Source organism: Callospermophilus lateralis, chromosome X (assembly GCF_048772815.1).
Source record: "Callospermophilus lateralis isolate mCalLat2 chromosome X, mCalLat2.hap1, whole genome shotgun sequence".
Taxonomy (NCBI): Eukaryota; Metazoa; Chordata; class Mammalia; order Rodentia; family Sciuridae; genus Callospermophilus; species Callospermophilus lateralis.
In genome coordinates, this window is record NC_135325.1 from 40,236,058 (window position 1) to 40,308,146 (window position 72,089).

General features: G+C 37.4%; 2 protein-coding genes across 3 annotated transcripts; both read left to right on the top strand.

Annotated features, from left to right (window-relative positions):
* The first annotated feature begins 2,394 nt into the window (after positions 1 to 2,394).
* On the top strand, positions 2,395 to 35,378 carry Rragb (Ras related GTP binding B). 2 transcript variants are annotated; one of them, XM_077107633.1, is made up of 10 exons: positions 2,395 to 3,023; positions 3,851 to 3,884; positions 6,573 to 6,672; positions 12,715 to 12,781; positions 14,761 to 14,983; positions 26,068 to 26,163; positions 28,327 to 28,449; positions 30,932 to 31,023; positions 32,034 to 32,149; positions 34,903 to 35,378. In XM_077107633.1, exons 1-10 carry the CDS (start codon positions 2,932 to 2,934, stop codon positions 34,998 to 35,000), a joined length of 1,041 nt encoding a protein of 346 aa, XP_076963748.1. In that variant the 5' UTR covers positions 2,395 to 2,931; the 3' UTR covers positions 35,001 to 35,378. The 2 variants fall into 2 exon arrangements, with proteins under 2 accessions (XP_076963748.1, XP_076963749.1); XM_077107634.1 differs by lacking the exon at positions 32,034 to 32,149.
* A 2,326-nt stretch (positions 35,379 to 37,704) lies between these two features.
* LOC143639469 (igE-binding protein-like) lies at positions 37,705 to 51,435 on the top strand. Its single transcript, XM_077107632.1, has 3 exons — positions 37,705 to 37,805; positions 38,106 to 38,184; positions 40,628 to 51,435. Exon 3 carries the CDS (start codon positions 45,176 to 45,178, stop codon positions 46,220 to 46,222), a length of 1,047 nt encoding a protein of 348 aa, XP_076963747.1. The 5' UTR covers positions 37,705 to 37,805; positions 38,106 to 38,184; positions 40,628 to 45,175; the 3' UTR covers positions 46,223 to 51,435.
* The last annotated feature ends 20,654 nt before the right edge of the window (positions 51,436 to 72,089 follow it).

Sequence of the window (72,089 nt, forward strand, 5' to 3'; positions counted from 1 at the left end):
AGACAGAGGGGAGAGAGAGAGAGAACTTTCAACATTTATTTTTTAGTTTTTGGCGGGCACAACATCTTTGTTTGTATGTGGTACTGAGGATCGAACCCGGGCCGCACGCATGCCAGGCAAGCACGCTACCGCTTGAGCCACATCCCCAGTCCCTCATTCCTAAATCTTTTGCATTCTCTCTCTTCAACTCCCTTTTTCTAATCCCAATTTCTCCTTCTTCCTCTTGTCCTTTCCCCTCTCTTCCTTACCTCTTTCCATCTCCCCACTTCTCTCTCTTTTCTACTTCATAATTCTCTCCCCTTCTTTGTCAGATGTTGTCTCCTCTTTCTTCTTGCCTCTTGGCACATTGAGAAAACACTAGCAATTCCTTCAGAAGCTTGACGGAGGTGGTGAGAGTGGGTGGAGAAATGCAGTTGGTAAAGTTGCTATAAGCTGGGTCTTGAAATTCCTTGTGTTGACACACTTTCCCCCTAAGTTATACAAGAGTTTTAAAGCAGAAAAATAGTCTTCACTGATTTGAACTTAAAAGGTCACTCAAGCAGTTGGTAGAAAGAATGGATGGTTAGAGAGAGGAGGAAATGGAAAACTGAACAGTAGTTTAAGGGAGCAATTTAGCAGGTAAAATGTCGGGGGGATGTGTTGGGGGTTGAAAGATGTTTGAAAGCTGATTTTACAAAACAAGCACATATTTCATGTTGGGGTATATGAGATGGCTTGATAAAAAAGTATTCTTCCCACCTCCAACCCATTTAGAGTTGCCACTGTAGGAAAACCACTTTGGAGGCTATTTCAATGATTCAGACTAGGGAGGTGTACACACATTGTAGAACTCTAACTAAAAATGACTTGGTCTCAATGACTTGCATGGTGGGCAGCAAATCTAAAGTGAAATCCTGGTTTTGTATTTAAGGTCTTTCACCAGACAGGAAAAGCTAGAATAGGAATGTGTGTGGGATAGCTGATGGAAGGAGACAGATTAGCAAGTGATAAGGCTAAGAAATGGAATTTCAGAAAAAAATATTTTTGTTGTTGTTGTTGTTAAGCTAGAATTAGACAGGCAGTCAGTATAGATGGTAAATTGAGTCAGGTCGGACCAGGGAGGTCAATTTTGAGTGCGAAGTTGGAGACTTGTCCCCTGAGGGATTGAAATGTTAATTCCTACAGAGCCCTTCCTCCACCCTTATCAAGAACCTGCCCCTGCTGCAACCTGTTGCCAAGGTAACCGGTAGCAGGAATTGTCCCTCTCTACAGGGAGCTAAAAGGTTGTTAATGTGCCCTTTGTTAATCAGTGTTGCCCTTCCCCCTCAGCTACCCGTTTCCCACCTTGGGGCCATCCCACCAAGCATTCCTGGGTCTAGTCAGGTAGGCAGGAAGGAGAAAGATAAGGGGGAAAAGTCAGGAGAACAAAGGAAGCCTAGGATATATAAAAAGGGCAGAACACCTCCCTTCTTGGGATACCAGGATACCAGCTATGGCACCCTTCTCCCTCCCAGAAATCTATGTTATCCCTTTTTGAATAAACTCTGCTTTATATGCTTGCCTCGGCCTGCTTCTCTAATGTTCAAACTTAAAGATGTGGGGAAGCAGGACTCATCACCGATAACCGGCAGTGTCAGTGGCATGCCAATTATGGGGACAAAAAATCATATAGGAACTCAAATGGGAAAATATGGGAGCAGAGAGTACCCTTTTTGTGTGCTGTTTCTCTTCCTTCATTTTCTTATCAAAGTAATATATGCACACGGTAATATATAATATATAAATGTATATTATATTTATAACTTCTTACTATAGTAATATGAGAACTTATTTCCCACACTGTACCCCATAAATATGTACAAATATTACATATTAATCAAAATTTTTTAAATTGCCAAAATATTTTTTAAAAAGTGGGAAGATGAATGTGAATACTAAAACCCCACATGAATCCCTGCTCCCAGCAATAATTTATTGAGAGCTTTTAATGGGAAAGTCTCAGTTTTAAGAGCTTTAGATATTTAATGCACCTAATTGCAAGGTCGGTTACTGGGACTAACAACAAAAGACAGGAAGTTAAAAAACGCTTGGCCTTCCCTGCCAAGATCCCTTAAGGGTAACTAGCAGTAAAAATGGCTAGCCTGGAGACATGGAAATGCAATCATCTCCTTTAATTCTCCTCAGCCTTAGGGGGGCAGGGGAGCGGGTCGGCACACTCTTAAAGAGCCTGCAGGCTCACAGAGCCCTGTGGGGCTGGTGGCAAGGAAGTTAAGAGCTAATGCCACGTGATGGCGACAAGCGACACTCTGGCTTTCCCGGAGTAGTCTCTATGGTATTCTTCCCAGCCCACCCGCCCCTTGGGCAGCGGCTGTCACGTGTCAGGCTCCGGGTTTACGACAGGTGCTCACGTGATCCTGGCCTGCAGTCGGGTGGCTGCGGTGAGGTACCTGGGATCCTGAAGGGCGGGCGGTTAGGTCGTTACCGCCGCCGCCGCTGGCGGACTAAACCGGGCGGCCAGGAGCGAGCAACCTGGCGGCTGAGGCGTTCACCGCATAGTGCCTACGGCACCGGGTCATCTCTTTCTGCGACCACCGCCTTCGCGGTCCCCACCTTTTTGAGGGCGAAATCACTTTTGGGTTTCGAGACCTTGCGGCGTGAGGCCCCAAATCGGGGAGACTCCCCAATTTACCTGTCTTTTCCTCTATTCCTCCATCTCTTCCTTTGCACTACTGAATCACTTGGTTTTTGGCTGGCCTGCTTGGCCGTGCCTTGAGGCCAAGTTCGGGGCGGTAAAGGTAACGGTGGGGAAAGCGGCCCCCCAGTGGACAAAGGCAGAGGCAAGAATAGAGCAGGCCTGAGGGCCGCAGTCAATGAGAATAGGCAGTTGAGGGGGTGAACGAGAAAAAAAGAGTACTGCGGATTTAGAAGGGACTGGAAAGAACTTGTTGCACGATGGAAGAATCTGACTCTGAAAAAAAAATGGAGAAAGAGAATCTGGGGCCGCGAATGGATCCTCCACTAGGGGAACCGGAAGGCTCGCTTGGGTGGGTGAAGGGTATTGTGTCAAACCTGGAAGGGAGGGTGTTTGAACTGAAGAGTATTGTGAATTAGAACACCCCACCCCCATGATAAACTGCATGATAAATTGCTTCGATTTATCAGTAGGGTTGATTGATATACTTTTGACAACATAATAAACTGAAAAAGGGACTGGTGCTAATTGGGCAGTCAGCCCTTGGGATGGGGCATGTGGGTGTTCTAATTGAGACGGTTTCACGTTGCTTTGAATTATCAATAGAAGGCGATTAGATCTCACCATGTAAGAGATAAAAGGACTAGCATTTATTAGAGACCAGTGGCTTTAGAGTGTTTTCTGTGCCAATTTGTACCTGAATTTGAGACTTGTATTATATGTATTTTGTGCCATTAATGAGTGACATACATCTTGGAAGACTGCCAAGGTCCAAGGATGCTTCCAGATTTTAAAAATAGAAAGTCGAATTTTAAAAAATATAAGATTTGATATATAATATTTAAATATGAAAATATTCTTTGACTTATTACACCACCTGTATATGTTGTTGATCAATTTTTTAAGATGAGGAAAAGTCAATTTTTAATAACTCATTTATATTCCTAAATATATTCTCCTAGGAGCTGTTGCCAGAGCTTGTAGTTAGGGGACAAGAGCATGAACCCAGTTTTGTAGTTTATGAGGGCTGTTACTCTACTGAGGTTCCCTACACAGCTGCATTCACCTGTTGTATTAAACATGTTCTTTTGCTCCTGCACATTTATTTATATTTCTTTAATTTCAGTTTCTAAGGCAATTGGATCATGGGAACTCTTGTCTTTTGGTTTATATCTACAGGTGGGTGCTACCAAATACAGCCATGAAGAAAAAGGTAAGATGTGTTAGGTACATCAGAAACATGATGGTAAAGGTAAGAAATAGTCATTCAGGAACCATAGAGTGGATATATACCATCTTTCCTGGACTATTGCAGGAACCTTCCTGATTCTTATTCACTGTGCCATTAGATTTTTTTATTTCTCTAAAATATATAAATCTGAATGGGTGAATCCACATATACACCCACTATATAGGAGTCTGCCTGCACATTTATTTTCAACCCAAATCAAAATGTTACACTATAAGATCTTACATCAGTTCTCCAACTGGAATTGTCCACTCTTCCTTTTATGTTGTTATGGCTCTATGCCACACATTGGGGTTTAGGCAGAATTCTTAAGAGTGCAACTCTAGAGCATATTTCTTAAACTTCGAGGCTTCAGTATCGTTTGTGAAATGGTGATTTTACAAATCACCCATCTCATAGGTAGTTGTGAAATTTAAATGAATAAAATGCCTGTAGAGCACTTAGGGTCTAACATGGTTTAGCATTATCAACAAGGATGCCTAAAAATACCAGAATTTTTTTACATAATTAAAAACAAAATTTAGCTTAATTTAATCACTCCATGGTATATAAATGTAGCAAAATATCATGTTGTACCCCAGAAATATATACAGTTAACTGTTTCTCAGTTAAAATATTTTTTTAAATAACAGAAAAGCCCTTTTTTGTAAAGATTTTTGGCTGGATCAGTAGTGAAATTTTCTTAATTAGATAAAGTTACACAGAGAATGTGTTAGATTGAGTGTAGTACAAACCTGAGTGCAGTACATTTTCATTAATATTCTTTACATTTGTAATCAGAAATTTTTATAAAATATCTGTGATTGAAAGTAAAATGTGTATCCATTACATTTGAAAAGCAAGGTAATTGGAACAGTATTTTATAAATTTTATTTTATTTTATTTATTTTTTTCTTAGAGAGAGAGAATTTTAATATTTATTTTTTAGTTTTTGGCAGACACAACATCTTTGTTTGTATGTGATGCTGAGGATCGAACCCGGGCCGCACGCATGCCAGGCGAGCGCGCTACCGCTTGAGCCACATCCCCAGCCCTATTTTATAAATTTTAGATTTGAAAGGACTCTAAAAAGTCATTTTATCCAATTCCCTTCAAATGCAAGAATATATGACATTCTTGACAGGTATTTTTCTCTCTCTGTTAATGCTAACATTGATAACAAAGTTATTTACCTTCATAAGGCAACAATTTCCACTGGAAACTTCTTCATTGTTAGAAGCTCTCCTTTTTATCTTTGTTTTTGAAGCTTGTTTATTCTTTGAAGAACATCATTTGAGCATTTATCATATGTTAGGCACTGGAGATATAAATGGGACTCTCCCTGCCCTTTGGGAACTTGTGAGAATCAGGCTGAAAAGTGAGTAACTGCAATACATTATGTCCTTTGCAATGATAAAACAGTTTAATTGGGAGATAAGACACCTAAATCAGCCTAGGGCTTTAGGGTCAGAGAATCTTCTTGAGCAGATGATTACTAAACCAAGTGACATTTATAGGAAAGAAGAACAAAGAATGGAACATTGCTGGGAGAGAGTACAGTATAAAACAGAGACATAGAAGCAAGACTCCGTGGAGGGCTGGTAACAGAGACTATAAGCTGTTCTCAGTTCAGTGTGGCTGGTTGCTAAAAGTTCTAGCTCAGATGGACAGGAGACGAAGATAGTGTAGTAGATAGGCTAGAGCTTATATATAGTTTAAAGCCTTAATCCTGTAGGTCATGGGAAACTTATAAAAAGAAGAGACAGAGGGCTGGGGTAGAGCACTTGCCTAGCATGTGTGGGGATTGAATCCTCAGCATCACATAAAAATAAAATAAAGATATTGTGTCCACCTATAACTAAAAAATAAATATTAAAAAAAGAGAGAGTAATTAGTGAAACAAAATCATAGAGGGAAGTAGAAGGGAAAAGTTCAAGTGCTCCAGAGAGATAGAAGAATTGACCTTGAGCCAGAGGAGGAAGAAATTTTAATTATGCTAAATTCCCTGCTAAGTAGTTCAGTGCATAAAACATTAGATTATAGGAGAATCGGGTTTAATTTCTTCTCGAGATGGTATTTTTTTAATCTAGTTCTAAGAATATTACATATTAATAACATAAATTCAGCTGGGGGCTTTGGCCCACACCTGTAAATAGTGACTTGTGAAGCTGAGGCAAAAGGATCACATGTTTGAAGTCAGCCTGGGCAACTTAATGAGACCCTGTCTCAAAAAATAAATTTTAAAAAGGGACAGAATGGGGGCTGGGGCTGTGACTCAGTGGTAGAGCGCTCGCCTAGCATGTGCGAGGCACTGAGTTTGATCCTCAGCACCACATAAAAATAAATAAATAAAGGTATAAAAAGGGACAGAATGTAAAGTGGTAAAGAACCCTTTGGGTTTGATCCCCATTACCACAGAACAAACAAAAAACATAAAATAACTGTAGTTCTGTAGCCAAAAGGATGTGTGACCTGTGACAGGTAAGCACCTGGCTTCTGGAATGCTAGATATATCTGCATTCACCATTGGTTGGGGAACAGTTTAGTTAGTTACAAGTATCTACACCAGATTGTTGATGCTGTTATTTCACTAAAATGCCAAATACAGGAGAGAAATAGGTCCTGTTACACTAGATTTACTCCAGATTGTTAACATTTTTCTTTCTTTTTTAGGTGCTCTTGATGGGTAAAAGTGGGTCTGGTAAGACCAGCATGAGGTCTATTATCTTTGCAAATTATATTGCCAGAGACACACGTCGGCTTGGTGCAACAAGTAAGATGTTTTATCTTATTGTAAAGTGAGGTGATCTTAACTATTAATCTGCATAACACACTTGGTTTGCATAGCTTGGGAATGCAGAGGTTGAAGGATTTTTGGAGCATGTTCCCCTTTTTGCATTTCTCCTCAGCGAAATGTAGCCTAATTCTGATTCTTACTGCTCACTCTCTTGGAAGGCTTTTTTGCTTTCTAGTTTGCTTACAAAGTGGGATGCCCTCTTCCAACTTCTTGCTTATCCTGCTATTTCTTAACCAGCATAGGGTCCTTTGTGTTTGTTTGTTTTGGGGGAAGAGTGTTTGTTTTTAATTGTTATTGTACAAAGCGAAATTCTTAGGTATTAAGAAGCATAAATAAAATCCAAAATTTTTTGAAGCTGTAGTTAGTCCTTGTCCTCATTCAAAGGTAAACTACAGGGGTGGGAAGAATGGAAATTAACCTGATATTCTCTTCCTAGATACACATAGATGGTCTCACTGGAGTTTTCTATTCTGACATGGGAAATATCTTATTGCTCTTTATGGTTTAAATGTTAGTATAGACTTGCTGGGTTGCCATGGCTACCAGGCCAGTGTATCTAGGATCCTAGGAGAGCCCTTCTGTCTGTGAGCTGCAATGTCATTTCATTCTGTGGCATCCAAGCATTTCTGGATTCTTCCTTCCTTGGTCTTTGACTTCCAAATGAAGGAGGCATTATATACCTGACCTTTAAATATTCCTGATCTGTGTTTCTAGCATCTTGAATGCTTTTAGGGATAAGTCACCCATAAGAATAGTGTCTCACTCTGGTTTCAAGAATAGTAAACATCTTTTAAACACATTATTGTCCAGATTCTGAGATACAAAGGAGAAGAAAACCTTATTTCTGTTCTTATAGGGCTTGGAGTGTAGTATTCACTTTCATAATTGGGGCAGGTTTGATGACTACAAAGCTGTCTCTTAAGCAGAGATCCAAATCTATTTTCCCTCACTTCCATTAGCTGGTTTTCTTTCTGTTCTTGTAAGCTTTACAAATGTTTGAAGATGTTAAGTGTCTCAGTTTATCCTAGTCATCCCCTGCCTCCCAAATCTTGTCTTTCTTAAGTTAAACATCTCTAGTTCCTCCATCTATTCCTCATTTGACATAATTTGGAAGTATTTTTAAGGATTTGTTCAAACTTATTTACATTTTTCTTAAGCAGTTGCGTCTGATCAGGGCAGAGTAGGCCTATTACATCTCTTATTCTGGATATTACATTGCTATTCGTAACAGAGTAACCCCCATCTTCTTTTATGGAATGACCTTCATTACACTGAGTCATACTAAAAAGCCCCAGTTCCTCTTCAGATATATTGTTATTAAAACATATCATTCTGGGTCTTGTGCAGTTAATATTTTGAACCTAAGTATGAACGCTTATTACTAAATTTTGCTTTATTCCATGATATATTTCTGCACCCTGTGTATGTTAACTGTAAAATTCAAAACAAGTCACTGTCTCTCTGATCTGTGTTTCTTCGTTTCCTTATCTATAGTAAAGGGTTTGGATCCTATGTTCATTGTTACTCTCTCGTATATTATCTATCCTTCCAGCCTTATGCAGTGTGTACATTTGATGAGTATGTCATTTGGTTTCGGTATTGGTCAAAAATTTTGGACAAGATATTGTTCAATGGCCTGTTATACCTATATCTGGCTTCTGGAAAATCTGTCAATCCATCCACATTTCTTTCTATCTTGATTTGATAGATTTTGAAATTTTTCTTTTCTTCCAAGTTATATCTAGGCCTAGAACCTATATGATTTCAGTAGATTAAAGGAAGCAAATGTTTATTGAACAACTGTCATTTGCCAGGCTTTTGTATTCTGTTTTATTTGTGTTAGTCCTCATATTAACTTTATTCTAATAGATAACAAAAGTACAACTTAAAAATTAATTTCACTTAGCTAGTAAACATTAGAGCTGGAATACCAATCTGTGCTCAACTTCTGTTTATTATATCACAATCTATGAACACTACTCTGAACAATTCCTGGCAGACTCCTTTTTCTTTGTGTTTAAAATTCTGCACAATTTGTTGAAGAACCCCTTTCTAGTCCCAGTGATGTTTATGATTTTAACTGATCAGCAGAGTTGATTTATTATTGAATCCAATGAACAGACTCGCAACCAAAATTTTGGAACTACTCAAACTGCTTAAAGTAATTTCAACATAATCTAACAGCATCATTATGAACAGAATGTTGCAAATTATGTGGATCCTATTCACTAAAGTAGGCCATTTATTAAATGGGTAATTTTCTGAAACTTCCCTGTGTGTTAGGCACTATGAATGGGCTCTTGTCCTTAAGGATATCTTAAGTGGGAGCTTTATTAATATACTTTGTTAGCAATTACTGTATCTCCTTAAAGGTAGTAAAATTATACTTAAAAATATGTTGGCTTTAATGCTTTAGCATATCATCATTAGCTAGTTTGTTATTATTGAAGAAAGGTCTGTTTTATTGCTAAATATATAGACTAGTTCAAAATTCCTATAGTGCATTGATTTTTACTTGATATTCCTTTTATGCAGTTGCTAATTTCTTTAAAAGTAGCAAAAGAGTACTTCTTTTAAAATTTACATTGACTTTAATGTTTTAGTGTTTTCCTAGTTTGTCATTTCTTGAAAAAGTCCAGTTTTATTTTGTTAAATTTAGAGCCTACTGTGTTTGGAAATTTGAAGTAAGGATACAGAATGATGATGTTATTAATTTATTAGGGGGGATGTTAAAATGTGTTTGTTGGAATAGTAAATTTGTCAATAAAAATATGATTATGAAGTATTTTAGTCTCAAACACTGTTGACAGCTCCAAGATTTCCTACCTTCTCAAAATTCTCTTTTCTCTGGGCTTTTATTTAATGCTTTATTACCCTGGTTTTCTTCTTTTATCTTTAACCATTCCTCCCTGCTTTTAAAAAAGATAATCTTTATCATAATATTTTCTTCTTTCTGCCCCATAAGTGTATGCAATTAAGGATATCTTAAGTGGGAGCTTTATTAATATACTGTTTTTGCTTCTTTTCGGTTTCTCATAACATCAGAACAGTAAGATTAGCAGAGCCAAAGGGCCAAGAATGTAAAAGGGAAGCAGAAAATGGGGGTTAGATCATCCTGAGGTTATCCTCTGGCCCCTTTTTTTCCGGGTGTATGCAATCATGCATACTCAGAATGACATGTTCTTTTTCTTTTAAAAGAATGAAATAAAATATACATTTTAGAGAGATTGCTCTATCTATAATATGGAATGTAGATCAGAGGGAGGCAAGGATAGAAACAAATTGACTAGGAAACTATTTTAGTAAACTAGGTAAGAGATGACTGCTTGATTTGGGTGTTGGTAGTGGATATGTTGAGAAGCTAATGGATTTGGGGATATTAAAGAGGTGGAGTCAAGAGGACTTGCTGGTAGATCTGGGGAGAATGGTGAGGGAATAGTGAACTGAAAGATGAAACTAAGGTTTTGTGATAGGCAACTGGTTGAATTTACTGAGAGGTAAAAGACTGAAAAAAGAATTGATTGGGGGGAAGACAGGGGACATGACTTAATCTGGATATGTTGAGTTTGGGATACTTGTGGTTTATTCAAATGGAAATGCACTGTGTGAGTCAGATAGGTAGGAGAGAAATCTGTACTGAAGCTTCTTTTTTATGAATTATCAATATCCAAATTGTATACAAAATAATATGAATATATTATCTTACTTTGGGGAAGAATACATAGATGAGAAAGGTGACCAAGAATGGAGACCTGAAGAAATCCAACATTTAAGGGACAGAAAGAAGAATAGGAGCCTGTGAGGGAGGATCTTTCAGAGAGTTTGTAGGTATATCAGAGACCAAGAAAAGAGATTTTTTTTGAGAAGAAGAGTAGTCAACAGTGTCATGCTGCAGAAAGTAAGACAAGGACTAAAAAGTCCACTGGATTTGGTAATGGGGCCATTGGTCACTTGATGAGAACAAATTCTATCATATGGGAGTAGAAACTAGATTTCTTTCCCATTTGCCCCATATCTTAAAAGTCACTGAATCCTGTCACTTCTTTTGTTATTGTCTTTCCCTTTCTCAGTAGCACTTCTTTCCATTTTTTTTTAGTACTAGACCGTATACATAGTCTTCAAATTAATAGCAGTTTGAGCACCTACTCTCTCGTAGACTCTGTTGGAAATACAAAGACATGTAAGATATGATTCCTTTTCCAAGGAGGGGGAAGTAAAGGGGAGAAGGGAAGTAGTTTGAGCACTTACTATGTGCCAGGCACTTCATATATGATAACCCTTTGAATCCTCACAGCTATTCTGTGAGGTCAGTACTATGCCCCTTCTTTCTTTTTAAATAGAAATGGAAGCTAATACTCAGAACTTAAGTGACTTGCCCAAAGTCACAGAGTTGTAGAGCTGGTACTTGAACTCAGATCTGTTTGGCTCCAAAGCTTATATGCTTTACCTTTTAGTGCTTTGCTATCTATGATCTAATTTATGAGAAGGTAAAATTGCCCAAAAGTTAGATAATACTCAATTTAAGCAACAGCTTTGAGATAGTCAAAGAAGAAATGCCATAATAACATTTGACTATCATATAAATTATATAGATAATAATTTCTAGACTTAGAGTACTTTTCAGTATAAATATTTCCATTATTCCTCCTTGGGATTTTTAGTGCCTGGCAGAGAGTAGATGCTTAATAAATGTTTGAATGAATTTAGAGGGAGAAATGACGGTAAGTGGGGTGAGCTAGGTAGGGCTTTTAGAGGAGTGGGATTTAGTTTGGGTCTTGAAAGATGAATATAACTTTGAAAGAAAGATGGGGTGGGCTTTCCGGCAGAAGGACAGAGTAGGTGAAGGATAGCGGGGAGGGAAGTGTAAGGCAGAGGTCGCAAACAGGCAGCCTGTGTGCTAGATAAGGCCTATAGACAAATTTTGTTTGGCTTGTCTATTGTTTTAGAAAAATTGGAATTAGTTATCACATGTCAAAGTTTTCATAAAAATCTGAATTTCCCACTGCTATTGAAAAATTGAAAGATCTGGCAAACCTGAGCCAACATTCTTGCAAGAGCTCAGTAACTGCTGCCCATTCTACTGGGTGGATGTTTATCCTCTATATGTGGCCAACTTTGATTGTATGTTTACTGGCCTGGCCCCTATTAGCAAGTTTGCGACCCCTGATGTAAGGTATGTTGGGGTTGGGGAGGTAGTGGGGTTTGGGAGGACTGTGAATAAGCCAAATTGGGCTGGAATGAAAGGTTTTATTAATGTGAATTATTGGGGAATATATAGGTAGATTGGAAGCCAAATTGTGAAGGACCTTGACTGTCCCCCTTTAGGGACGGAGGAGCCATTGAAAGTATTTGAATGGGGAGTGACATGTTCAAAGTAGTGTTAAGAAGATGAGCCTGACAGTAGCCTATAGGACGATGTAAAATGGGTAAGGTTTTTCTGGTAGGGAGTTCAGTTATGGATCTCTTGTAGCAGTGTTCGAATGAGATGATAATGGAATTTAGAGATTACAAAGAACTAGCAATGAATTGAATGAGAACCTAGGAGACACAATAGGGGGAAAAGTAGAGTCATTAACTGAAAAGGAATCAAGACAGGAGTTAGTTTGGTTATATTTTATGTTTGTTTTGTGTTAGGTTTTTGTTATTGTTGTTTTATTTTTTCATGGGGGAAGCTGGTGAGGGCAGGTGGGACAGGGAAGATCTATTAAATGGTATATGTCGCTGTCTTATATGTGGAAATTTAACATTGGTAGTATAATTGGAGATTGTTTCTACTCTGAGTACTAAACTACTAAAAAGTAAAATGACTTACATAAGAGCCAATTCTGTAGCTCAGGGTAGTTTAGGTGCCCACCTTGCCACTAAACCACATTACTAAGCTGAAAATCACCTTCTTGTTGTGGCTTTGAGCATTTCACTCCACTTTGGTCCTTCTAAATTCCATGGGTTAGTGCTTTGCTTATTTTGAATTTCACCTTGCATGCTGCAATTACTAGATTTGTCATACTTGTCTTCCAGTTGATGTAGAACATTCTCATGTTCGATTTCTGGGAAACCTGGTATTGAACCTGTGGGATTGTGGTGGGTAAGTACCATCATCTACTTACTTGTTTGTAAAGCTAATGGCAGTAACCATGGCTTCTAGTATAATCAGTATGACAAATATACCTACAGTAACTGTTATTTATAATAGATACATTGGATAGAATTATTTCATACTTGGTACTTGATTAAATAAAGATCCCTGATTTTTGTTAATTGTGGACGTGCCTTCTGTATGTGACATGTTTAAGTATCTATAACACAAACTTCACCTAGATATGTGTAGTATAGGTTAAGCATTCTCTATTTTGCAGGGGCATAAATTGGGTTTCTTTCGAGGTGGATACAAATTAGATGATTTGACACAAGTGCCAAGCTTTTAGCTACCACACCATAATAATTTGTTCTTAATAATTTAAAAAATTATCTCCAGGCAATCTAAGCATTATAGATCAAACTCTGAGCATGTACAATCTGGCTGAGTTACACACTGTTGGAAAGTAGGAGACAGCTCTTCTCATGACCAACGCACTCACAAAAAAAAAAAAAAAAATTTTTTTTTTTCATCACAAATTCACAAACTCACTGTGCTTCTATGCCAATGTTCAGTGCTACTCTTTGGCCATTTATATCTCTGATATGAAGCAGCAGTATGTAGTGCACAGTGGTTAGGAATATAGATACTGGAGTTAGGTTGTGGTTTATATCTCAGCTTTGTTAGCTGTTTTATCTTGGGTAAATCATTTAAACTCTGAGCCACAGTTTCTGGTACAAAATTAATAGTAATGGTATCAACTCAGGGTTATTTTGATAATTGAGATTTTATATAAAAATACATACCACAGTGTCTCACAGAATAAGTAGATATTATTGTCAGCTCTGTTTCCCAGGCCTTAGTATAAAACCAAATAAAGAATAGGAGCTCAGTGAATATTTGTTGAAAGGGTAATGTGATAGCCAAATACTATCTAAGAAAATGATTTCATTCCTGTTAGCAGATGGATCACTTAACATCCTAGCAGCTCTCTCCATATAATCCTTACTCATTGTCATTATTTCCAGTTCTCTAGTCTGTGTAAAGATATTAGTCCAAGTCCTTGCTTTAAGATATAATCTTCCAAGGTCAAGTAGCTTATTAATAGCAAGATACAGAACTAGAACCTAGATTCATATCCCACTCCCACATCCCCTGCTACACAATGGTACTATTTTCTGCTGTCTAGCTATTGACTGAGGACTTCTTGGGAAGTGGCAAACAGCATAAAAAGCAAAGACCAACATTATTCTAAAAAATTATCATACAGTTATTTTCATATAGTTTAAAATATTTGACTATTGAGTTCTTCATTCAGAACAATTTCATTGAGCATCTGACACTCCTTTAAAATCTGAGAAATTGAGGAATAGTACCAAACATGGTTCTTGTCTTGCTGTCTAGGGAAATGAATGTCATTAATTAAAGACCCATATAAGTATGTGTAATGTCATACTTGTAGTAAGTGTTAGCAATGAGAGTAATGTATTGGTAAATGAGCCTATGGTAAGTACATTGGCTCAAATCAGGGATGTCAGGGAAAGTCATACTTTGTATGAGGAAATATGGATTGAATTGAAACCTAAAGGAACAAGCAAGAATTAATTAGATGAAAAAGCATGGGAGTAGTATCAGAGACAGAGTGAGCGGCATGTATAAAGGCCCCATGGTGGATAAACCATGGCCCACTTGAACTGGGAAAGGGTCTATGTGTATAGAGCACAAAAGAGGAGCAGAGGGTGATGCAAGTTATGTCTAAGAGGTAAGGTAAAGGGACTGGGGATATAGCTCAGTTGGTAGAGTGCTTGCCTTGCATGTACAAGGCCCTGGATTCAATCCCTAGCACCACACACACACACACAAAAAGAGGTAAGGTAAGACCAGAATTATTTGCTATTGTTTGCCCTATAAATTGTAGCCTTAAGATTATCTTTTGCATTGATGAAGCTTGAACTGAGGACTTGCTTACTATCTATTTTTCCTACCAGACAAGACACCTTCATGGAAAATTATTTCACTAGCCAACGGGACAACATCTTCCGAAATGTGGAGGTTCTGATTTATGTCTTTGACGTGGAGAGCCGCGAACTTGAAAAGGACATGCACTATTATCAGTCATGCCTGGAAGCCATTCTCCAGAACTCTCCAGATGCCAAAATTTTTTGCTTGGTTCACAAAATGGATCTGGTACAGGAGGATCAACGGGACCTGGTAAGAAATGGAACGGGTGCTACACAAATTTGTACCATACTCTTTTCAGCAAAAAAGTTCTCAGAATTAAGCTTTCAAACTAAAATCTTATCATTTGTTTTAAGAAAACATTCTTAAAAACATTTTTTCATGGTAAGAGAAATGTGATATTCAATTAGCAAATAAATTTTAGAATTAGGTAGGAATCTGACCATGTGACATCACTAAGCAGCCTTTACTTTTAAAATGTTTATTGCTCCATGGTTTACTGTCAAGCCTAGAGACCCACCAAGAATGAGAGGAAGAAAGGTTGCTGCTGTCACTGGGTTGACATAGAAACTGGTAGTTATCAGTTCAGGTGCCAACCATACTGTTAGGCTCTATGCCAGGTTCTTCATAATTGCACTGACATAGTATGTTTCTCTTCTTTTCTAGTACAAATGACTTAGTACTAGAGAAGACACGGTAGGAGGTGAAGTCACCAAGATGGTATAGTAGGAAATATCAGCCTTCATCCCCTCATGTTAAAAAAATGTAGGTAACTACCTATAAACTAGTATAGCCTAGAGAGGGATCAAAGACCCATCAGAGAAAAAAAAAAATAAAGTAGAAGGCATAAAATCCTACATAGTTTTGAGACTCCAGGACTGGCAGATCAAAAACAGTCTAGTTCTAGTTCACTTAATATAGGAGAATTAGATTTGTAAGGTCTGAAGTGAAAGAGAAGATCCCCCCCTATTTCTTAAGGTATAACTAAGGAAAGCAGTTTTAGAATATACTAGTCATATAGAAGAATACGATTCTTCCTTGGGTTGTAATGTTAGAGTTTAAGTCTAAAGGAGTTTGGGTAATAGCTATGATAAGGAATACTTTTTTCCATGACTATTTACAGGATTGCCTCTTCTATTCAAATGTTTCTAGATTATTTTGCAGGCTTTCAAAAACCATTTGACAAGGTTCTGCATTTGACTCAGAACTGTACTTTTGAATATCCAGTAGTTTTTTAAACTCTTTCCCCTTCTCCATCTCCCAGAAAACTATGTATATAAGTATGGGTCCTGCCGGGCACAGTGGCATGCACTTGTAATCTCAGCAACTCGGAAAGCTAGGGCAGAAAGATTGCAAGTTTGATGCTAGCCTCAACAACTTAGCAAGACCCTACAAAACTTAGCAATACCCTGTCTCAAAATTTAAAAAATGAAAAGGGCTGGGAATGCGACTCAGTGGTTGTTTTAGTCAGCTTTTTCACTGCTGTGACTAAAAGATCTGACCAGAAAAATTGTAGAGGAGGAAAAGTTTATTTGAGGGCTCACAGTTTCAGAAATCTTAGTTTATAGAAGGCCGGCTGCCACAGTCTGGCTGGGCACAAAATCACGAGCCACTCAAGCAGGAACAAACTTTAATTTTTGAAACTGCCGCCAGTGCTCCCTACGCCTGGGAAGATTGCCGATGGACCCACGCTGCGTTCTCCCCATCCCAAGAGGAAGGTCCTCCTCCGGAATTCCCTCCTACCGCACTTCCCCAACCAATGGGAACTCTCCAGGCCGAGGTGGACAGCAGGAGTCCAATATCCATATGAATGCAAATCTTAACATAATCATATCATCTCAATGGCTTGCTGGCGTCTTCACCTTTCAACCAAAAATGCCATGCATCATATTACTTGGCTTTGGCTCTTAGCAGCCAGCTCCATTCTTTGGGGCTTGAGGTGAGGCTGAACATTCATGGCAGAGTGTGTGGCATAGGGAAGCAGCTCATATGAGAACAGGAAGACTCCACTTTTCAGATACAGATATATACACCAAAGCTATGCCCTGATTCCCACCTCCTCCAGCCATACCCTACCATTTCAGTTACCACTCAGTGAATTCCTATCAGGGGATTAAATCACTGATTGGGTTAAGTCTATTACAACCCAATCATTTCTCCTCTGAGCCTTCTTGCATTGTCTCACACATGAGCTTTTAGGGGACAACTCACATGCAAACCATAACAGTGGTAAAGCACCCCTGGCTTAAATCCCCAGTACAAAAAAAAAGTATGGGTCCTGAGTTGGTGAAGCTTTAAAAATAATTTCAATACTTAGCCAAAATTACAATTAAATCTAGAACATTTCAATAAATGAGCTCCTTATGAATGTTTCAATCTCTTATAATTTTGAATTAGATTTTCTTTCTTATGACTATCCCCTAAAGATATATTAATATTCTTTAGTGGATTTTAAGCCTAATATCTTTAATTTCATTAAAGATTTAAAGTTGGAAGTTTTAAAGTATAAATAATTAAGTGCTTCTCAAAATACAAAGTTCCATTAAGATTTATTTCCCTGCATGTGTGTGAATGTTGTGGTTTTCCAGAGAAACAGAGGCAATGAGATATGTTTGTATATAAAGAGACAGAAAGAGATGAGGGAAGTATTTATTTAAGTAATAGGCTCCACTGAATGTGGAGGCTGGCAGTTCTGAAATCTTGAGAGCAGGTCCTTAGACTAGAGACCCAGGAAAAACAGTCAATGTTGCAGTTTAAGGCAGAAGGCAATGTGAGGGTAGGTTCCCCTCTTCCTTATAATATCAGTCTTTTTCTCTAAATGTCTTATAGATAAGGCCCACCCACATTATGGAGGGTAATCTGTTTTATCCAAAGTCTACTGAATTAAATGATAATCTCATCTAAAAGTACTTTCACAGTGACATCTAGGCTGCTGTTTTACCCAGTGTTGAGTACTATGGCCTAGTCATGTTAACAAAAGAAAAAACTAACCATTATAGTCCACCCTTTTCAACTAGGCACTCACACATTTTCTAAAAGCATAATTAATTTCCAAATAAATATAATAAAATGATTATAATTCCACATAACTTGATACAACTTTTCTGCATACAACTAGAAATATACTAACTTTTTCCAGATAAGTCCTTGGGTAAAGTTTATTTTTCTACTTTCTATCCTATAACTTAAATATTACAATGTAAATAGTACTTAAAATAATATTGATATAAAGTTTACACGTCATATGTTCATGATAAAAACGGATAAAAGAGAAAGACATGCTTAGTATATATCCACTTATATATATTCATAACAAAATCAAGGAAGAAATACTCATGACAGTTATAATTCTCATTTACATGTACTCACATGATCTTGGCTGGTATTTATAACTGTCTTCTTCAATTCTGGATTGCCTTTGCACTTCAGCTGGTTGTATTTCTTTACTGGTAGGATGACCCTAAAACCATTAGTAGACCTAATGGTCTAGGCCATTAGTAGACCTGCCTGAATTGGGTAGTTGTGGTTTTCCATTACTTTAATTACAGGGTATGATATTGTTAATAGATACCCTGAGAGATCTCTTTTATTTTTGACATACTTTTCCCAAACTCCATCGTGAAATATAGTCCAGTTTCCCCTATGATAGTTAGGATCAGTCACCCCAGAGAGCACAGGAACTCCCTTTTTTGCCAATTCATTTAGAGGCATGAGGACCCCAAAGTAGCTGGTGGCAGTTTTAATCTCTAGTTCAGTTGAATTATTGTTATATTTCCTGGCATACTCATTCCTACCTTTGGAACTGAGACCTTTAGGCCAGCAGAGTATAAAGTCATAGAGATAAGAAACAAAAACTTTGTCCTTTACCCTTAGTAATGGCTAGTGCATTACTAAGGGTGATAATAAGTGGTGCCACTCCCATTACCACTCTGAATCCTGGAGCCATGAATCCCCACTGTGGTAGAAAAAGCAGCAAACATTGGATGCTGAATGAGAGCATATAGCCTCCCAAACAGCCTTGTCCCAGCTCTATACATTTTTGCCATCTAACTGAGCTTTCAAAAGCCCACTCTATCATTCTGTCAAGCCAGCTGCATTAGGATGGTTGGGAATATAATAAGAACAATAAAGTCTGCTTTATTTTATTTGCTGTGGAGGAAGTTCCTTGATTAGAAGCAATATCATGTGCCATACCATGATAGTGGATGAAGCATTCTAAATTCACAGATAATAGTTTTGGTAGAAGTACTGTATAAAGGGAAGGTGAATCAATATCCAGAATTAAGTGTCTATTCCAATAAGTGTAGAATGCTGTCCCTTGCATGATGGAAGCAGACTATTATAATCAAGTCATCATCATATAATTGCCTGTTCACCTGGAGGACTGGTGTGTATTTTGTGTTCAGTGTTGGTCTCTGCTGATGACAGATTGGGCACCCATCAGTGGCCACAGCCAGGACAGCCTTGGTGAGTGAAAGTCTATGTTGCTGAGCCCACATATTACTTTTAACCCTTTCACCATGTCCATTTAGTTTCCTGAACCCATTGAGGTGGATAAAGATACAGACTGACTGGTATCCACAAAACAGGTCATCCTATCCACTTGAATATTAAAATCCACTTTTATTGAGGTTACCCTTTGGTGGGCATTCATCTGAGACACAGATATCTTCACAAGTTTTTTTTTGTCTATTGGAAGAGATTTATCTATATACCTCTTCCATTTTTCCAGATATGTTCCTTCTAAGTCCCTGACCATCCAGCAAACCAATGGCTACAGCTCATGAGTCATAGCTGTATATCTGGCCATTTCTCCTTCCAAGCAGAGTGAACAACCAGTTGCTCAAGGTTCTTTCCACTGGGAGGATTTCACCTTCAACACTTTCTTTTAGGGATGTCCCAGAAATGGGCTACAGAGCTACAGCTGTTCACTTCTAGGTGGTGCCCATGTATCATGCAGAACCATCTATAGACCAGGCCCTAGTCTTCTCTTCCTCAGTCAAATGATTATAGGGAATGATCCATGAAGTCTTAGGTGCGGGTTGTAAGAAAAGGCAATGTAGCAGCAAAGGAGGACTGCAGGTATTTGGAACACTTCTTAAAATGTAACTTACTTATGCCCTCAAAACTTTCATGGGCCCAGTCTCACAAATATATGACTTTAACTTGGTGATGGAGAGCTGCTATACATGTCTGACTTTATGGTTTGGTAGATTAAATAATAACTAGTTTGTGATGAACAGCACAGTTCCCATGGTAACTTGGTAGCCTGTGGGACACATTCAGTTTGTATGTACTATGGCCTAGTAATTGGCCAAGAGCTGTTTCTTGAAAGGAAAGTAATTATCTGTGGAGAATAGTAGGGCTTTGTTTCAGTACCCTAAATAGGCATTGCAGTTCACCAGTAGTGGCCTGTAAAAGGCTCCAAACAGCTTTCCTATGTGCTCCTGACACTTAAAGCATCGTTGAATTTGGACAATATGGTCTAAGAGCAGCTTGCACAGCTGCCTGGACCTGTCACAGAGCCTTCATTGGTGCTGGGCCCCACTCAAAAGTAGCAGCTTATTTGGGTCACTCCGTAAATAAGCTGGAGTAATGCATCTAGAGTAATATTTTGCCTTCACAATCTACATAGGCCTATTAGATTATGTCCATTTCTCTTTTGTCCTTAAAAAGTAAAGGTAACAGACTTGGGGTGTGTGTGGCTCAGTGGTAGAGCGCTTGCCTAGCATGTGTGAGGCACTGGGTTCAATCCTATGTACCACATAAAAATAAATAAATAAAATAAAGGTATAGTGTTATCCATCTACAACTAAACATTTTTTTTTAAAAAAGGTAGCATACTCCTGAATTTTTGTCACATTGCTTTTCAGCCTTCTGACATTCAAATGTCTTTCCAATAAGTCTGGTGTAACTACTTCTTGCTCGCTGGGTTTGATCAGCATAATGTTATTAATGTGATGGGCCAGTGTAGTATCTTGTAAAAGGAAAAAGGTGACCAAGAGCCCCGTAAATTAAATTATAACATAGGACTAGAGAGTATCTCCCTCAGTAAGTCAGTGAAGGTGTTTTGCTGGCCTTGCTACCTAAAAGCAAATTGCTTCTGGTGGATTTTATGGGCAAGTCCGGAGAAAAAGGCATTTGTCAGAAAAATAGTTGCATATAGGTACCAGGGGATGTGTGAGTTTGCTCAAGGAATTGGGCCATATCTTTTACAACAGTTGAAATTATAATCACCTCCTGAGTAAGCTTATGGAAATCCATGTCCAAGAGCTAGCTGTCTTCTGTAGAGCCTGAAGAGGCAAAATGAGTTGGGATGTGGTGGGAATGGGTAACCTTATATCTTTTAAGTCTTTTATGGTGGCAATAATTTCCACAATCCCTTCAGGAATTCAATATTGCTTTTGGTTTATTATTTTCCTAGGAAAAAGCAGTTCTAGTGGTTTTCACTTGACTTTTCCTGCCATAATGGCCATCACACCACAGATAAGGGAACCAATGTGGAGATTCAGTCAGTTGCTGAGTATGTCTGTTCCAAATATGTACTCTGGAAGGATATAACCACAGTATGGTTTGGGGAACCATGGGCCCACTGTGAGACAAACCTGAACTAAAACTTTATTGACCACTGTATTAGCATTCTCTATAGGAACAGAATCAACAGGAAGTATAATTATGAAAAAGGATTTATTAGGTTATCTTATGCCACCAGAAGCTGGATAGTCCACTATGGCCATCTGCAGGCTGGAGAGCTTGAAGAACCAGTAGCTGCACAGTCCATAGGCTGAGCCCCAGAATAATCACTGACAGAGTCCACTTTGGAAGAGTGAAGAAAATAGAGTCCCATATCCTCAGATGATCATAGTAGCAGTCAAGAACCCGTTTCAGAAGAATTGAGCTTGCATCTGCTGCTGCTTCCTTGTTCTTCCAACTTTTATTCCATCCAAGCCATCATCCTATTGGTTGGTGCTGCTCACATTTAGGGACAGTCTCCATTTCAGTTGGCTATACCACATGTCAATCCTTCCTAGACACATCCTCACTGACACACCCATAAACCCCTTTTTCCTCAGCATCTCTTAATCCAAATATCCACCCCCTTGTCAACTTGATATCCAAATATGACTCTTTACATCATACTTAATCTCCAAATAAACACAACAAGGTTATAATTCCACCTAACATAACTATCCTTCCTACAACCGAATACACTAGTTCTTTCCCCAGAATAGAAGAATAAACAAAAACACGACTAATGTTAAGTCAATCAATATTACTTTACAGAATGAATAACAGGAGAGTAACAATTATTTCCTCTTAATGCATTTGTAAGTATGCCCAAACATATTCTTAGCGGAATAGGGAAGAATTATCAATGGCAATTACAATTCTCATTTCTGTAACTGGTCATGTGGCTATAGTTGGTATTTATGACTACATTCTTCTACTACCCATTCTGTATTTCCTCTACCTTCAGCAACTACCTCAGCGGTCTTGGTTCTTTACCTAGAAGTGTGACCCACACCTTCATTCCTGAAGGGTCTAAGACATTTGTCATCTTGTCTGGATTGGGTTGTTGTAGTTTCCCATTGATCTTAATAAGGGGACAGAGTAATACCAAGAGACACCCTAAGGGATCTCCTGTACTCCAGGAGTATGCTTCCTTATCTCCATTGTGGAGTAACAGTCCAATGTCCCCTTGATAATCTGGATCAATCATCCCCACCAGTACCATAACTCCTTTCATAGTCTGTGGACTCAGAGGCATGAGGAGCCCAAGTGTCCATGGTGAAATCTTAACTTCCAGTTTAATGAAATCATTGTTGTATCTCCAGGCAGAAGCATTTCTCCTGAAAGTAAGACTTCTAAGCCTACACAACATAAGGTTGCAGGGAAGAAGCAAAAACTTTCCTTGTGGGTTACTAGGAGTAATGATGAATGAGTAGTACCATTCCTGTCTCACCCCTTGATTCCTGGACCTGTGAATTCTAGCAATAGGAGAGACAGTAACATAATGGATGCTGATTCAGAGTGTTCTGAAGGTTCTGAAGAAACTTGCCCTAGCCCTGCAGTGTATTACCACCTAACTGGTGCTGTAACTGCAACTTCAAGAGTCCGTTCCATCATTCTTTGAAACCAGCTGCTTCAGGATGGTGGGGAATATGGTAAGACCAGTGAATCCCATGAGCATAAGCCCATTGCCTCACTTCTTTGGCTGTGAAGTGAGTTCCTTGGTCCAAAGCAATGCTGTACAGAATTGCTGTACCAGCCAAGTATACTTAGGCATGAATGGCTTGATCTTTGAGACAAGCATATGCTACTGGCATGAAGAACCAGGTAGTATGATTATAAAAAGGGATTTATTAGGTTGGCTCATGTGACCAGAAGCTGGATAGTCCACAGTGGCCATCTACAGGCTGGAGAGCTGGAAGAACCAGTAGCTGCACAGTCCAGGAGGCCAAAGCCTCAGAATAGGAGGGATCAACAGTGTAATCCTAGTCTGAGACTGAAGGCTTCTGGAGAATCACTGGCAGAGTCCACTTTGGAAGAGTGAAGAAGCTAGAGTCCTATATCCTCAGATGATCACAGCAGCAGTCAAAAACCCGTTCCAGAAGAATTGAGCTTGCATCTGCTGCTGCTTCCTTGTTCTTCCAACTTTTATTCCATCCAAGCCATCATCCTATTGGTTGGTGCTGCCCATGCTTAGGGAGGGTCTCCGTTTTGGTTGGCTCTCCCACATGTCAGTCATTATCTGACATACCCATAAACTCTAATCCTCATCATCTCTTAATCCTATCAAGTTGACCACTATAACTACTGACTTTCCTACTCTTGACTAGTGGACTATAGTAATGTTTTGTGTCCTGGAATTTTAGAGCCAGTGCTTAGTCGCCCTCAAAGGTTGGATCCTTTCCTTTTCCCCAAAGCTCAGTTACCCTTGTAAAAGGTCTTAGGTTCATTTGGAGGAGGCAGGGAGGAAAAATAATAGTATAAACTTTGGGCAGTATAATGGGGTCCTTCCTTACCTGGACCCACCCTTCTCTTTATTCAAGATGCTCTAGGTCTGTAAACTAATACAAGTCTATTGAGGGGTCCTGACTCTGTTCTTATGGTTCAAGTTAGATTTTTGGACCACTTGACTTAGACTCTTCTGCTTATATAGAAGAAGTGGGAATTTAGTAGATATCCCATCTATTTCACTTCTAAGTACCACCATGATCAACTAGCAAACACCATAAGTCTCAGTCAGATTACTCTGTCAGATACTTACCTTGCATTTGGTAAGTATCTCCACCTTGCTCCTACCACTTCAGGATCCAACTGTACCAATGCATTTAGGTTCCCAAATTCAGTGGCAGCAGTTCCCACTGTAAGGTCTGGCCTATAGAGAAGAGTGATCAGAGCAGGGAAGGAAACTGGGCTCCTCTCACAAATTTATTTCTCACAGTCATGGTGAAAAGTCTCTTGGCACCTCCCAAGATTGGTAAGTAGGTCTTAAATGACAAATCCATTTGAACATTCCAGTCTCCCTAAGCCTTTGGATATCTTCCCTTATATACTAATGCAGGTCAGGTATTTCAGCTTCACTTAGCATAGGCCATTTGGGGTTCATGTTTCAGCCAAGCAACCAAACCATTAGAAACCTAAGAGAGATGGTGATGGTAAGTTAGGTCTGTTGTAAGACAGCTACCTTAGGGGATATCATTACATTCCCCTGAGGCAAAGTAGGGTTAATTTTAAATCTCAATGTAGTGGCTGCTTCTATTTGCAAAGACTCATGAGAAGTTAGGAATTCAGTGTCCTAGTCTTCATTGAGATCTTCCCATATGACTCTTATTCCAATTTCTAGAATCCCATTCTTTCAGTCAGCACCCTAACAGAAGATACCCTGTTTAATTAGGAATTAAATATGCATTGTGATTTATCCACTCACAGGATGAGATTCCAAGTTTAGTTTTCAGCAATCTCAGTTCTGCATCTATAGAGGGTATGGGTTTCTTCTAGGGTGAATATAGATAATTTGGGGTTATTTATATGGTGCTTAAACTGGGGATTGAAATTTCTGAGCTTGTTTTTTTTTTCTTTCTCTATTTGGTCCAGCACAATTAATATAAGTCAGCCAATCTCATTACACACTCATTGTTTTGACAAAAAATATTCAAAATTATATACATGGTCACCCTTGTACATATTTGATTAGAAGTATTCAGTGGTAGTATTTTATGTATCACTGTGAACTATTCACTGCTATCTTTACTACTGGAAAGAGTTATTAACACCTTTAACTCTAATCATATTAAAGAAATGATTCCAGAAACCTCAAAAACTAATTGAGAAGACTCATCCTTAAAATTTTCTTCTAGAACCTATCAGTGCTAAAATCTGAATTTTGGTTCTCCGGAATTATAGGACCAATAGAATGTGTTGGTGGGAAGGGTTATGGAAGTAGAGATATTTGAGAAAGGGAAGAAAGAAGAGTGATTTATTTTAAGGAGTTAGCTCACTCGATTTTAGAGACTATCCATGGAAAAGTTGATGTTGTACTTAAAGAGTTTGAAGGCATTCTGTAGGTAGAGCTCCATTTTTCTCAGTAGTGAAACTTTCTTTTACATTATGGAGGGCAATCTGCTTTACTCAAAGTCAACTTATTTAAAACTTAACCTCTTAAAAAAATACCATCACAACTACATCTGGATTGACGTTTGACCAAATACCTGGGTACTGCAGCCTAGTCACGTTGACACAAAAATTAACCATCATACACTTGCTCCCAATCCATCCACTCCTGGAAAAATGGTTGTGTATAACAATTTTTTCCAATGTACATATGGGCATATATACATAGAAATATATCCAAGATTGGTAGATGTTTGTGGGGTGTTATATCTATATGTTGAAATACATACAGTGCATATGTAAATAATACATATAAATAGACATTTGAGAGAAATGTATATCAAAAGGTTAAATATTTTGATTTACAAAATCTTGATATGGGTATAACTCTTGAAATGCCCAGATTTAATGATTTGGAGTGTTAGATATTTTTTAAGATTTTTCTATATAATAAATTTTATTTTCTAATATAGTGCTCTCAATGTGTATAGAGTACACACAGTATAAGTCTAAATAATTCTAGTAACCAGTAGCACTTTTACACGTGTCCTGAGATAATTTCTGCCATTCTAGTTTGTGAAATAAGGTACATATTCCAAATTCCTCTTAAGGAGCAAAAACTTTTGATTAAAACATGTTGAAATAGTTACATCTTAGATTTTGCAATCAAAGAGGAGAACTGTTATATGCTGATCAGTATGTTGGACTGTTTAATTCAGATTTTTAAAGAGCGAGAAGAAGATCTGAGGCGTTTGTCTCGCCCATTGGAATGTTCTTGTTTCCGAACATCTATCTGGGATGAAACTCTCTATAAGGTGTGTATATTTCCTGGGTTCTCTCATTTTAAGAGCATGAAAAAGAGCTAGAAGAATATTAACAAAATTGAAATATTTTAAACAATTTCATAGCCATCTTGATTTGTTGTACTAAAAAAATGAAATAATCTGCAACAAATTGAAGAATACCAAACTTAACATTAACAGATTTTGGTTTTAATCCTACATTGGGTCGACATTGTACCAAATCATATTGAATTAGCCAGTTTGGGTATGATTAATTTGATACTAACTTTGTGAAAGCAGAAACTTTACTCACTGGCCATCATATATTTTGAACTGTCATGGTCTCAATTCTAATTGGGTTGTATCTTGTATACAGGTTCCTCTATATGATATAAACTAGTCTACCTAAGTTTGGGTAGTAGTAGAAGAAAAATACTTAGTGGAGAGACTGGAGAAGGGAATCTTAGGATGAGAGATATTATTCCTAGAGTATAGTAGCTTCAACTTTCATGCCAGATTGGAGACCAACATTCTTTCAACCAGGATTGTTCCCCTTGCTGGAATGGATACCACACTGCTTGAAGTAATTATAGAGATTATAACAATAATTCTGTACGGATGAAGCTGAAATTACCTATTGGCACATAGGCTCCCGCTTCCTCCCTTTTTTCTATTGATCTAGTGATTTAAGGACTGTCTCCTTTTGGATCCTCCTGTGGTCAGACCTTTCCTTCAGACTGCTTCTGGTATCCATTGACAAGTCTGACTCTGAGTGGCAAAGGATCCTTCTCTGTCATTGATAGCTAGAGCCTCAGTATCAACTGCATCTGACAAGTGTCTACAACCAGAAGCACAGAAACCTGACTTGCCAAGGAAAAAAGCCATTGGACTTTAAAAATAGCCATTTTTTAAAACTAATTCACTTTTTTTCCCCAATATTATGTTGACCCAGCCTCACTCTAATAACATCATTTTGAGATACCTGTCTAGGAAGTACTGTTCTAGATTAATATGGGCCGAATTTCTCTCAAAGCCTTATTCCCATAGAACAGGTAACCGTGAATAAGGATGGACATGACGCACTGATAAGAACCAACTGCGGTGTGAAGGATGGCAATACATAACACGACCAAAGACAATTGGCTAATCACAACACTGCTGTGAGTGACAATGTCTCTGCTGTGGTTAGCTTTGGTGCCTTCTCCAAGGTAAATTCAGCAGTGACATTAACACCGACCTGGGAATTTGGAACCTGAATCCCTATGCCTAAGTAATAAAACTAAATGGATCAGAGACATTGCACTACTATCTCTTACATCAATGTTGCATAGAACTGACTTAAATTTTTATATTAAGTTTTATTCAACAAGCGCTCATTGCCTATCTACTTGATGCTGTTGCATACCCAGATGACTAAGATCAGATTCCTGCCATCTAGTAGGGGAGAGAAGAAGAAAATACACCTAACCAGACAAATTGGAGTGAAAGTAAAGGAAGTATTATAATGGAAGTACAAATAAAAGAGCCTTAAGAGACTAGAGGGAGGGTGTGGATAATTTCAACTGCTTACATTAGTCAAACTCCTCTGGATGAAGTCAGTTTTAGGCAAACACAACGGACCTTTTGAAATTCTGTTGGACCAATAATTTTATACATGACAACAACCTTTGGGAATGATAATACCACTGGTTCTCTTGTAATGGTATATTACACCACTGAGGGGAGGAGCCATTTGTCCATGTGGCTCTGATATTTTCACAAAATTGGATATATGTTTTATATAGCATTATTAGGTTCTTATCTTTAAAGAAATTTGCACTGTTGGATTTAAATATTTGTCGAAGGTCTAGATTAGAAGCTTTTTAACACAGTAGTTCATATTTTGCTACTTTTTTTCCTAAGGCAACATAATGGCATTAAATCACCTGTTTAATTTTAATTATCAATGGAAAGAAGTTTCTCCAGCATTTTAAAAAAGTGTTTGAACTTAAAACTATTCAACTCAAGGATAAAAAACAAATATAGCTTCATTTTCTCATTTCATTTGTGTTATATTTAATGTCAGTATTTGTTTGGGATTCAATTGTCATCATGTTTTGCTGTTTATATGTGATGGTTTATAGTTTATTTACTCTTTTCAAAGGTCTGGGACTGGCTAACTGTTAGTAATATTACATTATGCTTCTGTTCTGTTAGGCTTGGTCCAGCATTGTTTATCAACTGATTCCCAATGTTCAGCAGCTGGAAATGAACTTAAGGAATTTTGCTGAAATTATTGAGGCTGATGAAGTACTTCTGTTTGAGAGAGCTACTTTTCTGGTAAGAACTTTTTGTTCTGAAGATATATTTCACACAGTACCTTCTCAGGAACAAAGAACAGCATGTTTCCCTTTTAGGAAGAACCTTTTTCTCTTGTGTCATTACTTCAGCATACTCAGCCCTATTTGTAAAGTAATATTGTTGACAAGTGATCTGAAAGAAGTCCTTTGGTGTTTAGCTCCTTTGTAACTAGTAAACCATAGGTTTTTGCAGGTATACCCTATTAGAGGGTTTAGATTATTTCTGCTAATAACTATTTATTTGTGATCAAGTATTCCTATTTTCTCTTGAATTTTATTATGAAATTTATTGTATTGTCCTTTTGAGATAACTCTCTTCCCTCCCTTTTCTCCAAAAGGCTAAGGTGAAAACTGGAAGAGAAGTAAGGGTCAACTCAGTGATATAGCTAAGAGCAGATGGAGAATTAAAGGGGAAAAGATGCATGTTGGTACTGTTACTTTTTGTATAAATTGAACTTAGCAACTATATTAGACCCTACTGTTTTTTGTATAGCCCTGAATAGAGGATGCCAAAGCTAGTATTATCTTTATAAATAAAATATTTAAATACCAGTGATAGAAAATAATTTGAGATGTCCCAACACACTGCATAAAAAAGTAATTATTAACTAGCTTATGAAATGTAATTCTTAAGAGCAGCTCCCAGTAAATAATTTGTTTCTGAGTTCTACCACTGCTTGGTAATTTTAGACATTTCTTAATCTCTCTGAGCTTGTTTCCCCTTTTTTAAAATGGAGATAATACTATCTGTATCATAGGTTTATCATGTTCATTAAAATGGGACATAGTAACATTAAGCATCTATCACAAGCTTTGACATAGAATAGGTGAACTATTAAATGTTGGTTCCCTTTGCTGTGTCAACTGAGGGCAGAAAATATAAAGTACAATTCCTCTTTTCCTTTGTAGAAATATTACTTATAGCCATAGCAGCACTGTGGAGCCATTCTTCCTGCTAGCTGATATAGCTGAGGCAAGGAGTCGTAACTAGAGTGACTTTCTGCCTCAGTCCAGTGGCATGTGTTATGTACCTGAAATTACTTCTCCGAACCAGTTTTTTTTCCTGCTAGTATGAATGGCAACAAGCAAGTAAACCATTCCATCTGTCTCAGTGTGCATGGCACAACAGGACTCTGCTTCAGCAGTATTACCATGCTATATCTACTACACAAGGTCTTAGAAGATAATGTTAGTAAGCTCTCTATTATTCACTGGCAGTAACAGGTAGCTTTTGTTTCTCTTGATGACCAAGTTTAAATGTGATTGGGCTGGGGATGTGGCTCAGTGGTAGACCACTTGCTTAGCATGTATGAGGCACTAGGTCCAGTTCTCATCACCTCATATAAACAAATAAAGGTCCATCAGCAGTTAAAAAAAAGTTTAAATGTAATTGACCATTTTTACTGAGGGGAGTAAGTCAAGCAATGTGGATCTGTCCTGCTCTTTATATACAAATTAAATGTTGAAAGTTTTGTGTTACCTCAGGGTATTTCCCTGAGAATTTTCTTTTGGCAATTGACTCAGTTTTGCTTCCTATTATAAACTTTGCATTTGGCCTGTAGGATACTTGTATGATTTACTAAAATCTCAAAGTGTTAGGAAAAGTATTTTTCAGCTGGTGTTGGTGTTTATCCTGAATAGATTCATTTAAAAATAGTCAGTTCTCAATGGTTAGAATTATCTAGTTAAGCTTTTAAAATATAATTCCCAAAGCTACTTGATTATAGACTTCATTAAATTTAAATATAGTAATTAAACCTCAAGAGTTGTTATGTATTTTATTTTCCTTGTTTTGTATGTTTTTAAAATCAAAAATCATCCTGTGAAACATTGAAATAAGGTGAATATTTAATGATTAAATATTGATAGTTAAAAATTAAATTAAAAATTGAGAATGAATATCAGTAAACCAAAATACAGATGCTCCTTGACTTGGGATGGGTTTGTGTCCTGATAAACCCACCATAAGTTGAAAATGCATTTAATGCAACTAACGTACCAAACACCATAGCCTAGCAACACAAGTAACACTGAGAAGTATCTGTTGTTTACCCTTATAATCTATCTCATGGTTAACTGTGAGTTATGGCTCTCTGCTGCTGCCCAGCCTCACAAGAGTTTGTTAGTATCACATATCCCTAGTATGGGAAAATTTGAGATATTATTTCTACTGAATTCCTATCACTTTAACACCATTATAATAAGTCAAAATTTGAACCATGATAAGTCAAAGACTATATGTAGAATACTTAAATGATCTAATAAAGTTATAACCAAACAATACTGAATAGACCATCTGGATGGATATTGAAATCACATGTAATCTTAACAAAGATATGATACAGACAGGAGAAGATGGTAAACCAGGTGGTCAAGAAATGAACAGATGTCTACTTCAAGTAGCAGCAGAGGGTTATATGAATATTTTGCATGGATTCAAAGAACAATGTTCATTTTCACAGGTGATTTCTCATTATCAGTGTAAAGAGCAGCGTGATGCTCATAGATTTGAGAAAATCAGCAACATTATTAAGCAATTCAAGCTGAGCTGCAGGTAAGAGATCTTATAGGAATGATACATTAATTTCTGGGAAAATTATCATTTTGAGAAATAAAAATAACTATAATTGTTGACTAAACTTCTATGTTCACAATGGTTGCTTTAATCAAAAGGAAAATTGACTCTAAGGGAGCCTACAGTTGACTAAAATACAGATCCTTGTCCTTTCATGCAAACTCAACTAATCCAGAAGCATCTGAGAAATATTCAAGCAAAATACCCTTTCAATGTGTTTAGTATTATTTGGGAAGAAATAAACTGAGAATATCCAAGAGAGTTTTGAAAAGAAAGAAAGAGAATTTGCCGTACTAAATAACAGAATTGACTATAAAACAATAGTAAGTAAAATAGATACTGATTCAGAAATGATAACAGAAGAGAGTTTAGAAATGTCAAATTATGATGTATCTGGTTTGATTAAATAAGATTTGAGTCTTGGGTATTACAAATAGAGAGAAAATGAATGGCTAAATATCATAAATAAGTAAAGATTTAAAAATAAAATTCTTACCTGATAAAAACCTGATGCTTGGAGAGTGGGGATCAATTTACCCACTTTACATCTTAGTATACTTTGAGACTTTCTAGAGTGTTTACGCTAACATTTTGAAGAAGAAATAGCAAATAACAAGCAAATATAGTTGCCTTGTTTGTTTTCAAAAAATGGGGTAATTTCTTGAATATAAATAACATCAAACAGATATAAGTATTAATTGCCAAGATAGGGAAATTCCAAATAAGGATGCTTCTTAAATATTAAAGAAGTCATTTGTAACATGATTTTTCAACATAGATCTAGGTCTAAACCTATTTTCATTTCTCAGTCAATATGAAGTCCTAACCTAATTTTTATTCCAGTCACTCTGAAACATGTTAAATTCAATTTTAGACTTTCCTTATAAACTCTCAAGGGATAAATTAAGGTATAATAATACTCTAAAAATGTTTAACCTAAAAGATAAGAACTTCTTATATTGTTATTATTTTATTCCTTTCTTCTGTAGCAAGCTGGCTGCCTCTTTCCAGAGTATGGAAGTCAGAAACTCTAACTTTGCTGCTTTCATTGACATCTTTACATCTAACACTTATGTGATGGTTGTGATGTCTGATCCATCCATTCGTAAGTTTAAACTTAAGATGACATAATTTGAAATCTACATATTCTCTAAACAATTGCCCTAGAGATGTTATTGTACAAGATATTTTAAAATTATTTTACAGTGGGGTTGGTCATACAACAATATGAAAGTACTTAATTGCATTCAACCATACACTTCAAATGGTTAATGTGGCTGATATGGTGGCACATACCTGAAATCCCAGTGGTTCAGGAGGCTGAGGCAGGATCCTGAGTTCAGAACCAGCCTCAGCAAAAGCAAGGTGCTAAGCAATTCAGTGAGACCCTGTCTCTAAATAAAATACAAAAGAGGGCTGGATATGGCTCAGTGGTTGAGTGCCCCTAAATTCACTCCCTGGTACCCCCGCCAAAAAAAAATGGTTAACATTGTAAATTTCATGTCATGTATATTTTAACACACTGAAAAAAAAAAAAAAAACAAGTAACAGTGGTAGATACATTTTGAAGCTGAAAAACAATTTTGCCTCTAGGGTATTGTGTTTTTCTTCATGGGAACTTTAGAAAACAAGTGACTAAATCAAGGAATTTTAAAGAGAACCAAAATCCATGATTTATGCTTCATATGTATAGATTTTATTTATTTATTGGTTCTTTTTAGTTACACATGATAGCAGAATCCATTTTGACATAATTATATAAGCATGGAATATATCTTATTCTAGTTAGGATCCCATTCTTACTGATGTACATGATGGTGATATTCACTGTGTTATTTTCATATATGTACATTGGAAAATTATGTCAGATTCATTCCTTTCCTTTTTCTATCCCTCCTCCCTTCCCTCCATTCTTCATTGTCTAATCTACTGAAATTCTTTTCTTCCCCTCACTTCCCCCCATTATTGTGGGTTAGCTTCCACATACCAGAGAAAACATTCAACCTTTAGCTTTTTGGGGCTGGCTAATTGAATTTAGCATGAGAGTCTCCAGATCCATCCAGTTTTTGGCAAATGTCATAAAGTAATTCTTCTTTCTGACTGAGTAATATTCCATTGTGTATATATACTACATCTTCTTTATTCATTCATCTGTTATAGGGCAACAAGGCTGGCTCTGTAGCTTAGCTATTGTGAATTGAGCTGCTATAAATAGTGATGTGGCTGTATCAGTGTAGTATGCTGATTTTAAATTCTTTGAATATGTAATGAGGAATGGGTCAAATGGTGGTTTCATTCCAAGTTTTCTGAGGAATCTCCATATTGCCTTCCAGAGTGGTTGCACAAATTTTCAGTCTTACCAGCAATGTTCATCCATATCCTCAGCAACATTTATTTTTACTTGTATTCTTGATAGTTGCCATTCTGACTGGAGTGAGATGAAATCTCAGGGTAGTTTTAATTTGCATTTCTCTAATTACTAGTGATGTTGCACATTTTTCATATATTTGTTGACCATTCGTATTTCTTCTGTAAAGTGTTTGTTTGGTTCCTTTGCCCATTTACTGATTGGGTTTATTTTTTAGGTTAAATTTCTTTGAGTTGTTTATATATCCAGGAAATTAATGTTCTAACTGAGGTACAGGGGCAAAGAGTTTCTCCCATTCTGTAGGCTCTCATTTGTTTCCTTTGTTATAAAGAAGTTTTTTGTTTGCCATCCTGTTTAGATTATTGATTTTACTTCTGTGCTTTAGGAGTCTTGTTAAAGAAATCAGTTCCTGAGTTGATAAGTTGGAGTGTTGGACCTATATTTTTTCTAATATGTGCAGGGTCTCTGGTCTAGGTTCTTGATCCACTTTGAGGTGAGTTTTATACAGGGTGAGAGATAGGGGTTAAATTTTATTCTACTTCATATGAATTTCCTGTTTTCCCAGCACCACTTGTTGAATAGGCAACTTGTTGAATATGTTTTTGTCTGGTATGAGGTAATTGAATTTTGGGGGATTTGTTTCTGTATCTTCTATTCTGTTCCATTATGGTCTTCATGTCTGTTTTGGTATGAATACCATATTGTTTTTGTTACTATATCTCTATAGAATAATTTTAGGTCTGGTATTATGATGCCTCCTAATTTGCTTTTCTCGCTAAGAATTGCTTTGGCTATTCTGGGCTTCTTATTTTTCCAAAAGAATTTCATGACTGCTTTTTCTATTTCCATGAAGAATGTCATTGAAATTTTGATGGGAATTGAATCTGTATAGTTCTTTCAGTAGTATGGCCATTTTGACAATATTCTGCCTATCCAAGAACATGGGAAGTCCTTCCACATTCTAAGGTCTTCTTAAATTTCTTTCTTTAGAGACTTTAGAGTTGTGTTATAGATTTTTCAAAGGATGGTCCACATAACCTCTAAACTTTCAAATGCTGGACAATTTTATGTCATTGTGTATTACTATGCTACATTCCCATCTTTCTGTTATGGGCATGAAGGAAAGTGTAATAGCCTTATCTATTTCAAACATTGAGATAAAGCTTTCTGCAATATTTCTAGAAATTTAAATTATCTATTACCTACTGGCTTTTCCTACATTAGGCTAATATTAAAACATAAAATAATGGGTTTTATTGTTTAGTCCCAAACCAAAATTTTAGAAATTTTGTGTTTAGAATATGAGCCGATCTTCAGAAATATTAAACCTTGATAACCTGGAAGTTCCTTTTCCTATATGTTCTCTGTGACATACATTGAAGGATTTGGCTCTCTTTTGTCTGTTTTGTTTTTACTAGTGTTTACTAGTTAAACACTCCTTTGGTTCCGCATATTTATTCTGTTGTGTATCTCCCCACTCCTACCCTCAGCTTCTGCAGCTACTCTGATCAACATCCGCAATGCCAGGAAACATTTTGAAAAGCTGGAAAGAGTGGACGGACCAAAGCAGTGTCTTCTCATGCGCTAAACATTGCTGAATACTATTTCACACAAAAATGAAAACACTGTTTATTAATTAATCTTAATGTTGTATTAATATGTGTAGGCCCTGAAATGTTGTAATGTGTACCTCTTCTGTATCCTTCTCTATTCCCCAGTCTTAATGTTTAACCTTGAATGCTATTTACTCAAATAGCCAGTGAGGAGTTAGGTGAACTGTCTATGAAGTTGGTGTGACTTAAAAGTAGTATATATGTAAGTGTTCTGATCACCTGGTTCTAATAGTGTTTAAGTGTCTTATAACCTGGTTCCAATAGTTGTGTATGCCAAAGCCTTTCCCAGCATCCTCTTGTATTCCGTATTAGATAGTAACCTATAAGTTTGAAATATTACTGTTTTCCTCAGCATGCATTAAAATATTCCTTAACTTCAACTGTAAATAAACTTTTGCTGTTAGGGATTTCAGTGTCTGTTTTTTTTCCCTGTTTCTTTACCTCTATCCTAAGAGCAAAGGAATTTCATACTTTTCCTAGTGAAGGTGACAATGATGGATGGAAGAATGGAGCCAAATTTTAGCCTTAAAACTAGACAGAAGAGTTTAGATATATAATATCTAAATGCATTCGGAACTAGGAAACCATTGTGGACAATTGAGCAGGAGAATTATGTGAAAGCAATTTTGAAAGAAAATTTGTCAAGATTATGTGGACTAACAACAGTTGGGGAAGCTGTTAGTAATCTGGGTCCATAGTATCTGGATTGAAAGTCTGTTGCAGAATACAACTCAAGAAGGAATAAATAATAAGTGGAGGGGAAATAGATGAGGATTTAGGAGTTGAAATCTTTCTTCAAGGTCCAGCAGTGGTTAATTTTATATATTCCATAGCCCCTCTTGGGATTTAACTTCATTATTCTAGTCAAACTTTATAAAACCTTTTATAAGCTGGGAGTTTGTTATGGTTTGGATGTGAGGTGTCCCCCAAAAGCTCATGTGTGAGACAATGCAAGGTTCAGAGAAGAAATGATTGAGTTATGAGAGCCTTAACCTAATCAGTGAATTAATCACCTGATGAGATTGAGTGGTAATTGAAGGCTGGGGTATGGCTGGAGGAGGTTGGGCATTAGGGGCATGGCTTTGGTGTATATATTTTGTATCTGTAGAGTGGAGTCTCTCTTTCTCTCTGCTTTCTGATCATCATGTGAGCTGCTTCTCTCCACTTTACTCTTCCACCATGATGTCCTGCCTCACCTTGAGCCCCAAGGAATGGAGCCTGCTCTCTATGGACTGAAACCTATGAAACTGTTAGCTCCCAAATGAACTTATCCTGCTCTATAATTTTGCTGGTTGGGTCTTTTAGTCAGAGTGGCAAAAAAGCTGACTAATACAGAAATTGGTACCAAGAAGTGGTGTCGTTGCTGTGACTAACCTGACTGTGGTTCAAAGATTTTTGAGCTTTTGGAATTGTTGAGAGAAATTTTGAGATGTTTAGCAGTGCTAGCTGAATATGCTTTAGGTTGTCGTAAGCAGAGCTTAATGGCAAATTGTGGTGGGAGCTCAGAAAATCAAAATGCCAGTAGGACTGTGGACAGTGAAAACAGTGCTCAAGAGGATCTATAGGAAAAGTTAATTGGACTAGAGGCCATTCATGTTATGTTCTGGCTGAGAAGTTGTCTATATTTTGCCTGTATCCTGAGACTTTTTTTTTTTTTTTTTTTTTTTTGAGGCTGACTTAAAAGTGATGGATTTCTTAATCTGGCAGAAGAAATTTGTAGATAGCTTAGCATTCGGGCCATGGCATGGATATTGCTGACACCTTTTAGTCAAATTAATTGTGATATTCAGGAGAAGAATGCGGAGCAGAAATATTTTAAAACTTGGACTGGAAAGGTGGGAGTAAAACTGTGGCTAAGGAATTTGCAGTTGTTAAAGACATTACTACCTCTAAAGAAATGCTAAAGACTTTTTCCAGAGACTAGGAGAAAGATGGCTTGAGGGCACCTCAGGAACTGGCAAGATCACACCCACCTCAGGCTCAAGGGAGTAAAAGTGAAAATTCTCATGGAGACCAAAGGAGTAACCTTCTTGCACAAGGGGACCTAGGAAGTTTCTTCAACATGCTCAACTACTCAGGCCCTCAGAGGCTTCTGACCTAGGGTCCGAGAAGGCTTGGCTGTGGGTTGAGATGGCAGCAGACTTTAGCATCAAAAACACATGGCGCTGGTTCTGCAGGAATGCAGGAAGCTGGAGTTAGGGGTTCATGGAGGCTTCCACCAAGATTTCAAAGGAAGGCCTGGGAGGCCAGGCAAAGTATAGGAGGGTCAGAGTTCGTGCAGGCAACTCCTGAGGGTGATACATGGAGATGTGAGGAGAAAACCAAAACTGCAGTGGAGACCCCCAAAGTTTAAGAAATGCCAGTGCTATGGAATTCCCGCTAAGGAAGGCTGCAGGAATTGAGTGAAGTTAAGCCAACAGAAAGGATACTTGGGCTGCAACTAATAAGGCTGTGGCAGAGATACCCAAGTGCTTTGGAGAGAACATTAAGATGTACTCTAGATGCCAGACACAGAACACTAGAATTTATTTGCCCAGCTGAATTTCAGTCTCACTTTGGTCTTATCCCTTCTTTCTAATGCCCCTATTTTGCTGAATGGAAATGTTTACTCTGTATCATTATATATTGGATATTTGTAAATTGCTTTGAATTTTACAGGAGCTTACAATGTGAGATTGCCTTGAGCCTCAAAGAAGACTTTGGACTTGAACTTTGAGCAATCTCGGAACTGTTCACTATGGGGCTCTTGGGAATGGATTAAATATATTTTACATTGTCAGGTAAGTGTGAACTTTTGGGGGCCAGAGATAGAATGTTATAGTTTGGATGTGAGGTATCACCCAAAAGCTTATATGTGAGACCTTGCAAGAAGATTCAGAGAATAAATGACGGGGCCATAAAAGACTTAATCCAATCAGTGAATTGATCACCTGATGGGATTAATTGAGTGGGAATTGGAAGCTAGGTTATGGCTGGAGGAGGTGGGGCATCAGGGGCGTGGCTCTGGGGTATATATTTGTATCTGGTGAGTGGAGTCTCTGCTTTCTGATAATCATGTGAGCTGCTTCCTTCTGCCACAGTCTTCCACCATGATGTCCTGCCTCACCTTGAGCCCTGAGGAGTAGAGCTTGCTATCTATGGCCTGAGACCTCTGAAACTGTGAGCCCCACCCAAATAAACTTTTCCTCCTCTATAATTTTGCTGATTGGATCTTTTAGTTACAATAGTGAAAAGCTAATACAGAGTTTCATTTAACTTTAGTCCCTTAAAGAAAAAATGAAGCACTGTGGACTGCAAGAAATGGAGTGTGAGAACACTGACTACATTTACTTAAAGCCCTAACCAATTCAGTTTCCATTAATGAGATAACAAAACTAACTCTCTCTCTCTCTCTTTCTCTCTCTCTCTCTCTCTCACACACACACACACACACACACACACACACACACACACATACACAGGGAATCTATAGCACAGTAGACTCATTTCTCCTGTTAGGTCATAAGAAAATTTCTTCATGACTACCAATCTCTCACATTTCTCTGTCTTAGTTTATTATTTCCAATAGAAGGATAATTAGAGTTTTCACTGAGCAGCAAGGAACATGTTTTTCAGGTAGCCTACATGAGCAGCAAGGAACATATTTTTCAGGTAGCCTACATTATATAGTCTAAGAATCTCAAATCTTAAAAGAACTCATGAGACTAATTTTATCAATAGCTATGTTCATAAAATTCTGCAGGAGAGTTTTAAGTAGATTTTCTAGATTCTTTAACCTCTTAGCATCTAGGAATATGAAAACAGCAAATGAATAGTGCTCTGTTCTGTGACTAATATGATTCATGATTTGGCATGTTCATATTATCTTTAGTATCCAGGTTGAGATTTAGAAGGAGCCACTTACGTCTTTTTTTTTTTTTAAGTTAGATATCTGAGTAGAAAAAATCATAAACATATCATTTCCGTATTTACCACTCCTTGCTCAGATTCTACGTATAACTTTGACTGGCGGATGTATTGCTAGGATGAAAGGCTAGAAAATAAGATCATGGTTTGACTTAATACTTATTTTTGCGATTGCCAGCTGACTTTCTTTGTCATTGAAGACAAAACATTTCAACATATAAATTTGTTCAATGCCACATAGAGACTGAAGCAAATGTAGGTAGGTAGTAAAGGCATGTGCACAGAAACATGGAGCCAAGAAACCAAAATTATGATTAGTGACACAACGAAGTGATTCTTTTTAATAGACCATGTTAACCATGTGAGTAGTACAGGGCAGTGGTTCTCAAAACTGTAATCAGAATCACTTGGAGAGGGCTTTATTTAAACAGGTGCCATACCCTTACCCTAAGAGGCTTAGATCTTAGTAGTTCTGAGGCAGGCATTTCTATTAGGTCAGGTTCCTAAGTGATGCTGATGCTGATCTTACTGGTCCAAAGACTATACTTCGGAAATCACTGCTGTAAGGGGAAAAGAAGAAAATGTAGATGTGGGAGCAGGTGTGAGAAAACATGTTCACCAGATAAGTTGAAGGTATATAATTATATCAAGAAAATTTTGTTTTATATTATTGGTTCTCAAAATGATCTAAAAATTTGAGATTGAGGAACATTGTTTTAAACAAAAGCAATAACTTGAAAGTTTGGTTTCACAAGTAATATGTTGCAAATGAAAATTGTTGCTAGTTAAGGAGGGTATGGATACTGATTTGTATAGTGACTTAGCTTTTTCCAATGTCACCCATCTTTATCTGATGACTCAGTACGGTAACAAGAAAGTTGGGCAGGTTGCCAAATGAAAATAGTGTTTCCTTTAGTAGAGTTCTTACTCAGTCTCAGGTTATAAGTGCATTATGAGGATTATATCATTTAATCAACACAAGAATCCCATTTTGCAAATGAGCAGACTGGGCTCCAGAAAGGATAAGAAATTTCCCTATAGTTATGCAATACTGGTGAAGCTGGGATTTGAACTCAGGTAATCTAACTCTAGAGCTTGTGCACTTAACCTGAAGTTACATGGTCTTCCTGAACTTCATAGCCTACCTAGGATGCAGTGGAGAGTATGAGGTGCTCAGGTGCAGTAGTTGACTGTGAGACTATCTCAGTGTTAGCTACTATATGAATAGTGAAACAAACTTGCAAATAAATTTTAACTCCTGTTTTCACTGGGGGTCTGCCACATGCATTAGGAACTTTGCTACAATAGGCATTGCAAAGCAAAGTCATCAGGAAAAACAAAATAAAAACAAACAAACAAAAAACCTAGCTTGAAGAATTTAGGTCAAATTTAATCAGTTTTTCAGTATTCACAGATTTTCCACCTGAATTGGGCTACTGTGAGGAATTATAGATGCTATTTCTTTAGAGCCCTTTAAAAAGAGCAGGGAGAAAGTGTTATTTTTTCAGTATCCTATTACAATGCATTACAAAGTCAAGTTTATGATTTTCCACTTAGATTTCTAACCTTCCTTAAAAAGCAGGAAGGTAATCAGGATCTCCCAGTCTTTAGGCCTCACTAATGAAATTGTTTGCCTCATTAATGTAGCAAAAAAATATTTTGTCCACTCCTGTTGTGTTTCTGATACTATTTTCAGAGTCCAGGATATAGGAGTGAATGAAACAGCTCATGGAGCCTCTATTCTAGTAAGAGGAGACAGACAAAAGCCAAGTAAGTAAACATACTATACATTAGAAGAGGTAAGTAATATAAAGAAAATTAAAACAGCAATAGAAGAAGGTGTTGGGGTAGGCTAGCCACCCATATATATCCACATTCTGATCTCTGGAACCTATGAACATGTAATGTTGTGAAGCAAGGAGAAATTATGGTTGTGAATGGAATTAAGGCTACTAATAAGCTGTTCCTAAAGTAAGAAAATAATCCTGGATTATCCAAGTAGCCCAACATAAAACAAGGGCCCTTTAAATATAGACAGGGAGCTGGAGAGTCAATGACAAAGTAACTCTGTGAGAAAGGTTCAACTCCTTGTTCATGGCTTTGAAGATAGAGGCAGAGAGCCATAAACCAAGAAATGTGAACAGTCACTAGAAAGTGGAAAAGGCAAGGAAATATCCATTCTCTTCTCCAGCCTCAGGAGGGAAACAGGCCTGCTGACACCTGCATTTTAATGTAGTGAAATGCACATCAGACTTTAACCTCCAGAACTATAAGATAATAATTAAGATTGTTTTAAACCACTAAATTTCTGGTAATTTATTAGAGTATCAATAGGAAACTGTACTAGGATTCTGCAGAGAAAGAAAGTCAATAGGATATGAATGTGTAAAGATTTATTATAAGGACTTGGCTCACATGATTGGAGGCTAAGAATTCCCAAGGTCTGCAGCTGAGAAGCTGGGAATCCACAGGAGCTAGTAGTGTTCCAATATGAGTCTAAAGACCACAGAAGCAGGAAAACTGATGGTATAAGTTCCAGTCCAAACATTGGTAGCTTCAAGACCCAAGAAGAGCCAGTATTTTTTTTTTTTTTTCACATCCGAAGGCAGGGAAATGCTGGCGTTTCAGCTTACAGCAGTCAAGCAGGAGGAGTTCCCTCTTATGAACAAGGTCACCCTTTCTGTTCTATGCGTGTCTTCAGCTGTTTGGATGAGGCCCACCCACATTAGGGAAGGCAATCTGCTTCTCAGTCTACCAATTAAAACATTATTCTCATCCACAAACACCCTCACAGACACACCTAAAATGATGTTTGAACAAATATCTGAGCACCTTGTGACCCAACCACATTGAAACTTTAAATTAATCATCACAGAAACTTTTATTAAGGAGATCAGAGGTAGCTTCCATGATAGGATCAAATTTGAACAAATACTGGAATAAATGAGAGAAGGAGCCATGTATATATCCAGGGAAAATTTTCTACATAGAAGAGAGAGCAACTACAAGGCTCTAAGTTGGGAGAGTTTTGAAATATTAGAGGAGGAGCAACAGCAAAGTTAGCATAACTAGACTGTAACCAAAAGTAGTGAGAGAAATAAGAGGTAAGCTGGAGTGATGAGGTAAAGAAGTAGTGGAAGGAAAAGACTGGGGCCCTTTAGCCAATTGTAAAGATGTTGATGTAGTTTCCAGTAAGATGGGAAAGCCACTACAGAGTTTTAAGCAGTGGAATGATGTGATCAGACTTACTTTTTGAAAAAGATCAAAGCCAAAGAATAGAGTATTTGTAGATAAGAGTAAATGTTGGGTGACCAGTGAGGAGGTTATTATGGTAATAAGTGAGAAATGATGGTGGTTTGGAAGCAGTGGAGATTATGAGAAGTGGTTGGTTTCTGGCTAAGTTTCTAAGAGCCATCATATTTTCTTTTTGAAGAGTATAAGGAATCAGATAACACCAAGGTTTTGGGCTTAAGCAACTGGGTTAATAGAGGTGCCAGAGACTTGAGAATGCTGAGGGAGAACGTAGCTTGAGAAAGAGTTGGGAGTTTAGGTATCTCGCAGTAAGCTTGAGATGCCTATGAATACAATTGTGTCTGCATACTCAGTATTAATCTTGAATTCAGGAAAGATTGATCGAGCCTAGATATTCAAGTTTAGTCTTAACATTCGATGAGAACAATTTAAGAGTGAGTACAGGTAGACAAAATAATTAGGCTGTTATTTTTAAAAGTATTTGAAAGCCAGCTATTGCAGGGAGGAAATGATTTGCCAAAGTATTATAATAAATAGCAGTAGTTGTGGAATTTTAGACCCCTGTAAGGAAAAATGTATTCTCATTTCTGTAAAAGTGTGAAGGGCAGAGTTTCCTTAAGTCTACTTTCAGCCCCATGTATGTCTGTAATGCTGAATGCCTACAACAATAATCACAGCTAATATTTACAGATCTGTTAATATGTATCAGGCACAGGACCTAAATATTACTTACATATACTAATTTACTTAAATGTCATAGCAGCCCTATGAAGTAGGTAATGTTATCACCATTTTGCATGAAAAATGGAATAATTTGCACAATAATCAAACATTATAAATGTATTTTATAATTTTCAAATATATTTTTTGTTCTCAACAGTCTTGTGAGATGGATAGGGAAGGTAGGAGTACAGTTTTATAGATAAGATCAATGAGTGACAATGAGGTTGTGATATATCCAAAGTCACAAAGCTAGTGAAGAGTGTAGCTGGAACTCACACCCAATTCTACTGATTTCAAGCCAACTTTGTTTAATTTACATTGTCCAATAGAATTTCCTGTGATGATAGAAATGTTCTATATCTGTTCTCTTCAATATGGTAGTCACTCAACACGTGGCTATGGAACACTTGAAATGTGGCTAGTGAAACTAAGCAACTGATTGTTTGTCATTAAATTTGAATGTATGTATAGCCATTGTGACAAGTAAATAATATATTGGACCATACAGCTTAAAAATATTTATAAATCATTAACAAAGTAAAATTATAGGAAATATTACTAGGGTATTCCTTTATCACTATATCAAAGATGGACCCTGATGACTTTTTCCATCTGTATCAAAGATGGTTAATCTTATATTGTACTATTTCAAAATATAGAAAAAGATGGTATACTCTCCAGTTTGATGAGATAAAATAAAGTCTTTATCCTGAAGCCCCAAAATAACTTTATAACAAATTAAAATTTCAGGCTGATCATAATTTATGAATATTAGCCATTCTTGGCAAACCACATATTGAAAGGATTCAATACAATCATCAAATAAAATTATCAGCTTGAAATTGTTACAACAGAATGGTTATTTGAATACACAAAATAATCTTTGGTATATAGAAAAAAATATATGATATACACAGAATTTATGTAAACCACCAATGTTTACTCTAGCCCTATTAAGCATTTGCATGGCCTCCTCCCCTCAAGTTTAGAATGGTTCTAGCAACTTTCTTTTAGCAAATACAATTTGGCAAAAATGGCAGGATATTACTTCTGAGATTAAGATACAAAAACTGACTTCTGCCTTGTTCTCTTTCTCACATGTTTATACTGAAGAACTGAGGGTTGCTGCAGCCTGGCTGGCTGGGGAAACTAGCTGGGGGGTGACGAGGAACTTGTGTAGATTGATACAGCAGGAGTGGGAGCCATTTATTGTAGGACAGGAGGGGTATATATACATTCTACACTTATCTAATTAACATAAACTAGATACAGCAGTCAACCAATAAGGAATCTCCACACTTAATGGCTCGCTGGCGTTACTTCAGAAACCACTCCCTCTCGCAAAATGCCAGGCACCATCTTGACTTGTTTACAGACTCTAACATTTCCCCCTTTTTTAAATTTAAATAACGACCATAGTGGTTTTTACACAAACACCATAAATAATCTGCTACAAGCAGAAGGGGAGGATACAAAATGCCACAATACCAAGCCAATTGATGGCTCCATGCAAGAAGCCCTTGGAAAAATTATACCAGCAATGACACCATTAGCAAAGATACTGAGTTACAGTTTGTTGTCTCAGTCCAGGTAAAGCAGTGTCTCAATAGATTAACTCACAGTCCAGGTAAGTTCTGCAGGCAGCTAGCTTAAATCACAGTCCAGGTAAGTTCTGCAGGCAGTTAGCTTGATCCAAAGTCTCGTCCAGTTCTCAGCAACACTGGAAATTCTTCCACCCTCGTCCTCACTGGCACTGGGACAAAGGCAGGAACTCCAGCAATGATGCTAAAGAAAATCCTATAGTATTCCAGCAGGCACTAAGAAAACAACCTTCTGAACAATTTAGTACATTATCTCAAGGTTTTTTGCATTTGAAATAAGACTTAATAGTGCTCATTACTCATTAGCTTCCAGGTGTGGGAGAACCTTTGTAGTTACTGGCCTTGGAAATGATCAAACATCAGGGACACCGGCCTTCTTCCACCTGCAGCATCCCGGGCAGCCCCAGATGGCCCTGGAGCAAGTCCAGGGAGTGTCCCGTACTCAAACTGCCACTGGGCACAGGGAGCAAGAGCCTGTGAGACCATGCCTCCGGGTCAGGTTTGGATTTGGGCTCTCCCAGTGGCATCCTGCTCCCCGGGCGGGGGGCGAGGAAGAGCCGGCTGCCGCCGCTTGGAAAGTGTTATCTTGTTGGGTTGCGTTATCTTTATAGTAGATTAGAAATTAGTAAACAACAAGAGTGTTAAGTAAATTGTTAGAGGTCCAGACTATGGTAGAAAACATGTTAGATCAAGCAAAAGAGAAGGTCTCTCCAGCTAGTGAGATAGAGGAAGAAAATTTACAGGAAAAAAGCTTAGTGGAGAAACAGCTATCAGGGGGGAAGCTACAACAGGAGGCTGCTACTAACTCCATTCTATCACCAGAGGGCGTAATTCAATCAACAGCTCCACCTATAGAAACAGCTGAGTGGCCCTCAAACCCTGTAGTTGATAGATGGAATCCTGAGACAAGACCTCAAAGATTAGCATGCCCTGTACTTGAGCAGGTAGGAGGGCAGCGAATTTACTGTGCTTTAGATTTCAAAACAGTGAAGCAGTTAAAGGAGGCTGTAACAACCTACGGTCCCCAAGCACCCTTCACCGTAAGCATGATCGAATCCATTACCAACTTGGACATGACGCCAGCAGATTGGGCTAGCATGTGTAAATCTGTGCTAAATGGAGGACAATATTTGTTATGGAAGGTTGCCAATGAGGAATTTTGCATGGAGACAGCTACGCGAAATGCAGCAGCCGGTTACCCTCAAAGAAATCTAGATATGTTGTTAGGAAAAGGACGTTATGAGGGTCAACAGCAACAAACTGAATATGATCCTGCTATATATGCACAAATTGCTGCAGACACAGTTAGGGCATGGAAGACTTTACAAGGACGTGGAGATTTACAAGGTCAATTATCTAAGGTAATACAGAGAGCTAATGAACCTTACACTGAATTTGTAGATAGGCTTATTCAAACAGCTGCCAGAGTTTTGGGGGATACAGAACAAGCAATGCCATTAATAAAACAACTGGCTTACGACCAAGCAAATCGTTGCTGCAGACAGGTTATAAGACCATGGAAACATGAAGATTTAAACACATATATTAGATTATGTAGAGACATTAATGAACAAGGGCAAGTCTTGTCAGCTGCAGTACAACAGGCTTTAGATGCCAGGCCAAAAACATGCCACAATTGTGAACAAGCAGGACATTTTAAAAGGAATTGCCCCATAGGAAAAGGGTTTAACAAAACTGGGTTTCAAAGGAATTGAATACCGGGTATTTGCCCACCATGCCATAGAGGGAGACATTGGGCTAATGAATGCCGTTCACAAACCACCATAGAGGGTATTCCATTATCACAAAACGGACAAGGACCAGGTGTTTACCCATGATATCATGGAGAAAGGCATCAGGCTCCATTGCCAAAAAACGGACTGGGGGCCCCAATGCTCCAGGGCCCACAACCACAAATATACACGGCAATGGAGGAACCCAGCAACACCATCAGGGTAGTGCCCAGGACACATTATCCATTAAATCCCTCATCACACAAACCAGAGGGACCACAGGGTGGGACATGTGTGCCTCCGCCAGAGCAGTACTAACTCCAGAGATGGGAGTTCAAATCATTCCCACAGAAGTAAAAGGACCTCTTCCCCAAGGAACAGTAGGCTTATTATTGGGATGCAGTTCTTCTACACTAAAAGGACTTATGTTAACTCCTGGGGTAATTGATCCCGATTATGTAGGTAAAATAAAAATTATACTAGTTATCCAAGAGGTATATCAGTAATTTCACGAGGAGATAGAATAGCACAGTTATTAATAATACCCAGCCTACATGATAAATTTTCCAGTTGTACTGTAGAAAGAGGTTCCAGGGGATTAGGCTCCACAGGTGTAGATTGGGCTATGCTGTCTTTAAATTTAGATTCTCGCCCAATGCCAAAACTAAATATTCAAGGACATGAATTTAATGGGCTACTGGACACAGGTGCTGACCTTAGCGTCATCTCTCGTCAAGAATGGCCAAAACATTGGCCATTACAACAAGCCACTCAAACGCTTCGAGGCCTAGGAGTAGCGACTAATCCCCATAGAAGTGCAATGGTATTACATTGGAAGGATCTGAAGGAACTATACAGCCATTTGTATTGGATCATCTTTCTATAAATTTATGGGGACGAGATGTCCTAGGTCAATTAGGTTTGACATTAACAAATAACATCAATCCTAATGCGCCCACTACTAGGGCTAGACAAGGTTTTAGGAAAGAAAAAAAGATTAGAACAAGAACAAGGTATAGCAGCACCAATTCAAATAGTTCAAGGAATAAATAGACATGGATTCGGTTTTCAGAAGGGGCCACTGAGACAATCAAAATTACTTGGAAATCAGAAAGACCAGTATGGGTGCCTCAGTGGCCCTTGACTAAAGAAAAGATACAAGTAGACCATGACCTGGTCAAACAACAATTAGCAGAGGAACATATACAGTCTTCCATATCTCCCCATAATACTCCCATTTTTGTCATCAAAAAGAAATCTGGTAAATGGAGATTATTGCAAGATTTAAGAGCCATTAATAATGAGATGGTTATTATGGGACCTGTTCAATTAGGGATTCCTCAATTGTCTGCTTTGCCAAAAACCTGGTATGTTTTAGCTATAGATATTAAAGATTGTTTTTTTTCAATTCCAATTCATCCTGAGGATAGTCCACGTTTTGCATTTACTATCCCTCCACTGAATCATGAAGGTCCTGATCAGAGATATGAAAGAAAAGTACTCCCTCAAGGGATGGCTAACAGCCCAACTATGTGTCAAATTTATGTTAACAAAGCAATTCAGCCACTTAGAAATCAAAATCCTGAACTACAAATATTTCACTATATGGATGATGTATTATTAGCACATAAAGATAAAAACATTTTGCTAGAACGTTATGCCACACTTACGAATTTATTAAAAAATTATAATCTAGAGATAGCAATAGATAAAGTACAATTAAGTTTTCCAATTAATTATTTAGGAGTTCTATTATCCTCAACCATGGTCCATCCACCAAAAATTCAAATATGAGTAGATCAACTCAAATCACTTAGCGACTTTCAAAGGTTATCGGCAGACATAAATTGGATAAGGCCTTATCTAGGCATACCAACAGAAGAGTTGGGACCTTTATTTGATATCCTAAAAGGTCCATCAGATCCAAATTCACCCCGTATATTAACGCCTGAAGCAAGAAAGGCATTAAAAATTATTGAAACGTATATGGAAAATATGCATTTGGATAGAATTGATATAAGTTTGCCTTTATTATTTATTGTACTACCAACAAAAAATATTCCTACAGGAGTATTTTGGCAAGAAGGTCCATTTTTGTGGATACATTTATCTTATTCTCCTAACACTATTCTTACTAGGTATCCTGAGGCTGTAGGACAATTAATACTCAAAGGAATAAAAGCAGCAAAGGGAGTGTTTGGAATTTCTCCCAATAAAATTATTACTCCATATACTATGAATCAAATTGATGAGTTAGCTAATGAGTTAAATACTTGGGCAATAATCATGTGCAAATCTAATGTTTCATTTGATAACCACTTACCATCTAATCCTTTATTGACTTTTTGGTCATTGCATCCTGTAATTTTTCCAAAAATGACAAGAAAAACACCTACCAGGAATGCTCCAAATATATTCTCTGATGTGTCAAATAATGGTACAGCAGCAATAGTTACACCTGATCAAACTTTTACATTTTTAGTACCCAAACAATCAGCTCAAAAGGTAGAGCTTAAGGCTGTATTACAGGCTTTTGTGATGTTTAAAGATTCTGTATTTAATTTATTTTCCGATAGTCAGTATATAGTTAATGCTATAGTATCCCTTGAAGATGCTGGTAGGATTTCCCCTTCCTCTACTGTTTTCTCTTTGCTTTCCACTATACAAAGTCTAATCTGGGACAGAAAAGATCCATTCTTTATAGGACATATCAGGGCACATATGGGATTGCCTGGATCCCTTAGTTTGGGCAATGATTTAGCAGATAAAACTACACATGACATACATATTTTCTCTACACTAGAAGAAGCTATAAATTTTCATAAAAAGTTCCATGTCAATGCTAATACTTTACAAAAGCATTTTAAAATAACTAAGGACCAAGCTAGACAAATAATGTCAAAATTGTGTGACCTTTTTACCACAAGTTAATCTTGGAGTCAATCCTAGAGGATTGATATCTAACCATATTTGGCAGATGGACATCACACACTTGCCCGAATTTGGAAAATTAAAATATTTGCATGTTACAGTTGATACTTCTTCCAGATTTTTGATGGGCTCCCTTCATGCCAGAGAAAAAACTAAAGATGTTATAGCTCATTGCTTACAAAATTTTGCCACTGTTGGTGTTCCAAAACAGTTAAAAACAGATAATGGTCCTGGTTATACTTCTACCTCTTTTAAACAATTTTGCTCATCATTTGGCATTACTTACATAACAGGAATTCCATACAATCCTCAGGGACAAGGCATAGTTGAAAGAGCTCATCAATCTATTAAAATATACTTATTAAAGCAAAAAGAGGGAATTGGAAAGGGGTATATATCCCCCAAAGTTAAACTTAAAATAACCCTTTTTACTCTAAACTTTTTAAATTTGGATTCATCAGGGCTTAGTGCTGTGGAAAGGCATGTGTGTCCAAAAAGTACATAAGCCTAAGGTACTTTGGAAGGATATTCTAACAGGACATTGGAAAGGTCCTGACCCAGTGATTGTCTGGAGTCGGAGTTCTGTTTGTGTGTTTCCACAGGGAGAACAACAGCTGATTTGGATTCCAGAGTGACTAACCAAAGCGATTTCTACAGACCAAAAAGAAGATTTGACTCAAATACATAACAGCTGATATCCAGAGCTCCAGCTTGGCTGTTCTTACATCTGCAACAGTGATTAACCAGGATGCTTTTTTCAATATCTATTTTATTATTGCCTTTTCCCACATCATAAAATTCTATTTTATTCCTTGAGCTCATACAGATGTAGGTTAATGTTTTTCTGATCAGTTTTATTTTTTGACTGTGGAGTTTTTAAACATTGCAATGGAGATTTCACCTGTGTAAAGCTACAAGGCCTTTACTATTGTCTTATGTGTTGTATGTTTGTGTGCACACTTGTGTTTTGTGTTGTATGTCTGTATGTGCGTATGTCCATATATCATATATGAGGAACGCTCATGAAAAAATGGATCCGAATTTTTTTTATTCATGTGATTTAAATGGTTTAATTTAAATTGGGTAAATAGCTGTTGAGGATTGTTTTAATATGGGTACAAATAAGGAGGTTAACAGATCTGTTTGTTTACTTTTACCTTTCTGTTTCATTATATTTAATAATTCTGTTCAGGATAATGTAAATTGTTCAGAAAATTGTTTTCTTAATACCAGTTGGAATGTTACATTTTTTTTTTTTTTTTAGCCATCATTGCCAGAATTCCTATATTCATCCCAGTGCTGGTGAAGACAAAGATAAAACCAAACTACAGCTTCTTCGATAGTTATCACAACAAACTATATAAACTGATGCATCAATGAATAATAACTCAACAAGTAATGCTCAATCAAGGAGTTGATTTACTTTGGGAGAAAATGGACATATTGATGGATTCCTCTGCTTTGAACTGCTTGCAGAACTTGCCCGGACTATCTATCACTTGTATGCATTGTGAACTATTTGTTGGTGCAGCGAGTTGTGGTAGTCCTTGCGTATCTCTGCTGATGGTGTCACTGGTGGTACAATTTTTAAAAGGAGCCATCAATTGGCTTAGTGTTGTGGCATTTCTGTATCCTCCTCCCTTCTGCTAGTGATGGTCTAAAATTTGGGGGCCAACAGATGTGAGGCAAAGAACCTCATCCCCCCACTGGTGCATAGGCCTATCCACAAGTATGGCTATATGCTGGACCAGTAGTCAGTGATGGGTATGATCCAATTGCAGTGGTACCAACCTAAGACAGGAGGCTGACGCCTAGAGGTCAGCTCATCCGATGACGGGTAAGGACCATATCTTGTATTGGACATCCTAACAGGCACGGTCCCTAAGCTACATTGCTTGTTGTTTAATTAAACAGAAGGGGGGAGATGCTGAGATCCATAACCAAGTAGGAATGACTCATGGCATTTTTGGTTGAAAGGTGTCACCAGCAAGCCATTGAGATGATAATGATTATGTTAAGAGATGCAGTCAATTGGAGATTAGACCTCTGCTATCCGTCTCAGCCGCTACTTTGGAGCTCTCGCAGGACTCCAGGAGAGTTCCCATTGGTTGGGGAAGTGCGGAAGGAGGGAATTCCAGAGGAGGGATTTACTGTTGGTGTAGTATGTCCCAGGAGGAGCCGCGTGGTGTGGTTTGGCATTTTTTCCTGGGAGCGTGTGTGGAGTGTGCTGGTGGAGTTCAGAAATAAAGTTTGTTCCTGCTTCAGTGGCTCGTGATTTGTGCCCAGCCAGACTGCAGCAGAGGGTGACTTCTGGTCAACAGCTAGGAAGAAACTGAGACCTCACAAAGTAGTCGAGTCCTTCCAACAACCACATGAGTGAGCTTGGAAGCAGATCCTTTCTTAGCATAGCTTTCAAATGAAACTACAGCCCCAGCTAACATCATGATTTCCAGCTTATAAGATACCTGAAGGCAAGACATTCAGCTAAGCCATAATTAGTTTCTTTACCTACAGAAACTGTGAGATAATATATATTTATTGTTTTAAGCCCTTAAGTTTTAGTGTAACTTCTATTCAACACTAAATAATGAATATTTAATTAATTAATTATTTACTTATTTTTAAATACACAACAACAGTGGAATGCATTACACTCCTTATTACACATATAGACCACAATTTTTCATATCTCTGTATATAAAATATGTTCACGTCAACTTATGCCATTATATGTGTACTCTTTTTTGCATTACAATTTTTAATACACATATATACCACAATTTTTCATATCTCTGTTTGTATATAAGGTATATTGGCCCCAAATTCAAATATTTGAACATGTATTTTGTATAATGATGACTATCACATTCCACCATCCATGCTAATCCCCATCTCCCTCCCTTTCCCTCCCACTCCTCCTCCCTATCTAGAATTAATCCAATCCTCCCATGCTCTCCCTCCCTACTCCACTATGAGTCACCCCCGTATATCAGAGAAAACATTCAGCATTTGTTTATTTGGGATTGGCTAACTTCACTTAGCATTATCTTCTCCAATGCCATCCATATACCTGCAAATGCCATGATTTTGTTCTTTTTTAGTGCTGAGTAATATTCCAATGTGTATAAATGACACATTTTTTTTATCCATTCATCCTTTGAAGGGCTTCTAGGTTGACTCCACAGTTTAGCTATTGTGAATTGTGTTGCTATAAACATTGATGTGGCTGTGTCCCTGTAGTATGCTGTTTCTAAGTCCTTTGGGTATAGTCCAAGAAGAGGAATAGCTGGGTCAAATGGTGGTTCCATTTTCAGATTTCAAAGGAACCTCCATACTACTTTCCACATTGGCTGCACCAATTTGCAGTCCCACCAGCAATGTATGAGTGTACCTTTTCCCCCACATCCTCGCCAACACTTGTTGTTGCTTGTCTTCATAATAGCTGCCATTCTGACTGAAGTGAGATGATATCTTAGAATAGTTTCGATTTGCATTTCTCTTATTGCTAGAGATGATGAGCATTTTTTCATATATTTGTTGATTGATAATATATCCTCTTCTGAGAAGTGTTTATTCAGGTCCTTGGCCCATTTATTGATTGGGTTATTTGGGTTTTTTTTTTTTTTTTTTTTTTTTTTTTTTTGGTGCTTAGCTTGTTGAGTTCTTTATATATCCTAGAGATTACTGCTATAACTGATATGTAAGGGGCAAAAATTTGCTCCCAGGATGTAGGCTCCCTATTCACCTCACAGATTATTCCATTTGCTGAGAAAAAATTTTTAGTTTGAATCCATCCCATTTGTTGATTCTTGCTTTTAATTCTTGTGCTATAGGAGTCTTATTAAGAAAGTTGGGGTCTAATCCCACATGATGAAGATTAGGGCCTACTTTTTCTTTTATTAGACGCAGGGTTTCTGGTTTAATTCCTAGTTCCTTGATCCATTTTGAGTTAACTTTTGAACATGGTGAGAGATAGGGGTTCAATTTCATTCTGTTGCATATGGATTTCCAGTTTTCCCAGCACCATTTGTTGAAGATGCTACCTTTTCTCCAATGCATGTTTTTGGCACCTTTGTCTAATATGAGATAATTGTAATTTTGTGGGTTAATCTCTGTGTCCTCTATTCTGTACCATTGGTCTACCAGTCTGTTTTGGTGCCAATATCATGCTGTTTTTGTTACTATTGCTCTGTAGTTTAGTTTAAGGTCTGGTATAGTGATACCACCTGTTTTACTCTTCCTGCTTAGAATTGCTTTAGCTATTCTAGGTCTTATTTTTCCAGATGAATTTCATGATTGCTTTCTCTATTTCTATGAGGAATGCCATTGGAATTTTGATCAGAATTGCATTAAATCTGAATAGTATTTTTGGTAATATGGTCATTTTGATAATATTAATTCTGCCTATCCAAGAGCAAGGTAGATCTTTACATCTTCTAAGGTCTTCTTTGATTTCTCTCTTTGGGATTCTGTAGTTTTCATTGTATAGATCCTTCACCTCTTTTGTTAAGTTGATTCCCAAGTATCTTTTTTTTTTTTTTTTTGAGAATATTGTAAATGGGATACATTTCCTCATTTCCCTTTCAGAGGATTTGTCACTGATATACAGAAATGCCTTTGATTTATAGGTGTTGATTTTATATCATGCCTCTTTGCTGAATTCATTTACTAGTTCTAGAAGTTTTCTAGTGGAGTTTTTTGAGTCTTCTATGTATAGAATCATATATCGTCAGCAAATAGTACTAGTTTAAGTTCTTCTTTTCCTATACTTATTCCTTTAATTTCTTTCATCTGTCTAATTGCTCTGGCCAGTGTTTCAAGAACTATGTTGAATAGAAGTGGTGAGATAGGGCATTCCTCTCTTGTTCCAGATTTTAGAGGGAATGCCTTCAATTTTTCTCCATTTAGAATGATGTTGGCCTGGGACTTAGCATAGATAGCCTTTATGATGTTGAAATATGTTCCTGTTGTCCCTAGTTTTTCTAGTGTTCTGAATATGAATGGGTGCTGTATTTTGTCAAATGCTTTTGATGTCTATTGATGATCATATGATTCTTATCTTTAAGTCCATTGATGTGATGAGTTACATTTATTGATTTCCGTATGTTGAACCAACCTTTAATCCCTGGGATGAATCCCACTTGATGATGGTGCACAATTTTTTGGATATGTTTTTATATTTGATTTGCCAGAATTTTATTGAGGATTTTTGCATCTATGTTCATTAGAGATATTTGTCTGAAGTTTTCTTTCTTTGAAGTGTCTTTGTCTGATTTTGGAATCAGGGTGATATTGGCCTCATAGAATGAGTTTGGAAGTACTTCCTCTTTTTCTATTTCCTAAAATAAATTGAAGAGTATTTATATTAGTTCTTCTTTAAAAGTCTTGTAAAACTCGGCTGTATATCCTTCCGGTCCTGGGATTTTCTTGGTTGGTAGTCTTTTGATGGCTTCTTCTATTTCCATAAATAATGAATATACTGAGGAAATCAACGGTGTATTAGGTTTAGCTCTGCACCATTAGGGAGCTTCTTTTCTACTGGGAGATAATTCATGAGGCACTATACAAAGTAGATTATTTTGCAGAAAAAAAAATGCACTGCATACCTAACCATCAAAAATTTAAAGCCAGGTGCAGTGGAGCATACCTGTAATCCCAGCAATTTGGGAGGCTGAGGCAAGAGGATCACATGTTCCAGGCTAGTCTGGGCAACGTAGTGAGACCCTCTCTTAAAATAAAATAGAAAGGGGTTGAAGATATAGCCCATTGGTAGAGCACCTCTGGGTTCAATCCTTAGCTCGGGGAAAAAAAAAAAAAGAAAGAAAAAAGCATTCCACGTGTCATTATGCACCTTTTGAAATTCAAAGAAAAAAGTGACAAAGCTGTTGTGTACATACATATTAATGAAAGCCCCAAATTTGTTCTTTACACCATTTTTCCAACCCTTCAATATGATGATAATTACTTTTGGGGGGAAAATATCCTTTAAGATACCCAAGTCATGTTTATAGGTGGAGGGATGATTTTTTTCAATGACTAATGCTGCACAACAAATAATACTAAACAATGGGAACATTTCAAATACTTAACTGTTGATTAACGATGTTCATCTGATGCTGCAACCTAATGTGATAACAGTACAATATATTATTGTCTAGGATTAGGTTTGACTACAGATAACAGCAAAACACAAAAAGAGAATAACTTATATATGACTTTTTTTTTCCATAGTAGCCAGAGACTCAGTCACCTATCTTGTTTTGTCATCCTAAAAAAATGTCATCTCATGGTCCAAGATAACTATTTAACCTGTAGCTATTACATTTATAGTTCAACCGGCATGTTTTAAAAGACTTCCTGAAATTCATGTATGACACTCCCATTCATATCTCACTGGTTAGAATTTAGTCATGTGGCTAGGGGATGTTGAAAAATGTCAACTTTTATTTAGGTGCATGGCTTCCCGAAATAAAATAATATTTTGTCATTAAGGAGCACGGGAAGAATGGATGTTAGAGTAGGAAATTCATAGATTTTGTCACAAACTCATACTTATTGTCTATGTACTGAGTTGATAAATGGAGAGAGGCATAGTTGATGCTAGAATTTATGAGTGGGATATCTTCAGAGATTATAAATATCTTAAATCTATAAAAATAAAAATGTTAATTTTAATGGATCTCTTTTTCTGGAAACATTTCTGTCAAGTCACTTACTATGCTTTGTCTCCTGGCACAAATTAATCTCTTTCCAATTCCATTGCTTACTGAAGCTGCCTCACTGTAATGTAGAGTAACTGATTGAATAGATATTACAGAAAGGGAATAATGCCTTTTTGTAGCCATTGCAGCGATATACTGGAATGGGATCAGTGTCCTTGCACCTAATTTTTTTTTCACCAAATCATTAAGTTTATTTAGGAATAACAACATTGCAATGGGATTGCATGTGTCAAAGGAAAATCCAAGTATAGTCAATGAGGATAAGATAAGGGAAAATTCTTACACCAAATTAAGCAGGACTCCATAAGATACTTTGAAACTGTAATCTTGACTACAAGGATCGATGACAATGGTGGCTTCAGTCCAAGGTTGAACAGCCAGCCAGCCTTTGGACAGATATCCTGATAGAAGCATATTCTGTGTAAGGTCTCAGTGGTTTTTGTGCAAGGTTGTGGTTCTAAGTCTTTCGTGAATAGATCTTATTATCAGGCACCCATCATCAGGTCAATGGATAATAAAAATGAGATGCACAAACACATATACAATGGCATTTTACTCAGCCATAAAGAAAAATTAAATTGCCATTTGCAGGTAAATGGATTGAAACTGGAATATGACATTATACTAAGTGAAATAATCCAGACTCAGAAAGGGTCATATATTTTCTCTCATACGTGGAAGTTAGAGAGTTAAATGGATTAAAAAATGATATCTCAGGAAAATAGAAGGGAAATCAGTAAAGTAGAGGAAGAAGATCAGGGTAGGGAAGAGGGAAGGGAAAAGGAGGTACTGGGAAATGAAATCAATCAAATTATGTGCATGTATGAATACATTACAATGAATTCCACTCTTATGTGTTATTATAATGGAATTAATTTTCAGAATGTGTTGAACTACCTGTTTGTTAAGCCACTCTTTCTGAAAGTCTTCTTCAAATATTTTGAGCTACAGATGAGACAGAATAAATCAAATAAAAAGAAACATTTTAGGAAGGAGTCTACCCATACATAAGGCCTTAGATAAAATTTTTTTAACAATTTTTTTTTTTGGTAACTGGTATTGAACCCAGGGGTGCTTAATCACTGAGCCATCACATAATTTTTATTTTTGAGACAGGATCTCACTAAGTTTCTCAAGGCCTTGCTAAGTTGCTTAGACTGGCTTTGAACTTGTGATCCTTATGCCTCAGCCTCCTGAGTATCTGGGATTACAGGTGTCTGCCACTGTACCTGATATTTTAAACTTTTAAAAACTTTTATTTTCAGCAGTTTTGGGCTTATAGAAAAATGACCAGAAGGTACAGTATGCCTATATATTCCTGTACCTCCTCTCCCCTATTATAACATCTTGAATTAGTATGGTACATTTGTTATAATTAATGAGCCAATATTGATACATTATTATTAACTAAAGTTCATAGTTTACATTAGGATTTACTCTATATTGTACATTCTATAAGCTTTGACAAATAATGATATGTTCCTACCTGCATCATACAGAATAGTTTGACTGCTCTAAAAATCACCCATGTTCCATCTATTTATCCCTCCTTCTCTCCCTCCAATCCAATTCCCAGACAGTCACTGTTCTTTTTACTGTCTTCATAGTTTTGCCTTTTACAGAGTGCTATATACTTGGGATCATTTGGTAGAATCAAGAGGCTTAATCCTCAGTATAAAACAAGCTCTTTTCATCCCTGGAATGCCTACCTAACTCTTTCCTATTTGGGAAAAAAAGAGAAAACCTCCTCTTCTAGATTACACATACTCCCTCAAGTAACATGCTATCTATCTTCTTTGAATAGCCAATTTTTTAATTCTGTTTTCTCCACCCCCATTTACCTCTCAACACACTCCAATCTGCTTCTGTCTTCTCTGTTACAACAAAACAGCTCTTGTTAAGATCATCAGTGCCATTCAGACATCCATATTATGAAATCCAATAAACACATTTCAGTGTTCATCTTACTTGACAATTAAAACAATATCCAGCACCATTAACCATTCACTTTTATTTGGAACACTTTCTTTCCTCCCTTATCTTTCCTGATAGCACAAATGTCCCCAACTCTTTGGCTGCTCTTCTCAATATCCTTTTCAAAAAAGAAGAGGCTTATTTTCTTTTCACTCTATAATATCTAGACAAATTTAAAGGCTTTAAATTCCATCATATGCCCAGCCTTCCAACTGCCTATGTAATGGATTCAAATGCTCATATCACGTCTCTATTAGGATCATTTTCAAGGCATTTTATATTTATCAAGTCTAAAAAGAAACAATCATATCCCTAATTCTTGATATTAGAGAATCACAGGTTTGCACATTTGATCATACAGGTTTACCATTATGAATCAGAGTTTGGGTTGGGGGATGGGAATGCTTAATAAATGTTCTACAATTCTGTGCAGTGTTGGGTTAGCAAGTTGGGGGTGAAATGTGCTTGAGGTGCCTTACTAATGTGTTATATTGGGCTGGGTATATAGCTCAGTTGGTAGAGTGCTTGCCTTGCATACACAAGGCCCTGAGTTCAATCCCCAGCACCACACGCACAAAAAAATCACTAATGTGTTCTATTGATTTTCCTATAGTTGGACAGGATGGGGCATGGGTGGGAGTGCTTAGAATCACACTATACATTATAAACTTTTCATAGTCTACTTAGACTCATATTTTACCACTTTAAGTTGAATGGAGAAACTTAATCACTTTATAGATCCCCCTATTTCTATTGTTTTTATCCCTAACATTTCTGACACATAATATGTGGCTTATTTTTAATTTAAGGAAAATCAAGAAACATGACATTTCTTACATATCTAATACGATTTTGTAGAATAGGATTTGTAGAATGGGATTCATGCTTGCCATATAATTACATATTCATTAGTATGATTATTTGATTAAAATGGATTTCTTGCACTTATCTGTATGCTTCATGAGTGCAGAAATTATGCCTGTTTGCTTGTTATTGTATCTTCGGGCTAGTGTAGTGCCTGGCGAGTAGTAGGTTCTTAATTCATATTTGTTTCATGAATGAATGAGTGTTCTGTACCTCCTATTGTATGTAATAGTATGCACTAAGTACTAGTCTGTTTCACCCTTATTCTTTTTTTAATATTTTGTTTTAGTTGTAGATGGACACAATACTTTTATTTGATTTGTTTATTTTTTATGTGGTGCTAAGAATTGAACCCAGTGCCTCACATGTGCTAGGTAAGCACTCTACCACTGAGCCACAACCACAGCCCTCACCCTTAATCTTTATCCAAACATGTGCCTCTATGACAAGAAAAGTTTCAATTAGGCACACTTGGCTCAAGAATGAGTAATACTAGGCACGTTCTCATACTATTTTGTTAGGCATGACAGATACGGATAGAAACTGGACCTGCTCTTTCAAAAGAGTAATCTCTTGCTTGTCTCTTCCTTCTTAAGTTTTTTGTCATTCTCAATTCGTTCCTGATCCTTGTGCTCTTATCAGATAGTTTCAAAAAACTATGTCTTTAAAATCAGAACCAAAAACACAATAGTGAGAGTTGTCAAGGCAAGTTCCTAGAAATAAATTAACATTTGAGTGTGTAATGTTTGGAGGGTTACAAAAAGCAAGGGTGTGTGATTTGGTTTGGATCTGGAATATCCTCCATAGTCTGTCTCATGTGTTGAAGGCTTCGTTCCCAGTTGCTGGCACCTTTGGGAAGTGTTGGAAACTTTAGGAGGTGAGGCCTAGTTGAAGGATGTAGGTCACTGGGAACATATCTTTGAAAGATATATTTTGTCCATGGATTCATTCTCCCACCCCTACCCCCCACCCAACTTCCTGGCTCCCATGAGATATGCAACTTTGCTCCTCCACACTCTTCCACCATGATGTACTGTCTTACACAGGCCCAGAAGCAGTGCAGCCAATGACCATGGACTGAAACCTCTGAAACTGGGGCTACTATGGGATTCTGCCTAATTCTTTATCTCTCTCTCTGCAGTTTAGTGGAACATTTTCTATAATATATTAATATTTTTCTGGGTCTCTAATACTCATTTTCTACTCTTAGATACTTTTCAATGTATCTGGCAAGTTAAACAGGTGTCAGTATTTGGTGTGTATTTGTGTATCTGCATGTGAGGGTTTATAAACCCCTTAACAAATGCACACACATACATACAACATTTATGATAATTGTATAGTAAAACAGAGTTCTATAGTATTTTAAATAATATCACAGAGCCATGTGTATTAGAAGACTCTCATCTGATTGACTAAGAAAACAATATCCTCTATCCCATTCCTCCTGTTATGGAACCAGGGACAAACTTCTCACTTCCAAACAAGAAGAGTCAGAAAAGTGACTAGGTTGTAGACTGAGAGAGGAGTGGTGATTAATCAAAAGACAGTGTAGTTGCCAAATAATGGGTCTGGCTGCTCCCTGTAGGAGAGAACAATTAAGATGAGAGACCAGTTATTGAGGCAAAAGAAGGTAACTTTATTTGAAAAGCTGGTTGCATGAGAAAATGGAGGACAGTCATCCAAAGTCCATGTTGTTCCTTGGGCCAGTGACTGGAAGTGGGAACAAAGAGATGCAAATAAAATCAAGAAGTTATCCTTGAGTTTCAGACCACAGGTGTCATAAGGGTTGTATGAATTCAGTTGATGCTATTGGACCTCCTGAGGTTTCTGTAATTCAGTTTCATGTTAGTATAGATGCCCATCTTAAGTTATACATTAATAGACCATAGTTTCTGCTACCTACATACAAGAATGCAGGGTTTTTAAAAAATGTTTTAAGTGGGGTGCAGTGGCACACAACTGTAATCCCAGTGGCCCGGGAGGCTGAGACAGGAGGATCACAAGTTCAAAGCCAGCCTCAGCAAAAGTAAGGTGCTAAGGATTCAGTGAGACCCTGTCTCTAAATAAAATATAAAATAAGGCTGGGGATGTGGGTCAGTGGTCAAGTGCCCCTGAGTTCAATCCCCAGTACCAAAAAAGTAATTAATTAATTAATTAAATAAAAATGTTTTTTGTTGTAGATGGACACAAATACATTTATTTTGTTTGCTTAGGAGATTCTGGGGATTGAACCCAGTACCTCACACATGCTAGGCAAGCTTTCTACCACATAAAGCATAAAGTGGACCACTGTTACAGTTCCTTGAATGTATTCTGCTGGGTGATTTGAACAGAAGCAGTGATATAATAGGAAAGAAGATAAGGAGATACATTTCATAAGCAAATATGTGATCTCATTTTATTTCCACAAGAATCCTATAAGGTAGGAGGTCTTAAATATTTCTCATTTTACAGATGAAGAAATACAGGCCCTGAGAGGAAAAGGAGCTTGCCCAAGAACACACTGCCAGAAAATGAAATTCTAAACCATATCTTTCTAAATCCAATACCTGTGTTATTTCTGCTATACTATTTGGAATGAACAGTATTCTGGTTCATGTTAAGAAAGGATCTCTGGAACTGATTGCCTAAGGATGAAATAGATGTAGGATCTTGGCAAGCCAATCTTCTTTATCTCAGCCTCATTATCTTAAAACTGGAACAATAACAGTACCTACCTCCTACAGTAGTTTGAAGATTAAAAGAGTTACAAATAAAAAAGAATAAGAAATAAAATGATTAAAAGATTTAACACAAGAAAGGTACCTCCTGTGCCTAGAGCAAAAACATTAGCTATTTAGTGTTATCTTACAGTGCTTTGGAGCCTAAGCCCTTAGGGTATACTGGTGGCACAAAGTTCTCATACTTCTGGCTTTCATCCTCCCATATATCACCTGGGGCCTGTTTGGCAAGGATCAGCTACTCTAAAAGAAGGCAGTTTCCTAGTGGCCTGCCATGAAACTTAAGCTTTTGTTGAACAAATGAGATCATCCAATTGGCTTTTAATGTTACTCAGTTCAGCTTTTTTTTTTTTTTTTTTTTTTTGAGAGAGAGAGAGAGAGAGAGAAGGAACTTTTAATGCTGGGGGTCACTGCCACTTAGAGTAAAATATTAACTGGATATTTTGAACATAAAACAGCTTAATATTTAAAGGAATACATTTATATTTTAAAAGTTCAAATAATGCACAAGAGAAAAAAAAAAAGGTCTTCCTCCCACTTCAGCATTACAAATATTTTTGTCTCCCAGAGTTTCAGAATCTAGTCTCCTGTAATTAGCAGATAGTTTGCTGAGGAATGTGACATATTCTGTCCACTTAGGAAAGGCAGGGCTGCAGGTAAATTGTTACTTGGGTAAGAAAACATATGGGGGGAGTCAGCACTGTGGGCCCATTTTATAGAATTTTCTTAACCTTATGTTCCCACTATCTTTATCCATCTGTCTCTTAATATTTTCCCCTCAGGACTTAGGGCCGTAAGTTTTTTTAGGATATTTGGGTGCCAACTCATTCTGCTGGGTCCTGCTGAGAGAGAGTGAAGTTGGGGAAAAGTGGCCTGAAGTCCTTGTTCCCCCTCAGGTGTGACATGGGGAGTTAAGGGTATTCAGCATCAGGACAGTCCAGAGGCCCATGGAGGCAGTTAGTGGTTGAATGGATGAAGAATACACAGGGCAGGTATCATGCTAATGTTGTGGGACAGGTTGCTCAGAAAATGCACTAAATCCCAGTTTTGTCCAAATTGAAGAGTTTTTATTTAGCTGGCCTGCCAGTGACTGCTCCCCTCAGGACTCAAAACTGTTTCTGTGAGGAACAGCCCAGAGCCTGAACATTTTAGGATATTTAAAGGCAAAAACCCTGGGTTGACATAGCTGCAAGCAAGCAGGTACAGAAGCTGAATTGGACAGTGAGACAATGCAATTGATACATTGGCATTTCCCATGGGACTTTCCATGTTGGCATAGAAGCAAGCATGCAGAAGGGAAGGGGGTCAAAATGACCCTAGTTTAATACGCATTAGAGAATGGTTACTAAAGTCTAGAAAATCAATCTCTGACAAGGTACATTGCCCAAGAAAAATGGAAATCAAAGAGAACAATTTTATATTGTATAAGAATTGCTATTTTGTGTTGCCAAGTATGTTATGCTAGGTAACTATTAATGGGTACAGAGTCAGGGCTTTCCCATGGAAGAAGCATCTCTTACATGATATGGAGTCTCAGGGTAAAATGGAGTCTGTTTGGTCATTGTCCATATAGCCTGGCCCATAACACTAAGACAACAATAAATAGACAGCAAAGCATTTTTTTTGTGAACAATTAGTATGAAAGCAATCAGTATTATCAGCTAGTCTCTGAAAACTATGAAGATGGTAATTTATTAAAGCTTTAGGTGGGATCCACTTGTTATTGATCTGTGAGTGGAGGCCAGTTAAGGCTTTTAGAAACATAAGCAGAGTTGTTAAAAATATATACGCAACATTTAGTTTTTGTAATGTCTCAGATGTCCTCATGAGCTGTAGTTAAGATATCTAATGCCATCTGATTTTTGTAAAATACTTTTCTATTTTTATTGCCTCTGTGTTTAGTAGAGATCCCCTTATTTCTGTCACTTAGGGCTAGAAAATTATACTAGCAAACACAGATCAACCCTGCCCATGTAGGAGGTTAGGAAGATTAGCAGGTCTCAAATTAAGTCAAAAGCTTGTGACTCTGACAGTCTCTTTTGTTAATTATTAGACACTCCTCTCTATGAACCCTCACTTTATAGCCTCTACCTTTACTTACTTTTGATGGGGCTGACAAAAAAACTATTAAAATAACTATTACCTTTCCTTTATCTTTTTTAGTTTTGGACACTTTCTTAAATTTATATTCTGAAACAATACTTATGAATGTTATTATCTATGTATTTAATTTACATAATAAATTTCATCCCAGGAGAGGAATCAGACAATATAGCATATTGTCTGTGCCTTAATCTTTTTCCAGGTTTCACTCAAGGGGTTACAGCAAAGAACAATTTTGAGCCTGACCTGTTTCCCTTATCATTATCATAATGTCATTAACATTAAGTGAGTTTACCACTGTCAATTGTGCCCAGAGTCTCCTTTGGGGCCTTGAGGAGGCCCCATCAAGATCACCTGCAGCTGCCTGGGGGCAGGCTGAGAAACAGTGCTGGGACTGCCAGCACTGGGTTGAAAAGATTTAACTCTTTTGTAACTCCCTTTTTCTGGTGCTCTGCTATCCTTGCTTACCATAAGCAGTGCCTTTTGGCACTTTCAACTTAGTTTCTGCCTGTTCAGATTCCTTATTTTGCATAAATGTCTGTACATACAGAATATCTTCCATATACTTTATCTCTGACAGACCAAGATTGCATAATAATCCAGAAAACCATTTAAAGGCCAGATTATGTTACAGCAAAACATCTTTTTCTTAGACAGGCTTATAGGTGGCCCATTCAACCAAGATCTATCTTTCCAAGAGCCTACTGAAAAACAGACAAATAAGAGAGGACAACCAAAACCAGTTCTGACAGATGGGAACCTTTAAAACAGACAAACTTGCACACACACATTTTTTGCTTAGCTTAGGTAGTGAGGGATATAGGGTAGGTGGAAGAGTGGAAGTCACTGTGGCTAACTCAGATTCTCCTCTCCACTCATTGTTGGCTTCATTTCTGGAATCAGAAATCAGGAAGTGTTGGTCTTGAGGAGGTCTAAAGTTTGAGTCGGAATACTGAATGCTTCTAGAGTCTAAATTATTCCAACAAGAGTGTTTTATCATCTTTTGAGTTTTTTGTTTGTTTGTTTGTTTTGTTTTATCCTAGGCTTCTTTCTGGTACCTTAACATAAAGCCCAGAGGGCCATCTGGGTAATTTTGGTGTATTTTCCCCTGTCAGAATCCTCTTTCTCTTGACTAATTTTTATTTTTAAATCTAGAGTCTTAACCCCTAACAGGTGCTTTCTTGTACTTTTCATCCTGCTTTCCTGAGTGTGATCTTGACTGCAGAAGTAGGCCATCCCCTGGTATGCCTGGGTCTGTCAGGATCTCTTATCAGGCATTTGCAGAAGTATACAGAGTTAATCCCTGCAGTTTGGGGCAATGCCTATATTGTCCCAAAGCAGAATACAGACCTGAAACATCCTTAAAAGGTCAAGGACCTGGTCTAGTTGGCCCTTCTTTCTCTCCTCTTCTCTAGCATTAGGAAGAAATTTAGCAGAATTCCAGAGTCAAGAACAGATAAAACAACTATTAAAGTACCACACCAGCTTTTTTCTTCATGTTCTGCCCAGTATTGGTGTTGCAAGACAGACAAAAGCGGGGAGGGGTTCAAACAGAACACCCACCTGGCCACATCCCCAAAGGGAGCTTAGGCACTTCTTGGCTGAAGACATATTATTATAAACCCTGGGTCTGGCAAGAGGTCCTGTTATAGGATGTGAATCACCATTATACCATATTAAGTCACCACAGAACCACAGGTTAGGACTCACTCAGATTTAATAACCAAAGACCCAAAGCCATGGAACCACAAATAGTTTCACTGTCACTCACACATGCATTCAAGAATTTAAGCATTGCCTCCCTTGTCTAACCCCTTTTCTGGGAGTTCAGCCCTAGAGTGCACTAGAACCACCTCTCTCCCCCTTTCTGGGAGCTCAGCCTGTGCTTAAGCTCTTTTTCTCCCCACTTTTCCTGTAAAGCTGTGGTTTCCACTCCAAACTACCATAGAGTGTATTATGCTGCTCTGAGAGGTTATCAAGCTCTCCTTCTCTCCACAAGGATAAGCCTGACTCGTGGACCTGACCTTATTCTGCAGCTATTAACTGGTTTCTGGTGAATTAGTCCTTCCTTCCTTTGGGTCCAGTTGGGGCTCAGCCTTTCCAGAGAACCAGAGCACCAACCTGAAGGGATCTCAGAAAACCATCAATAGCACACTCTCCAGTCTGCCTTGGCACACCATTCCTCTGGTCCAGCCAAGCTGTGTATCTACTGGCTCAAAGGGCCAGTATGGTTGGAATCTCTTTTTTAAAAAACATTTGTTTTTTAAGTTATAGGTGGACACAATATCTTTATTTTATTTTTATGTGGTGCTGAGGATTGAACCCAGTGCCTCATGCATTCTAGGTGAGCGCTCTACCTCTGAGCCACAACCCCAGCCCTATGGTTGGAATCTTTCTGGGGTCTCCAGAAATGTTGTGGAAATCATGTTTAGCAAAAGACCAAGCACCACTTGGAGGGTTGTAGATCTCCCATTTATTTACCCTAAAAGACCCAGATGCTCTTAAATTCTGGGCCCTGAGCTGAGGTTACATGGGGCTTTTATAGAATTTTTTTTTTAGGAGAGGAAAAGTTTATTTGGGGGATTCATGGTTATAGAGGTCTCAATCCCTTAACCTCATGTTCCCATCATTCACATCTGTTTGTCCCCTGTCACTAACAAACATTCTCACAACAAATATCTTACTAGAATATCTGTAGAAGAATTTATAGATGCAAAATTCAGGGTTTTGAGTTTTTTGTTGTTCTTTTAATAGGATAGGAGCTATGTCAAGAGTGATGTCAACAAAGAGTGCTGAAAAGAGGAAGACAGTAGCAAACAATTGTCTGAATCAACTTTTTCAGAACTGTGGAAATTAACCAAAAGCTTGAAGCAATTTGAAAGCATTTGTTCAAATGATTCAGTTAGTGTGGATAGAAACTTCATGGCATTTTAGCCTACCCTGTTTCTATATTCCCAATCTCAGCTCTAATGTAGACTTGAAATCCAACAATCACAGTAAAAACCATAATTTGGCAATATCAGAAAGAAAGAAAATTGTGATGCTATACCTTGAAAACTCCATTCCTAGACAATTATTATTTTAATGCTGGATATGGGATTTTTTGTTGTTTTCTTCTGATGATTAAATCCAGGGGTGTTTTACGTTTTTATGTTTTACCACTGAGCTACATCCCCAGTTCTTTTTTTATTCTTTTGAGACAGGGTCTTGCTAAGTTTCTGAGGGTCTCACTAAATCACTGAGTTTGGCCTCAAATGTCCATTCCTCCTGCCTCTGCTTCCTGAGTCTCTGGGATTACAGATGTGTGTCACCACACTCTCTGGACCTGGGAACTTTGGCTTGGTAATGGTATAAAGGAAAACATATTAGCCTATTGAATATACAAGCAAGTCTTTTATTAGAACTTCTCCTAAGATAAGGAAGATGTAGCACTGACCTTGCTATCAGGCTGGCTCTCCAAACAAAGGGAGATGGTTTCATTCATGTGGAAGAAATGATTGCAAGGAAGGGGGGACAAGGTTTTGGAATTTTAATTTTCTTTAGGTGCATTTCAAAGTTTTGCTTTCCTTTTCCTGTGAGAGCACTTAAACTCTGAGAAAGGCATGGTCAGTTGGTCATCCTGTTTTTCATATGGGGCCACAATCTGTGTAAACACCACTGTTTGGTGATAAGGATGAGTTGCTGTAGCTGTTAAGAGAACACACAGAATATATTTTAAAATGTTCAACATCTCAAGCAATAAGGAAAATATAAATGAAGCTACATTGAGATTTTATCTCATTCCAGTTAGAATAGAGTGATGCAAATAATAATAAATGCTGGAGAGGATATGATGGGAAAAAGTTACACTCATACATTGTTGGTGGGACTGACTGAAAAGTAGTACAACCACTTCAGAATGCAGTAGGAAAGCTATCCCATTCACAATAGCCTCAAAAAATATTTGGGAATCAATCTAAAAAAGAGGTGAAAGACCTCTACAATGAAAACTACAGAACACTAAAGAAAGAAATAGAAGAAGACCTTAGAAGATGGAAAGATCTCCCATGCTTTCAGATAAGCAGAATTAATATTGTCAAAATGGTCATACTACCAAAAGTGTCATATAGATTTAATTCAATCCCTATTAAAATCCCAATGACATTCTTCATAGAGAAAAAGCAATCATGAAATTCATTTGGAAAAATAAGAGACCCAGAATAGCCAAAGCAATCCTTAGCAAGAAGAGTAAAGCAGGAGGCATCACAATACCAGATCATAAACTATACTACAGAGTCATAGTAATAAAAAGAACATGGTATTGGCACACAAACAGACACATAGATAAATGGTACAGAATAGAAGATACAGAGACTAATCCACATAAATACAGGTGTCTCATATGAGACAAAGGCATCAAAAACATACATTGGAGAAAAGATAGCCTATTCAACAAATGGTGTTGGGAAAACTGGAAATCCATATGTAGCAAAATGAAATTGAACCCCTGCCTCTCACCCTGCATAAAAATCAACTCAAAATGAATTAAGGACTTAGGCACTAGCACAGAGATCCTGTACCTAGAGGAAAAAGTAGGTCTAAATCTTCACCAAGTTGGTTTAGGAACTGACTTCTTTAATAAGACCCCTAAAGCACAAGAAGTAAAATCAAGAATCAAGACATGGGATGGAATCAAAGTAAAAAATTTCACAGCAAAGGAAACAATAACATGAAGAGAGAGGCTACAGAATGAGAGAAAATCTTTACTACATGCACCTCAGACAGAGCATTAATATCCAGGATATAGAAAGAACTCAAAAACCTTAACACCAAAACACCAAATGACTCAATCAATATATGGGCTAAGGAACTGAACAGACACTTCACAGAAGAAGAAATACATTCGATAAATAAACATCTGAAAAAAAAAAGTTCAACATCTCAAGCAATTAGAGAAATGCAAACTAAAACTATACTGAGATTCCATCTTACTCTCATTAGGATGGCAATTATCAAGAATGCAAGCAACAATGAATGTTGGTGAGGATGTGGGGGAAAAGGTACACTCTTATATTACTAGTGGGGCTGCAAATTGGTGCAACCACTACAGAAAGTTGTATAGAGATTCCTCAGAAAATTTGGAATGGAACCACCATTTGACTTGGATATCCCACTCCTCAGTGTATATCCAAGGGACTTAAAATCAGCATACTACAGTGATGCAGCCACATCAATGTTTATAGCAACTCAATTCATAATAGCTAAACTATGGGACCAACCTAGGTGCCCTATAACAGATGAACAGATAAAGAAAATGTGGTATATATACACAATGGAATATTACTCAGTAGACTATTACTTTAAAGTCGAATGAAATTATAGCATTTGCCAGGAATGGATGAAGCTGGAGAATATTATGCTAAGCAAAATAAGCCAATCCCAAAGAACCAAAGATCAAATGTGTTCTCTGATATGTGGATGCTAATTCATAATAAGGGACAGCTAGGGAAGAATAGATATTTACTTTGGATTAGACAGAGTGGAGTGAAAGGAGGTGAGGGGGTATGGGAGTAGGAAGCATAGAAGAATGAATCAGACATTTTGCCCTATGTGCATATATGGTTACACAACCAGTGTAACTCTGCATCACATACAACTAGAAGAATAAGAAGTTATACTCCATTTATGTATGATGTGTCAAAATGCATTCTGCTGTCATGTGTAACTAATTAGAACAGATTTTTTAAAAAAGGACTAGCAGTGGATTCACCATATGACCCAGTCCTTGTTATATACCCAAGAACTTAAATCAGCATACTAGAATGATACAGACATATCAATGTTTATAGCAGCACAATTCACAATAGCCAAGTTAAGAAACCAGCCCATTTGCCTATCAAAAGATGAATGGATAAAGAAAATATGGCATATATACACACTGGAGGTTTGCTCAGCCGTAAATAAGAATAAAAATATGGCCTTTTGCTGATAAATGGATGGAACTGGAAAATATGCTAAATGAAACAAGACAGACTCAGAAAGTCAAAGGTCAAATGTTTTCTCATATGTGGAAGCTACAGAGAAATAATGTAATTTTTAAAAAGGGTGAATTCCATGAAAATAGAAGAAATATCAATGGAATAGAGGAAGAGGTTCAAGGAGGAGGGAGGGAGGAGGAATGGAAAAGAGGAGCAATTGCAGGATGAAATTGACCAAATTATGCTACACACATATATGAATACATGATAGAATTCCACATTAATTTATATCTTAAAGCACCAATTTAAATAAATAAATAAATGAAATACCAGTAGATTAGAGAAAGGGGAACAGAGAGAGGAAGGCGGGGATGGTAAGTGGGAGTACTATGAATACTTTTTCCTATTGGGTATGCATCCAAAAAAAGTCACAGGCAGTTGTTGAATACTAAGCAGCCTGAAGCATTGGATGACAGTTGGGATAAATAATAAGCTAATCAAAAAAACTTTAAAAAGAAAATCTGGGGACTGAGGTGCCCATGGTTGGCTTTGAAAATCTCTAACATATTCTGGGAATCTAAAAGTCCACATGCACGCTTATAGTTGTGCACATACTTAGAAAAGACCTGAGATGACCCTAAATTCTCATCTCCCACTCACCTTGAAGATCAGTTAAATCAGGATGTCAAGACTTAAACTGCCTTAGTTTAAAGCATGCCCCAATATACACTGGGAACAACTTGAAAATAAAATGGAAGATTGTTGTTTATATAATTTAAGGAAATCCTTGTCTAAATATTTGCTGACAATTAAATTAATAGGATTGAGAATTTAGGGGGAACACATGATATAAAATATTGGCTTTATAGAATTAATTCAGTAAAATTACTAAGTAAACAACAAATTGTAGAGGCACCCCCCCTTTCTCCACAGAAAATCTTAACTGGGTTTCTCCAGAAATCTTCACCATGGCTGATTTTAGTACTGTCAACAAGAGTCTTTGAAAAAGAGTTCAATGTAGATAAACTTCCAATTTTCGTGTTGCCCTATTTTATTTGGCCACTGGCCAGGAAGATACCACACTCCAGGTGCTGGACACCCCCTTACTAGTTTTTCACCCCCTTACTAGTTTTTCCAGTATAGTAGTTTGTAGAAATGTGTAAACAAGGCCTCTGGCCTTGAGCTGGGGCTTCATAGAGATGTCTACATTTCTAAGATGAGAAGTTACCAATTGGTCTCCATGGTAACAGCTGACAGGGGGAGGAAAGAAAAGGGAGAAGAAGCTCTCCCCTTCTCAAGTGTTGTCCTTGAAGGGTTAACTTGCCCAGAACAGTGAAAGAAAAAAGCTGCTTTATATGAATTTCTGCAGACTGTGAACATCTGAGCCCTTCTCCTTACATGCTGGGTATAAAATTCTGAAACTACCTAAACTTGGGGTTCAGGAGTTTGATTGATTATAGCAAAAGCTGTGCCCTCTGAACCTGGCTGTTTCCTGCTATCTTCAGTGCCTTGCCTCGTCTGTCCCTACAACAAAATGGCAACAACAAATTCTGCAGATGTGTAAAGAATCTGATTTCCAGATTTGCTATATTATTTAAAATGTCCCCTTTTTGACAAAAATATAAGACATGCAAATTGAATAAGAAAGTCTAACCTAAATACAGAAAAAAATGCAGTCCATACAAATGGTCATAAGATGAGTTTAAAACAGCTATTCAAATTATGTTAAAAAAATAAAGAAAACCATGCTTTAAAAAGTAAAGTATGAAAACTTTTGTCTCATCAAAGAGAGAATATCAGTAGAGATAGTAATTATAACAAAAAAAACCAGAAAGTATGGAATACAATATGTAAAATTCACTTAAGATTGGCTCAAAAGCAGATTTGAGCACATAATAGAACGAAAACATCAATGAACTTGAAGACATATCAATTGAAATTATTCAATCTGATAAACAGAAAGAAAAAGAAGAAGAAAAGAAACCAATACAGTCTTAGATACCAGTAAGATATCAATATGCATATTGGAAGGAAAGAAGATTCAAAGAAATAATGACTGAAAAAAATTCCAGTTTGATGATTGACAATAATATAATCATCTTAGCTAAATAAACTTCAAGTAAAAAAAAAAGTCTTAGAGATTCTCATATAATAAACTCAAAATCCAAAGACAGATGACCTTGAAAGCAGGGAGAAAAGGGATATTTATAAGATTAACAATTGATTTGCCTCAAAAACCATGGAAATTAGAATTTAATGGGTAACAAACTCAGTGCAGAAAGAAAAAGACAAGTGATCTATATCTTGCAAGACTCTTCTTCAAATATGAAGGGGAAGTTAAGACATTCTTAGACTAATGAAAACTGGGAGAATTTTTCAGTAGTATACCTGTTTTACAAGAAATATCTTAGGGAGGGCTGGGGTTGTGGCTTAGCAGTAGAGTGCTCGCCTTGCACGTTCAAGACCCTTGTTTGATCCTCAGCACCACATAAAAATAAAATAAACAAAGGTATTGTGTCCAACTATAACTAAAAAATGAAATATATATATAAAATAAATACCTTAGGGAATCCTT

Coding starts and splice junctions, on each gene's coding strand:
- Rragb (XM_077107633.1), top strand. CDS start 2,932: ATGGAAGAATCTGACTCTGAAAAAAAAATGGAGAAAGAGAATCTGGGG. Junction 3,024..3,850: donor GAACCGGAAGGCTCGCTTGG/GTGGGTGAAGGG, acceptor TTATATCTACAG/GTGGGTGCTACCAAATACAG. Junction 3,885..6,572: donor ATACAGCCATGAAGAAAAAG/GTAAGATGTGTT, acceptor TTTCTTTTTTAG/GTGCTCTTGATGGGTAAAAG.
- LOC143639469 (XM_077107632.1), top strand. CDS start 45,176: ATGGTAGAAAACATGTTAGATCAAGCAAAAGAGAAGGTCTCTCCAGCT.